Source organism: Barbatula barbatula (assembly GCF_947034865.1).
Source record: "Barbatula barbatula genome assembly, chromosome: 16".
In the NCBI taxonomy this organism is placed as follows: domain Eukaryota; kingdom Metazoa; phylum Chordata; class Actinopteri; order Cypriniformes; family Nemacheilidae; genus Barbatula; species Barbatula barbatula.
In genome coordinates this window covers 17101926-17167062 of record NC_136779.1, presented here as the reverse complement: position 1 = coordinate 17167062, position 65137 = coordinate 17101926, and the positions used below count along the sequence as shown (strand labels likewise).

At 39.1% G+C, this 65137-nt stretch overlaps 1 protein-coding gene across 3 annotated transcripts; it reads left to right on the top strand.

Moving 5' to 3' along the window:
• The first annotated feature begins 5631 nt into the window (after positions 1-5631).
• Positions 5632-48004, top strand: becn1 (beclin 1, autophagy related). Of its 3 annotated transcripts, XM_079476879.1 has the most exons (13): positions 5654-5693; positions 6208-6247; positions 7721-7764; positions 11226-11290; positions 12110-12168; positions 12893-12983; positions 27824-27960; positions 35391-35585; positions 42099-42245; positions 42387-42536; positions 42755-42842; positions 43579-43721; positions 47605-48003. In XM_079476879.1, exons 6-13 carry the CDS (start codon positions 12897-12899, stop codon positions 47771-47773), a joined length of 1116 nt encoding a protein of 371 aa, XP_079333005.1. In that variant the 5' UTR covers positions 5654-5693; positions 6208-6247; positions 7721-7764; positions 11226-11290; positions 12110-12168; positions 12893-12896; the 3' UTR covers positions 47774-48003. The 3 variants fall into 3 exon arrangements, with proteins under 3 accessions (XP_079333004.1, XP_079333003.1, XP_079333005.1); XM_079476878.1 differs by lacking the exon at positions 7721-7764 and having other exon boundaries at positions 5632-5693; positions 6208-6338; positions 42755-42815; positions 47605-48004; XM_079476877.1 differs by lacking the exon at positions 7721-7764 and having other exon boundaries at positions 5632-5693; positions 6208-6338.
• The last annotated feature ends 17133 nt before the right edge of the window (positions 48005-65137 follow it).

Genomic DNA, 65137 nt, shown 5'->3' with positions numbered 1-65137 from the left:
CTGATTGATTTTTCCTAATTCTCTTTCCTAAAAAAATAAAAGTAAACCTTACTAACTTCACTAACCTCACTATTCTTAGCTTTTTATACTGTGCTAGGCTTTAATGGACTAGTTTGATGCACTTAATGTATTTTGTGGCCTATGTTGTTATAATTGCTTCCAATGTTTCCTCATCTGTAAGTCGCTTTGGATAAAAGCGTCTGCTAAAAGACTAAATGTAAATGTAATAGGGGTCTTTTGTGGAAACAGCAAACCACACAATCCCAACCAATTTCTTCAATACTTTGTTGAGGAAGTTTCTACTTTGGAACAAGGATTTACTGTGGGTGAGAGGAAGTTTCATTTGTCCCTGGACTGATTTATTTGCGATGCTCCTGCACTATCATTCATAAAGCAAACAAAGGGGCATGGGGGCTACACTAGTTAGAATTCTAGCAGCAGCATTCTGCATTGGTTTTCTTGGGAATCCTAAATTAAAAACATAAGCAATATCTGATTTCCATAATGACCAAAGCAATCTACAAAGAGCAGCACAATTTATGCATAGTTTAAGACATGCTTTTTTGGGGCATTAAATAAAGGCACAGATCCTGTTGCGTGAAGCTTTTAAATAATCAACTCATGAAGTTTGCATCTGGAGATGAAACTACTATAAATGTATATGCAATAAGGTCTTAGTTAGTAAGCTGTTAGTAAATTGCTGGGTCTCAGGAGAATATTACTTTTACTTTCCCTAAACTTTAAACAAGCTTAACCATTACCAGTTTAAAACAACCAGCTACCATGCTTTAGAACCTACCTTACAGCATATGCTGTTTTTTCAACAGGGTTATAGAACATAGCATCTTTGTAGAGCCTACAAAAAAAGTATATATGGAAATTCTGCTGTGACAATACACTGGAGTTTAATAAATCTATACCACATGTAATATATATCACAATTTACTGTCAACAGCAACAGAACGACACATAATATGTCAGCTAGAACACCTCAAAGAAGAAGTTGGAGTCATCAAACAACTTCTTCTTAGACTGACCAACCAAAACTCTGCAGCTGCAGACCTGCCAGAGGGTGTCCATTTGCCCCTTAAAGATAGACTGCACCTTGAACAACTGGAAGTCAGTCTGAAACAAGAGGACTGCTACAATGCAATGGTACATTTGCTTTTTGTAAAAATCCAGTCCAAAATCTAAACATAAGTCATCAAACATCAAAGTTCGATTTCAATCAATAATTTCCATATTTCATTTGTCATGTTTTAAAATTACTCAATATTAAAGATATAATGGTTTTTATTTTTTACAAAAGTTTATTTTACATTATGTAGTTTGAATTTATGTAGAAAATAGTAAATAACAAAAAATTACTTAGACTGGGACACATTTTGTACTTATTGGCTTTCCTGTAGCTCAGTGGTTAGAACATTGCACATACTCAGAAACAAAATGTATAGTGTAATGAAATGTAAGTTACTTAGATAAGAGTTCTGCCAAATTAATGAATATAAATCTAATGGTTACAGTTTCATTTAAGTTTTCTAGTGAAAACACTTAATGTAATACTTCCTAATTTTAGGCAAAGTATCTGGCAACAGTTGGTGGTCAAAATACTTCCGCCAATGCAAGGCGCGTTCTGATGCACCTGATTACCAATCCACTGGCCCAGCAACTGTGCTGGAATGGCTCTGGCCAGAAGTTGGCATTTAGGAAATTGCTGGTCGGCAAAGCAGTCTTAGGTATGTACAGAATCTATACCCTTTACCATCAGTATGCAGGAAGGCAATTGTGCACTTATCGGTCTTTTATAAATGTGCTTCAGAAACACAATATTACTGTCAGGATTTGGTTAAAGGGAGAACCCAATTGCAAGGCAGCGGGGTGAAGGGGTTAACAAACAGACTTTAATACAAAACAAACACCCACGATGGGAAAAACACTAATCAAACTAAATATCCAAAACAGAAAACAACCACTTCCCACATGGGGGGCAAAAATAACTACACACTGGGTAATCTTAAAAATACATACAGCAGACCGGCACATGAACAAGGAACTTCTACATACAGAGAATGAAACATGTACAACGAACGAGCACAAGACAATAGACAAGAGGGCATTAAATAGGGAGACTAACAAAGGAGATAACGATGAGCAGGTGTGGGTAATGAGACACAGGAGGAAAGCTATACTAGGAACGAGAGGGGCGGGGCCAAATGACGAGACTGGAGAGAACGCATATTATGTCCTGATTGACAATAATATGTTTCTCTCCACATAAAACACGTGCGTCTGTCATGATTCTACTCCTAGACCAGAAAATCAAGACAAGAGCAGGCAGAATCGTGACAATTACATTTAAACCATAACGTAAATGTACGTAAAAAATCTGGGGTAAGAGCTCAACTAAAGAAAACACTGATCACTGCTAGGGTGACTTAATATTGTTCATGTTTTATTTAGTGATTGTGATGGTTAACAACAAGTGTTTCTCCTCATTGACTATAAATATTCACCCTACTTACCTTATGAACTTTAACACCGGACAATGTCGATTTAAAGCTGGTGATTTTGCTGTGTACATTTACTTTGAGCAATAACACATTTTTTTAGAGTGGTAGGTGTAATTTAAGCAGGTTTTGATTCAAAATTATTTAAGTACGGTATACTATGTTCTGGAAAGTGTTAACTTGCATTGCAATCAAATTTTTGTGGCTTGTAGAGGGTTTATCTGAACTCTTCACTTGTTTTGTTTATGTCCCACTTAGATGCAGTTACCAAATGCAGCCAGGCCACAGAATGTGAAGTGGAGGCTAGCATCAAATTGTGGCTTCACAAGGGATAGGGATGGGGGACGGCAGGGAAGGGCCAGAAGAGACACTGTTGCCCTTCATAAATCTTCATAAAATGTTCAGTGGTTATGTTTGTCTGTTATGCAGTTTTAATGTTACAAATAATTTTCAATGTATCTAACTATTATTAATATTGTCTGTGAATAAATATATTTAAATAATTAGCCTTAGTTTATTACTGTTTTAAGGAACGCTGTTCTGCATATGCATCAATAGTAATATTGAGGTGTTCTGCAGGTTTTAAGGATAACAATTTTCCCAACTCTTTGTCAGAATGCCTTCAGTAAGCCCACACTTCGCCCTTTGTATCCACAGTAAGCCCAACCTTCCCCACACTTCCCCCACACCCAGCCCACACTTCCCCCAGTGTACCCCACAGCATGCCCGCACCCAGCCCACACTTCCCCCAGTGTACCCACAGCATGCCCACACCCACCCCACACTTCCCCTAGTGTACCCACACCCAGCCCACACTTCCCCCAGTGTGCCCACAGCATGCCCACACTTACCCTAGTGTGCCCACATTTCCCCCACACTTTGGGCTGTCCCATTAGTGCCCCAACTGGGCCCAATAATGTGGGGCCCACACGTGCCCCGCATTTCGCGCCGGTAGTGGTGATGCCCACATTTTCTGCCCACAGTGGCCCCACATGGGGCCCAAAGTTACATGTTTGCTGGGTTAGCCTACAAAACAAAAAATATGCCGCCAGTTGTGCCGCCTGCCGTCAAACGTTTCATCGCCTGCGTGCATGGTACCAATAGTGTAATAGTGTACTAATACATAATTACGTGCATGCTCAGAACGGATCGTGCAGGTGGAACGGATCGTGTACCTACAGATGCCCCTCAGCATGGCCGGGGTGCTGTATGCAACAACCAGTGCCGTTTGCTTTAAGAGCACTTACAGAGACTGAATTATGCTATGCACAGATAGAGAAGGAGCTGCTGGCCACTATTTTGAGAAAACCACTACACTCTGCGTGCCTTCGGGTGATGATGGTTAAGCAGCAGCATTACAACCTCAATGTCATTTACAAGAGAGGCAAAGAGCTATACATAGCAGACACGCTCTCACGTACACACCTGCCCTCTTTGGATAAAAGCGTCTGCCAAAAGAATAAATGTAAATGTATAAAAATGTAAATGTGCTGTTGTGTCCGAATACGCCTACTTACCTACTATATAGTATGAGAAAACACAGTATGTCCAAATCCTAAGTATTCATAATAGAGTAGGTGAGAAATTTCCAGATGGCTTATTGGTAACGAACACCCAACATTCTGAAGCACCTAGAAAGATTTGAGCCCACGGGACATGATAAGTTCATACAGGAGCATACTGGAGAACTGCGAGGTGTTTTCAATAGTGAGTATAACTAGCTCTTCCCAACATGAAATTACAGTAATATAGCTTATGTCTGTTATTATGTGGTACAAAGCATTGTTCACTGCTTGCATAGATACATACACATAATATAAATAAACATATTTACTTACGTAACTAAACATAATGTGTATATTTTATGTCCATTAGTAGCCTACTGTTGATAAATTCAGGAAAATAAACAGTGAGTTAATACACGCACAATTTCCTCCACATTTAAATGCAGCAATGAGCACATCAGAGAGGTAACTTGAAACTTGTTTGACTGTTACAGGGATAGATGAGCACACTCGTAAAAATCACAAAGGTGGCAACGTTGGTCAGCTGCGAGATGGCATTAGGATGTGGGGTTCAATGGCAATTTATATAGCACTATCAATTTCAACCAGAGGTTGACCAATGTGCTTTAACAAAAAAGAGACTATATTATACATATATTATATGTAATAAGAAAGAAAGGGATAGTGCAGAAGATATAAAAAAAAAAGAAAAAAAAAAGAAATTAACTATCAAAAGCCTTATCAAAGAGATAGGTCTTTAGCCTAGTCTTAAAAGAAGACACAGATGGAGCATTTTTTATTGTAATTGGCAGTGAGTTCCAAAGTTGAGGGGCAACAAATGAGAAGGCTCGGAAGCCCCTGCGTTTTCGATTCATCTTGGGAACAGACAGAGTCTGATCGTTGGAAGACCGAAGAGATCTACAAGTCTTTCTCTCAACCAGTAGATCATCAATGTAGGAGGGACCCAGACCATTTAAAGATTTTGGCACACAGGCAACCAATGCAGATATCTTAAAACAGGAGTAATATGAGCACGTTTATGGGTTCCAGTTAAAAATCTAGCTGCTGCATTTTGGACCAATTGTAGCCGGGACATGGAAGATTGACTAATCCCAAAATATAATGAGTTACAATAGTCCAGTCTTGACGTAATAAAAGCATGAATGACTTTCTCAAGGTTTTTAAACGAGAGAAAAGTCTTTGTCTTTGACAGGAGTCTCAGCTGGAAAAACAATGATTTTACCACTACATTTATCTGCCTATCAAACTTCAAGTGTTCATCAAAGATAACACCCAGATTTTTTACATGGTGCTTGACACAAGTGGACAGCCCACCGAGATTTATATTGGGGGAAGAGGAAGCTGACCATGTATGATTATGAAAACATATTTGTTGTTGTGTAAACTCAAACATTATATTTCCTTCACTTACCCATGACAACAACGAAATGAGACTTCGAGAATTAAAATGCACAGCCATGCTGCGCAGTGTTGTGGCCTTTTGGCAAAGTCTTGAGTGACGTCGGTGGCCCGTTCCAACATGGCGGACGCGTCTACTGCCTGGAGAGCTTGAATGAGGCGTCTAGTCATTGATATCTAACGCATTTTCGTCACACGTCACTTCCGGTTAGAAAAGAGAACAGGAAATCAGCTGATTTTGTCAGGGGTCGGTTGCTAAAAGGTATGCTGGTGCTACTACAATTATCTTAATAATCGTAATGACATTACCTGGTTTGTGATAGTGAGAGTCTTAGTCACACAACGTTAACGGCATTCATTTCGTGTGTTTGGTTGTGACAATGCAGGAGATACCGCTAAGTGTTTGTCATATTAAAATATAAAAGCACCGCATTGCTTGCTTTGAGCGTGACGAGAGAAAACACAATAATTTTTAAAACGGGCGAATTGATTACAATGTTAATATTTTCAATCGGAAACAATGGTCTCAAAATAAACGTTGCTTATTTATTTGAATTTGATCGTTTCAGGTCGCACGCACAAGCAAGTTCTGGTCTTGAGTGTTTAATAATGCAAAACAAAACAAATAAAAATGTTATACAGATTTTTTAATGTACGTACGACAAAAAAAAAACGTAATACTACCACGATCCATTTTTAAAACCATGGTTTTACTGTAGTAAGATGTCAATAAACACTTCACTTTTAACTGTCGTTTTGTGTTATGTTTCCTACAGCATAATGGAGGGTTTGAAGTCCTCTAGCAGCACCATGCAGGTGAGTTTTGTATGTCAGCGCTGCAGTCAGCCCCTGAAGCTTGACACATCCTTTAACGTTTTAGACCGAGTGACCATCCACGAGCTCACGGGTATGACTATAACCACATAAATCACACACATCTCTCTTACCAGACCCTGTGTCTCAATCAGCTTCCTAAGCCATGAATCAGGGCATACTCGCATTGTACTGTACCGTAAGAATCATAAATGGTACAAATAAATTTTTAAAGGTGTCATAAATTAAGAAACCAACCTGAGCTCTTGTTATATAAAAGTTTGTTGTATTTAAACAAACATCGTGTAAGTGTCAGAACTGAAGTTGTCCTTGTTTCTGAAATGACAACTTTTATTGACACCAGGCCCAGCGAACACCAGGGGCCTGTACCATGAAGCTGGTTTAGGTGGCTAGCCAGCTATGTTTCAGTTTACTTTGTGCCAACCCTGGGTTTTAGGTACCATGAGAGTAGCTCGGCTTTATTCGGTGTTCGTCGCCATGGTATCTTACGCTGCACGGCTACCCTGCTCCGGGGCAGGTTATGTTCTGGATTCAAGATCTCAGACTGAAGTTTGACCAATCAGCTGTGAGCAAAGAAACATATAGATGACGTAACTGACTCACAGTGCGTGTTAGAATGGCTAGTTATTTTTTATACTGTTTAATAAAATAAAAATATTAATATACAAATATTAAAATATATATTACAAATATAAAATCAAACATTGGTTACTATATAGGTAAAATCTGATTTTACAGATTTGCTGGCTTTCCCTTACACTCACATGAAATTCAATTTACTTCCTTATATTCCACTTTTATTGTATCACATGTATTTGCATTGCATTTTTTACATTCTTGTCTGTGGTGCAGAACATCTAGGAACACTTTCAGTTTCACTGTATTAGGACATTTTTCTTTGTCCTGAACCGTAGTTTTTATTAAGGCTTCAATGAAATGACTGACCTGGTTAATGGCGCAAAGACTAGTCTATTAAAGGTAGAGGTTTATGCATTCTGTTGTAAAAGCAGGCAGTTTTATTAAGTGTAATTCTTATATTTTCTTCCGCTTCTCTGTGTTGCAGAACACACCGCTAATTTATAATTCTGAGCTCCGTCTTTTTTCTGCAAAAAAAAACTAGTTTTTATCATATCAGACTAAAAGGAGACCAACATGCAACCAGTCCGCGTTATTTTTTGGGCAACTTGTTTGACATGAACCATCAGTACACGGTGGATTTATTGATTTTAAACACGTAAGATGTCAGAGTTTACAATGCAGAAGCGGTGCGTGTCATTTGCCTGTGAAATTAGCTGTTTGCAGCTTTAACAAATTTGTACAGAAGTTCAGAAATATATGAGAATGAACGTTGCATGCAACTCCTCTCATGTGCACTCGGAAGGGAAATGATGAAGCAGATGTAAGGTTAACTTTCTTGCTTCTGCTGCCTGAATCGATGTTTTTTGTCTGTTCTAGTTCCACTGAGGACCCCGCGGATCCTGTTTGCCTACAGCACTACAGTAAATATGTGTACTATATAGTCTTTTAACTTGCGCATTAACACAATCAGCAGTGTTTCTGAAACACTTCTCTCTTGCGTAGACAGCAGAAACATATCAGTCCATGGCTGAAATTCATGTTTGTGTTCATATTGTGGAAATTGCTTTATCCATTTATAATGCGATTGGTTTAGCCATGCTGACGTCACTCGTTCATGTGCAAGCGCGCGCAAACTAATCTCAGCTTCAGGATCAAAGCTTGAGTTGACAAAGAAACTCTGTGAGCTGCTTCATGGTACAAACAAAGCTTGATCACGTTGGTTTGGTTTTGTCAACCCAAAACTAATCCAACTACCCTGAGTTTGTTCAGCTACATTCATGGTACAGGCCCCTGGTCTTGGAATGCACTTATCTATGATAGGTTGAACTCCGCCTCCACGGAAGAATGTCAACGACTACTTCTCTAGCTCCCCCCACTGGTTCGCGAATGATTTTATCCACACATAGTACAAACTCCCGCATTTGTGATGATTGACAAACTGGTAATCATAGCGACATATTTTTCGGCTAAAGATTCCTTTTTATCCATCAGTTTAAACTAAACTGCTGATGTGTGCTGTGTTTATGCTTAGAAGGCTGCAAAAAAGCGCTCTTTTGCTGTGTTGCCATGTTCATTATTAAGTGCTTTTATGCTTGTTGTTTGGTCCTAGATCAAAAAGCCTCGTCACTAAGGTCTTAAGAAATGGCATTTTGCAGATTTTTAAGATTTCTTTGTCTTTAGAATATATAAACAATATGCATTTTAAGTTTTTAGTTTTTTCTGTATTTTCAATATTTTCAATCCTGTCACGTCTAGGCCTGTTTCATATAGGCAAAAGTTAGGACTTCTTTCACTTTTATTTTTATTTTGAGCGACTAAGTAACAAACATGCAACAGTGTGCAGCGCCTGGTTGTGGAAGAACACAGTCGCTTCCTTAGGATTTTGATATTAGGAATGCATGGTTGAAGTTTATTTTTAAGTGGATTCCTGCTCACGTGGGTGAGACATTGAGCATTTGTTCGCTTTATTTTGATGTGGATTTCTTTGTAAACAAGGCACATGTAAATCCTGGATTGGCAGAGGCACGTCAATATTAATCCGACCGAAATCTTATGTGTGTAAAAATATATGCAAATATTGCTTTTCTAGAGATCGCTTTATACGTCCTGATTATGTGTAACCTACGTGTCTATCCAAGTTAACAGAAGGCTCCAACTAAGCACGAAAATGCAGGGTAGTGTTTTTGTGGGCACGTCAAATCGCTGTGAAGAAAAATGTGCCTTATCTTACCTTTGACTGGATAAAATAACAGTCCGTTTATGCTGCGTAAGCGTCATACACACACTCCCACTCAGGTATACTTGACTTGACAACAGGCAGGACCACCCTCATGTGGAGAAGAATGGGGGAAGGCGGAGCTTCTAGAGCTCCAAAATTGCATGGATTGCCATTTGCATTCCTGACAGTTTGCTTGGTCTGTGAGCTACGCTAAAGTTTGCATCTCGTAATTTGGCAAATAAAATACAGTAATCCGCTATTTGTAGTTAATAATGGCAGTGTGGCAAACAATTAATTTGATTTGAAGTTGAAGTTGAAATGCAACACAATCATAACTTGCCACAGAGTGCTGCTTTTAAATGTATAATAAGCGATATAAGCTATCCTACTGCTTTCTATCGTGAAAAATAAATGAATTGGCACTATTGTTGTACTGACACTGACAGGGAATTATCTATAATATGCTGATGTGTCAGTAAAAAATTCCCATTTCATATTAAATCAAGAATAATTTGTTAGCGTAAGTATTTTACTATGTATGTTAGCTTAATCATCACCATTACATGCGTTTACTTTCTAAACTCTAGCATGGAGTAAAATATATTTAATTAAACACCTCACAAATTACCAATAAGCTGTACTTTCTATTTTATTTCTTATTATTGGTTGATATTTGAAAAGGTTATTAAAATCGTTTTTGACACTATAACACTGATATTGGCTTATGTTTTTGTAATGCATTTTATCACGGTGATACTACCGTCTACCGTTATAAAAGCTTCATCAATTTCCGCCACAAAAAAATGTACTACTGGCACAAGCCCATTATTCTACATGACATTATTATTGCGCATAAGAAGAAATGATCAACATTCAAACAGATCACAATAAGTCTCTATAGGCAACTGAAATTATAGTGATATAATCTTCACAAATGGGATATTATTACTGCAGATTCAAAATGTTTGAATCTGCACATGTTGCATTCAATTAAGGAAGTGTAAAGGGCGATTTATGGTTACGTATCCTAGTCTACGCCATAGGGTGAGAATGGGTTTTTGTTCCTTCTTCTGCGTTGTTGTCTGCATGGACGGGCAATTACCACTAGTCATCAGTATCCATAGAACGGTTGCTTGTGTAACAAAGACAAGGGCAAAAGAATCAGCTTGTTGTGTATGTTGGCATAAGCAGTGATAGCAGCAAGTAAACAGTCACTTTTGTTGCAGCTTGATTTGTTTAATACAGAAGATCAAATAATTAACTTGGATCATTTATTCAATGGCAGCACCGACACGATGACCTACTTGCGGTGCGATTCGCACGAATGAGGTTGCGCGAATGACTCGAATTGCGCTTTCGCGTGATGCGCGAGTTGAAAAATCGGAACTTTGGCGAAAATTCTCGCTGCATTAACCAATCAGGAGCTTGCTCTAGTAGAGCCGCCAGCGAGCGGCAGATGCCCCTCCTATGACGCGAGGCCGTTTGTGATAACGAGCGTCAGCTGTTTTTGATTTTGTCTTGTTGTGCAAGCACTGTCAAGCTTGTGCAGAGGCTGCAGCTTTTTCCAGAGGGGAACTGGAATCCCCCGCTTAGGCCTGGTTTCAGTCGCTGAGGTGAGTTTTGGGTTCCTTGCCATCGTTTGCACACTGCTTTGCACTGTTTGCCTGGCCGGGGGGGCTGCTAGAATTTGAAAGTTTTATTTTAGTAACACTGCATATAAGAATTTATGATCTGTTTAATATACGACCTGTGTTATTCTCTCCTCTGTGTGGTTCTCGGTGATGGCCGCTGTGCATGTCTTTATGTGCATTCTTTTTTGTGTCTGAATCTGTGTGTCTGTCTGTCTTCTGTTTTGTTTTGCATAACTTGTATAGCCTTATATGTTTTGCTTATAGTCAATATGTTTCCGATGTACTTACCTGTGTTATCTGCACAATTTTTTAAATAAAATTTAAACTCCCTGGTTTTTGTGTTTTGGGTATTTTAAGGAAATTAACGTTTAACTTGCAGAATTCTTTAAATGAAAAGCCTTTAAAATGACAGACTTCCTTGCCAGTGCCCTGACTACTGCACAAGAGAGCTGATTGAGACACAAACTGAGATATCTTAAGTTAATTCATTAGGAAGCAGGTTGAGTATGACTTGTCTTTTTTTCACATGCAGCTCCATTAGTACCTGTGGCTGCCAGTAAACAGTCAGGCAGCTATGAAGTCAGCAGTGTGCCTGAGGTGAGTATACCATTGATGTAGTTCAGCCAAGGGGCGGCATTTGCACATGGCAGTCGCCAAACCCTGGCATTCAGAAAAAAGCTATGGAAATAAAAAGCTCATTGTGTTGCTTATTAAAGTCAGACTATTCAAATATTTTTATAAGACCTGATCTAAACAAAGGTAGGCGGTACCGGTCCTAGAAGTCTTGGGCCCCTAAGCAAACCTTGGCGAAAGAACCATGTCATAATATTAAGAGGTTCATCTTAAGAGAAAGTTTCCGAGTCTTGAAGCCACAGCACAGAAAGCACGATCACCTTTTGTCCTAAGATGTTTTCTAGGGATAGTTAGAAGGTCCCGTTCAGAGGACCTTATAGACGGACCAGGAGAATGTACATGTAAAACTTTCCAGCAGGTGTCACTACTGTTTGCGGGTGTATATTACAATTGATGGATGTTATTTTTTTTCTTTTTCTTATTTGAGTAAATAAGTGTACATTTATTATCTCATTCTAATTGCAGGTAGATTTATGTTATAATCTTACTAGGTCGCAGATATGTTTATTGTTATTCCTAGTTACCAGATTGTGTATTTGTATGTGTGTAGTTGGCAAAATGTCTAGCAAAATGCTGGCTACATCATGAATGAGGAGTAAAACTGTAAAAACAGCAAATAAACAATTATGTACATTTTTTAAATGATAAACAATATTCATGTTTGTAGTTCTGAAATTTATATGCAAAAATGCTTCGAATTAAGTTTATGTAATCAAATAACTAAAACTGTCAAATGACAATAAGTATCTTGCAGATGTTGTATAAACATATTTATTCTTTCAGGAGACTTTTTTGGAGAGCAAACAGGATGCCGTTGCCCGGAAATATATTGCATCTACAAGGTAGGATCCCCTGCATGTGCAAAGTTATTAAACTGTGTAACATACGTAATGTTGGATGTATATATATTAATAAGAAATAACTGCTATGAACCTTGTACTGCCAAACAAATATTGTAATACTGTAATATATAGTGGGTACGGAAATAGTGAATACTTTCCATTCATAGAAAAATTATTATGGGAAGGGTGCCCCAGATGCCCCCAACAGGGTTTTAAATTGTATGTGTGTCACCTTTTTCATCTCATCCGAGTTTTCAGGTCTGCTATATATACACTCACTACTTTTTACAAGCATCAACATCAAAACATTATATTTCACTGAGCACAAGACCAGGATTGTCTCTGATCACTCATCAGGTGTTCTAACCTCTTTAGGCATTATAGGTGAAGACTTAGATCTGTGATCTTGGCAAACAGAAGGTTGCAAAAGTGTTGAATGAAATGATGTGGTTACGAAAACATTTATTTCATAAGAGATTCCCCCATCTAAAATTTGTATTCTCTAATGAAAGATTAGTTTTTTATTAGTGTACAATTTTAATTAAAAGATCAAAGGCTTAATGATGCACTAATAGAAAAAAAAATGTTAAAGCCTTAATAATTTTCACAGCCATCTCTGGTCATATCATATTTACCTAGGGAATGAATAATATTGAGCACAATTGTATAAAGTGATTCAGTTGTAATATAGTACAATTAACATGCTGGTTTTTATGTGCTGTAGGTTGATGTCGACTGAAAGCACAAACAGCTTCACTCTTATTGGAGAAGCTTCAGATGGAGGAACTATGGAGAACTTGAGCCGGAGACTAAAAGTACAACTTCACATTTTTCCATTGTATCACTCTCCGTTAAGTGTTCTGAGTTGAGCCATGTGGTAAAAGGTTATGCAATTTGGCACACACGCTCACTGTATAGAAATAATCCACATCACAGACCGTGCTCGATACGCAGAATCAATAATTTGATAGTTTGTTTTTAGTATTTTTGTTTGTAATGTTTTGCTCCTGGTTTTCTATTATTGGTGCTGCTAACAACTTTTAATTGTTTAACAATTTAATTGTTTAAACCAAATTTGCAGTTATTGGCACAATTTGTAGAAAATGTCTTCACAAAGCTGACTGTTTGTCACACTGTAAGTGCAGGGCTTGACATTAAGAATTGTCATTTGGTTGTCCTTCAGACAACGAAATTTGTCATTCACTTGTCCCGAGTACAAAGATAACTTGTCCAAAGATATTTTTTTATTTCGTTTGAATAATAATATAACATTAAGTCAAGTTTGCTTCAAAGCGGATAGTAGTTAAAATGCTTAGGTCACCTGAATTTGGTTATAGGCCTACACTTAATAACTGCTACAAAACATTGCAAACAGTAATTATTATTAGTGATAAGGCACTTATCACATAGCACTGGTGTTAGAGAGGCTTAACGTTTGGTAGCTAAGGCTGAACAGTAGAAGCACATGTATAAATCGTCTGTTGTCATCATTAAAAAAAATATGCATGTGCAGTTCATCATGAATAGGCAGATAACTGACAAAATACATTAATGTCACATACAGATGGATAAATAAGGGCCATATCATTTTTATCTAAATTTGTTCTGTTTTTTTCCTTATTACTATACAACAGTAAAATTCTTAGACAATAGTCTTTTCAAACTTTACTATAGTATACAGTGTTTATCAATTTACGACAAGGGCACAAATATTTTCAATAGTAAATAGTATAGTTCACTACAGTCTGAGTTTTCATTTTAACATGAGTTTTGACGGGTCTTCTGGAAAATGCTAGTTTTTGTGTGTTTGCAAATAGGATCACTCAAACAGTAAAACGCTTGTAAAATACACTCTCAGAGGAACTCTTGAGATGAAGTTAATGTGTTCATATCTTCATACAGTGCACACGCAGGTACATCCTCGACCATTACTTTTGTGGTATGTTAAACTGTGCACATAATTCATTTAAATAAAAGGTTTCCGTGTCTGCATCTAACGTTAGTTACATGGACTCAGTACAGTGTGCCATTGATTATTGTCACACATAAACAAGCACAACCACGACAAACGCACTTCACACAAACATGCAGCTCTGTTTAATGAATGTATTCTTATTATTATACATATGTCGCACCATTGTTCTTTTTTCAAGTTTTTACAAAATTACCTCTCATTTGCCCATAAAAAACATAAATTTTTCCCGGACAACAGTAATGTAGAGCCCTGAACTGCTGTGCAGTAAATTTGTTATCCATTTTCTTAGTTGAAACCATTAATCTATAAAATGTTATTTATACCATATTAATAGGAGCCCAGGTAGCAGGAGAGCATGTGAAAACCATTGAATAATTTGTTAATGCATCAATATTTCCTGTAGCTCAGCGGTTACAGACCATGGCATTAGCAACGCCAAGGTCATGAGTTCGATCCAAGGGATTGCACATGCTCAGAAACAAATGTAAGTTACGCTGAATAAACCGTCTGCCAAATGCATACATGTAAATATCACATTTGCATTTTTTTCCGAAATTTCAACAAATCCCCATTAGTTTGAAAATGTTGTATTGGCTACAATAAGTGTCTAAATAGTTGTACCTTAACATACAACATAAAAATGTATTTACATATTTACTAAGTTCTAAAGTGTGATAAGTAGAAAGACATTTCTAAGAATGTGTGCTGTCTTCTCCTGTGGCCCTAAGTGCCCTTTTTTGTTTCGGCCACGTGCCCCTCAAAATGTCTGTCCAGACATATTTTAGCAGGGATCTTGAATGGATGCCTTCTCGGAGGTGGGGGTAGGGTTGAGAGGGGCACCTTAGAGTCAAGTCAAGTCAGCTTTATTTATATAGCGCTTTTTACAATTTTCATTGTTACAAAGCAGCTGTACAAGAAAACATTGACTATAAGTAAAACATAAAAGGTTATGGAAGTCAAAACACAGGTCAAATATCAGACACACAATAAATTCCTATATGCAGTGTTAATTAAGATTATCAAATTCTAGCAGACCCCCCGGCCAGGCAAACAGTGCAAAACAGTATGCAAACGGTGACGAGGAACCCAAAACTCCATAGTAGGAGGAAAAAACCTCAAGAGGGAAACCAGGCCTAACCAGGGGATTCCAGTTCCCCTCTGGCAAAAACTGCTGCCTCTGCACAAGCTCGACAGTGCTTGCACAACAAGGCAAAATACAAAAGTTAGATTTAATTAATTAATAATCTAATAGCGACTGAAGATTTGTAGTGTCGCCACGTCCTTCGTCCAGCATTTGTCAGGTCTGGGAATGGATTGAGCCCTGCCCACTCCGGTAACCTTGGACTGCATCCTGCCCGCTCTAGTAACCTTGGAACAATGAGACAAGACTGGCTGAGAGTAGAGTACTGTTCTGCACTCTTTGATGCAACAAATGCATCAGTTGTTATTGGAAGTGTCCCTGGTTCCGGTTGATCTAACTAGTGGAGCCTAGATCTTTGAAATATATGTATTATGATAGTGTAGTGTATGCAAGATTAAAAAGATGCGTCTTTAGTCTAGATTTAAACTGACAGAGTGTGTCTGCCTCCCGGACAGTGCAGGGAAGACTGTTCCAAAGTTTAGGCGCTAGATTGGAAAAGAATCTGCCGCCTGCACTTGATATTGAAATTCTAGGTATTACCAACTGACCTGACACCTGAGAGCATAGTGCACGTGATGGACTATAATACGTGAGAAGTTCTCTCAATGAGTGAGGAGCTAAACCAAGCAAGGCTTTATAGGTAATAAGCAAGATTTTAAAGTTTATGCGATGCTTTATCGGTAACCAGTGCAAGGTTAACAGAACCGGGCTAATATGCTCATACTTTTTTTGTACGTGTAAGAACTCGAGCTGCCGCATTTTGGACCAGTTGGAGTTTTTGTAATAGGCTTGCAGGGCAACCACCTAATAGTGCATTACAGTAATCTAGTCTTGATGTCATAAAGGCATGTATAAGCTTCTCTGCATCTGATGGTGACAGCATATGACGTAGTTTAGATATATTTTTAAGATGGAAAAACGCAATTTTACAGGTGTTGGCGACCTGGTTCTCAAATGACAGAATACTATCGAATATAAAGCCAATATTCTTAGCTGAAGATGAGGGTTTTATGGAAGATCCATCAATAGTTAAGCAGTATTCTTGGTTGTAACGAAGGGCGGTTTTCGGTCCGATAAGTAACACTTCAGTTTTGTCCGAGTTTAGTAATACAAAATTGCTACTCATCCACTTTTTTATATCGACTATGCATTCCACTATTCGATGGAATTGCTGTGTTTCATGAGGCTTCGAGGAAATATAAAGTTGCGTATCATCAGCATAACAGTGAAAGCTTACTCCGTGTCCCTTTATTATATCTCCTAGAGGTATCATGTATAATGCGAAGAGCATAGGCCCTAAGACTGAGCCCTGTGGTACACCGTACTGGGCTAGCGATTTGCGTGATATCTCATTGTTTATTGCTACATATTGAAAACGGTCGCATAAATAAAATCTAAGCCATTTCAAAGCTATTTCCTTCATACCGACATCATTTTCGAGTCTATGTAAGTGGTGGGCTGTGGTCAATGGTGTTGAATGCAGTACTAAGATCTAGCAGCACCAATAAGGAGATACAACCTCGGTCGGACGCCATAAGCAGATAATTTGTAACTCTAATCAGAGCAGTCTCTGTACTGTGATGTGCTCTAAATCCAGACTGGAAATCTTCATTAATCTCATTCCTTTGGAGGAAGGAACATATTTGAGTTGAGACTACTTTTTCCAGAACTTTAGATAAGAAAGGTAGATTCGAAATAGGTCTGTAGTTAACTAGTTCTCCAGGGTCCAGATGGGGTTTTTTGACAAGGGGCCTTATAACAGCCACCTTATATGCTTTAGGCACATGTCCTAATGTCAGAGATGAGTTAATAATGCTAAGTAGAGGATCTATAATTTCTGGGAGCATCTCTTTCAGTAGATTTGTAGGTATAGGGTCTAGCATGCATGCAGTCGATTTAGATGATCTAATGATTTTAGATAGTTCATCGTGATCTATAGTAGAAAATAAACGTAATTTCTCCTTAGAGGCGCTGTAGTTAGTCGTTTGTTCAGCGGGATTCACTTCTGGTTGCATAGTTATAATTTTTTCTCGAATATCTTGGATTTTATTTGTGAAATAGTTCATAAAATCATCACTGCTATGCTGATATACAGAATCAGAAGTCGCTGACAATTTATTTTTGGTTAATTTAGCCACTGTATCAAATAAAAACCTAGGGTTATGCTGGTTTTCTTCTATTAGTGATGAAAGGTAGGCGGATCTAGACGTTTTTAGGGCTTTCCTGTATTTTTTAATACTATCCTTCCAGGCAGTACGAAATGCCTCTAATTTAGTTTTCTTAAAGTTGCGCTCCATTTTTCGTGCCGCTTTCTTTAGAGCCTGAGTGTGTTCATTATTCCACGGTGTCGGTCTGTCATTTTTAATCTTCTTTAAGCACAGAGGGGCAACTATGTCTAGCGTTTCCGAGAAGGTGGCATTAATATTTTGAATGGTAAAGTCAAGATCTTCAACGTTATTACTCATGCTAGAGATTTGAGACAATTCAGGCAAATTATCAAGAAATGCACCTTTTGTAGTCGAAGTTATTGTTCTGCAATATTTGTAACTTGGAGTTTGATTTGCCACCATTGGGTAGTGAAGCAAGCATGATACCAGATAATGATCCGAAATGTCTTCGCTCTGCTGAAGGATTTTTACGTCGTCCACGTTTATACCGTAAGACAATATTAAATCTAAAGTATGATTACGAAGGTGAGTAGGTCCTGACACATGTTGACTAACGCCCATGGAGTTAAGAGTGTCTTTAAAAGCCATTCCTAAAGCATCTGTATCATTATCTACATGAATGTTAAAGTCACCAACAACATAAGTTCTGATAAGAACCCACCAAATTCTTTAATAAAATCTGTGTGGTGCCCTGGAGGCCTATATACAATAGCCAGAATACATTTTAAAGATGTTTTGTCCTTAGTATTAGGTATTGATGCATAAAGTACCATGACTTCAAAAGAATTGTATTTAGGAGTAGACTTCTGAGAAATGCTAAAAGAGTTACGGTAAAGTGCAGCAACACCTCCCCCTCTGCCTTTTAGGCGAGGCTCGTGTTAATAATAATAATCTTGGGGGACAGACTCATTTAAAGCAATATAATCATCTGGCTTTAGCCATGTTTCTGTCAGACAGAGCATGTCTATTTTATGATCTGTTGTCATATCGTTAACAAAGTGCTTTATTACAGAGAGATCTAATATTTAGCAATCTGAGTCGTAACAGTTGATTATCGGTATTATGTTCATGTTTAGTTAGTTTAACGTTAATTAAATGACCTTTGAGAGGTTTACGCATTATTTTATGTTTGCTAATCCGGGGTACAGACACAGTCTCTATTTTATGATGTTTGGGAGAAAGTATTATCGCATGTTGTGTATTTATTGTGTTCTGCAACGTGAGATGGCCAGCAGACCGTTGGTTAAGCCATTCTGTCTGCTCCCTGACCTGGGCCCCAGTGAGTCAAGTTTTACCATTAAGACTATGTGCCATATTTCTAGACAGTAGAAAAGCTCCAGCCCAGGAGGGGTGGATACCATCACTTTTCAACATGTCAGGTCTACCCTCAAAACTCTTCCAGTTATTTATAAAAACAATATCATTCTGCAGGCACCACTCAGACAACCAGCCATTTAGATATGATAATCTGCTATGTATCTCATCACCACGATAAACAGGGAGGGGGCCAGAGAATATTACAGTGTCTGACATCGTGCTTGCGAGCTCACACACCTCTTTAATATTATCTTTTGGGATCTCCGATTGACGGAGTCGAACATAATTTGTGCCGACGTGAATAACAATCTTACTGAATTTACAATTAGCCTTAGCCAGCATATTTAAATTTGACTTGATGTCAGGCGCTCTGGCTCCCGGTAAACATTTGACTATGGTGGCTGGTGCCTCTATGTTAACGTTCCGAACAATAGAATCACCGATAAATTTCAGCAGGTTTCTCATTCGGTGCATCACTGAGCGGGGCAAACCTGTTCGAGACTGTAGTCGGAACGGTTGAGTAGTGTTTTGACCTGCGACTACGCCGTCTCAGTCACAAAGCTTCCCAGCTGCGGGGGTTGTTCAACCGGAACCGAACTGTGCGCGCTAATATTGCTTGCATCCAAAGTGTTTTCTAATCTCATTACATTCTTACTATCCTCAGATAAAGATTGGATGCGAGACTCTAATTCTGAGATCTTCTCTGTCAGCCTAGCTATTTCCCTGCATTTATCGCATGTAAAGCCCTCGCCGCTGACAGAGAAGGCTAAGCTAAACATTTGACATTAGGTGCAAGTGACAATAATAAGAGAAGCGGGTTTGAAGAGTAATTCCAATTTACCAAGGCTGCTCGGTGATTCTTAGTATATACGCTTAAGAGAGAAACCGTTAGCACACAAGAAAACTAGAAGGCTAGATGATATTTAGCAGTGTAAACAGAAAGCCCGCTGGCACGCTTGTGCTATGCTAAGGGCGCTGAGTGTTTTGGTTTAAGATGTTTTTGATGCACACAAAGATAATATTCTGGAATTGATAACAACAACTCACGGAGCTCTTGGTCAACTGCTAATAAGTACAGCTTCTACCGTTAGTATTTTAAACTTTAAAAGTTTTATTAAATCATTTTCTAAAAACATAGTTCAATTTAATTCAGTTTATTCAAACATAGATACTGCCTAACAGTGCAAAACAGCCTGAAAGTCAACATGTATATTAAAGGAGTCCAAAAAAACACTGCCTAATGCAGTGCAAAAAATTCCTGAAAGGCAACATATAGTTTGAAGACGTTACTTCAAAAATATATCCTTGCTAATACACCTATCCTGAGAGGCAACATGTAGTTTCAAGTAAAATCAAACATAAATAATGCCCAACAAGAACAGTGCACAAAAATATTGGGGGACTGTGTCACAAATTTTAAGTAACTTCACAAAGTTGTAGTTACATTTCAAGAAGGGTAGTGCATGACAACAATAATAGTATTTTAGAAAAGGCAAAGTGTTTATGTCTTTTATTACGAAATGTTTTAACTGAGAAAGCATGACAAAATGTAAAATGTATACAGTAAAGGTCTAATGAGGAAACGTGTTGTTTACTATCTGTTATCAATTTCCGTGGATGTAAAATTTACATCTGACTAATGTTGACGTTTACTGCCACCGTAGGTAACTTACATTAGCACCATTAGCTTTTGACATAAGCATTTTTATATGGGAAGCCAAACAATCCAAAAATGGTACGAGACAGCGGGGTTTGACAGAGCTTGGGCCGTGCTGACATGTCATCTGCGCGAATCAATGGACCGAGCGGACGCGTTTCCTAGCACCACCATATTATTACCATATGTGCTAGCCGATAGCTTCAGCTCTAGGGGTGATGTCTAATGTGAGTCGTTGAATGTAACAAAGGCTCGTCGGAGAGTCACAGGATGTTATCTCTTGAGGTGCTCTTGCATCGCAGTCGTGCTGCCATGGTATGCCATTATTTTGTTACAGAGTGAACAAATCACTGTTTTGTCCGAACTCTGTTTGAAGTTTTCCCACACTTAAACATATTAAATAAAACCAGACCACGATTATGTTATCTTGTCATTTGCACTATGCTCGGGAGCACAATCCGCCATTACTCCAAATAACTGTAATTCTCAAACCACGGTCCTGTCTTATTTTAGTGAGTTGCTCTTGTTGCTGCAATGACACTCCATATGCGTTATCCATTGCAGAAGAGCTAAATGGGTCTCGAACCCAGTCAAAGACTTCAGGTGAAGTGTAAGGGGGGAAAAAAATCAAGAATTTTTCTTGGAGAGTTGAATTAACTCACACAATGCCGCACAAAGTTGTCTGAATGTCCAGTTGTACGAGCATTGCGTTAACAACGCAAGGTTGTGGGTTCGATCCCAGGGGATTGCACATACCTATGTATAAATGTATAGGATAATGCAATGTAAGGCGCTTTGTATAAAAGTGTCTGCCAAATGTGTAAATGTAAAAATGTCCATCTTGGGCAAGGGGAAACACATCAAGAGCTTCTTTCTACATGTTGTTTGCCACAGGGCAAGTTTTGATCTGAATCCATGCACTTTGATGCTAGTTAGTACATTTTCATTTTTCCCTTCTATTCGCTTGTTCAGTTCATTGAGGTGTGCAAAAATCTCTGCCATGTATGCCAGACACCATTCCTCATCTGGCAACAGCAATGCGTACTGTGATTTTTCAGCTGTTAAGAAGGTTTTCAGTTAATCCTGCGTACACGCGCGACAAGTTAACCACAGGCCAGCCATCAAACCTCCGTATGAAGCAAAGTTGTATGGTGTTGCCCCATCTCCTCACATAAGATGGCAAATAGTCAGCTTTTTAAAGGTCTTGTTTTTATAAAGTTGACAATGCGCACTGCACAGTCCAACACATCCGACAGCTCCTTTGGTAACGTCTTGGCAATAAGTGCCTTGCGAGACAAAAAACAGTGCGTGAATGTGACATTCCGATTTTTTTCTTTGACTACTGAAGAATCCCTTGGAAGCCCCAGTCATGTATGCTGCTCTGTTGGTACACACACACTCACACATTTTTCCCATTTTAGTCCTCCTTGTTCAATGTAATCGGATGTCACTGAAAATATTTCCTCTCCTGTTGTTTATGATGACAACTCTTTGCAAGAAGAAGAATTCTCACCACCCACAAAGCGCACATTTCCTAATAGCTAAGCATTCCCACTTATGTCTGATGACTCATCAATTTGAAGTGGAAAATGTACGCTAGGTTTTATTTTGTCCAGTACAACACTCTCAATGTCAGTGGACAGATGCACATCAATTTCATCTGGCAATTGAATTGTTTGAAAGGGGCACTTTTGCATTTTCTTTGACAGCATTTGGACCCAACATTGTTTTTACAATTGCTTTGCATGCAGGCAGAATTAATGACTCCAGGTAGCTAGCTTCCAGAGTTAAAGTTTTCTGTTATGCCATTGCGTTTTCATATAGCATGTCAAGGAATGTAGTGGCCAGCACACCAAAATCAATGTAAGGCTCTATCTTCTGCTTATATTTGTGCATTGATACAAAACTTTGTATATGTCATAAGGTTATATCATGCACAGTTTTGTCACAATACTATCCAGTTGGTCCAAAGATATAGATATCACTATTTTTGCTTAAAACTTCTAAAATAATAACTTCTATTGTGGAACTTTTCTGAGGAATTAAGTCATGGCTTGTCTTTGAAGTTTTTTATCAATACTTGCAATCAGGATCAACTCAAAACAGAATGACAGTTATGAATTTGAAGAGAGTGGAGCCCTTCTCTTTGTCTTACACGCGTATTTATTCAGAATCAGAAAGAGCTTTATTGCCAAGTATGCTTGCACATACAAGGAATTTGTTTTTGTGACATAACCTTCCAGTACACAGAGACAACAACACACAGACAAAAAAAATAGGCAAATAAATAAGTTTATAAACAATTGTGCTAGAAATTATAATGGGATAGGATTAAGTAGATGCAGGGATGTACTAGGATGGAGGGGTAACAATAAATATAAGGATATTGCACATTTTTATTGCATAAGTGGGGAACATTTAACTGTTCATGAGGTAGATTGCCTGGGGGAAGAAACTGTTCTTGTGCCTGACTGTCCTGGTATTTGCGGCTCTGAAGCGCCGGCCAGATGGCAAAAGTTCAAAGATGGGGTAACTTGGATGTGAGGGATCCAGAGTGATTTTCCTAGCCCTTTTCCTCACTCTGGATGTATACAGTTCTTGAAGGGTGTGCAGGGGAGTACCAATAATCCTTTCAGCAGTCCGAACCGTTCTCTGTAGACTTCTGATGTCTGATTTTGTAGCTGAACCAAACCAGACAGTTATTGAAGTGCACAGTACAGACTCAATGACGGCTGAGTAGAACTGTTTCAGCAGCTCCTGTGGCAGGTTAAACTTCCTCAGCTGGCGAAGGAAGTACATCCTTTGTTGGGCCTTTTTCACAATTGAATCAATGTGATTGTCCCACTTCAGGTCCTGAGAGATGGTGGTTCCCAGGAATCTGAATGAGTCCACTGCAGCCACAGTGCTGTTCATGATGGTGAGTGGGAGGAGTGAAGGGGGGTTTCTTCTGAAGTCCAGGATCATCTCCACTGTTTTGAGCGTGTTCAGAACCAGGTTGTTAAGACTGCACCAGACAGCCAGCTGCTCAACCTCTTGTCTGTAAGCAGACTCGTCACCGTCCTGGATGAGGCCGATGACTGTAGTGTCGTCTGCAAACTTCAGGAGCTTGACAGAATGGTCTTTAGAGGTGCAGTCGTTGGTGTACAGTGAGAAGAGCAGGTGGGAGAGAACACATCCCTGAGGGGGGAGCAGCTGTTTGACATGAATTTCCCCAGTCTCACTAACTGTTGCCGATCTGTCAGAAAGCTGGTGATCCACTGACAGATAGAGCTAGGAACAGAGAGCTGTCTGGAGGGCTGTTGGGATGATGGTGTTGAAAACCGAACTAAAGTCCACAAACAGGATCCTCACATAAGTCTCTGTTTTATCCAGATGTTGCAGGATGAAGTGCAATCCCATGTTGATTGCATCATCCACGGACCAGTTTGCTCGGTAAGCAAACTGCTCGGGGTCCAGTAAGGGTCCAATGATGTCCTTCAGATAAGCCAGAACCAGTTTTTTAAACGACTTCATGATGACAGACGTAAGAGCCACAGTTCTGTAGTCGTTAAGTCCTGTTATCTTGGGTTTCTTTGGAACGGGGATGATGGTGGAGTGTTTGAAGCAGGAAAGCACTTTACACAACTCCAGAGATCTGTTGAAGATCTGTGAAAAGATGGGGTCCAGCTGGTCAGCACAAGTTTTCAGACAGGCTGGTGTAACGCCATCTGGGCCTGGTGCTTTACTTCTTTTGTTCTTCCTGAAGACCGTCATCTTCACAGATTTGAAGAGCAGGAGGTGTGGAGAGGGGGATTGAAGGAGGTGTTAACGGTTGTGTAGAGAGATTGTCGGAATGGGTTTTGGGGGTTTCAAATCTACAATAAAACTCGTTCAGGTCGTTAGCAAGTCGTTGATTAGCCTCAGTCATGGCTTGTCTTTGAAGTTTTTTATCAATACTTGCAATCAGGATCAACTCAAAACAGAATGACAGTTATACATTTGAAGAGAGTGGAGCCCTTCTCTTTGTCTTACACACGTATTTATTCCCTTACTGTAACTCTCAAAGTCCAATATTTGCCCTTATATGGCTTTATCTTTGTCTTCCCAGTACTTAGATTTTTGTCTACAGACTACCCAAAATCTCTTGGGGGTGTAGGTGTTACCATTTTTGTAGAGTTGCTACTCCACTGTCTGGCAGGAAACTATATAGACATACATTTCTAAAAATATTGTAAGCATTTAAGTCACAGGCACATTTCTGCCATGAATTACTTCCTTGGAAAAAATATATTATTGTCAAAGTTAAAAAAACACGTATCTATGCACAGTATATGCATGCAACTATCTTTGCTAAAAGATAATTGAATAAGAGTAAACATTTCCGGTCACACAACATTCCCCCTTCAATCACTATGCTCATAAGCTGCGATAAGCCACTTCATCATACTGTAAATGGTGGTGGGAAGTTGCATATCTTCATAAATAGCATCAACTGATTGAATGCCCAACCTTATCATTAAGGGTGCTGATCACCAATAACCCATTTTTAGAACCAGTTCAGGATCACAGATGACCGATCACAGGATCTATATGAAGCCTTCTATTTATCATGTAGAATTATTTATTTAACAATTTCAAAGAACAGTGTATATTACCTAATGAATTGAGAGATGGAAAGGAATCATAAATTGACAACTTGCAAACAGCATATTCCTCTCCCTTTTTAGAAAGTAAACAAGAATGTTAGAAGCTTTCGGAACAGCTTAGAGTATAACATAGCTTTCCTGTTTAAAACAAAACAACAGAATAAAACGAACGCATACAAACTACAAATTCTGGAGACCCATTTAAATGCGGGAGTGAATGCCCTGATAGCTCCATGTGTCCACATTTGTGATGATCAAAATCTGCAAAAGCAAAGACTTCTTTCACTGCTGTTTTCTAGCACCTCACATATACAGACGAAAACACATCTCTGATGGGCGTTTAGATAAGTCATGTATATAGTTATTGAGTTTGGTTCTGTACACTGCGTATATTTTTGGTAAAGGCTTTGGTGACTATCTGCATTGTTTGGGGGATAATTCAATAGCAGAATGCAGTTATCACTCTGGTAAAAAACATTTATCTGCAGCAGATAAAGGTTAATTAATATGCATAAGTAAATGTTTTGAATTTGAGTAGCTCTCAATATGAAAAAAATAATTATGATAGTAATAACAATGTTCTTTAAATAGGCTATATCTCTTGAAAAGTAATCATTTGTCTGTATGGTGCATAACAAAATAAACTACTCTACCATTAGGAGGCATAATAAATATATTTCAAATCATAATTAAATCTCCATAATAATTCTAGTAGTACCTCCGGGCCATGTAATTTTCTACAAACCGACCCGGCCCCCAATTAAAGACAGGGAGAATTATGTGGCCCTTGCAGAAGAAAGTTTGGGGACCCCTGGTTATATAGAGGCCGTTATGTATGAAGCTTTCCTGTACCTCAGTGGTAAGAGCATTCCGTTAACAACACAAGGTTGTGGGTTCGATCCCAGGGGAATTGCACATACATATGTATAAATGTATAGGATAATGCAATGATTTTTAGTGCTGATGGATGTGCTCTGTATGCAAGCAGCCTAATTTCGTACCTGAGGTTGATGTCCTTTCTGACTGCGGTGCTTTGCCACCCTCCTCCGCTGGCCTCTCTGCGTTGTCTTTGGTTGATATTAACCAACATTTAATTTCGACAAAAACGAACTGAATTTGAAGTCTACAAATAATCTGCATTGACAGCCTATGTAAATGTTTAGCATGGAGCTTGACTTGCTGCACATCAGTGAAAGTGAACTATTTGTCAGTTATGGGACCCATATCCGAAATGTGACCTATGCATTTAACCCAACCAATAAGCACAAATCAATATAATTTCAAATCACGTGCATAGTTCGTTCTATTTCATCTAGCTTCATCTGAGAAATATTTTAACTTGTAATTGATTTTAATTATTCTTGTGTAATTGTTTGTGAGTATGATGTTTTTCAGCACAGTCACTGAACACAACTTAAACATAACATAATCTGCAATTTTACAGAAGAAAATTATTTATAATAATAATAATAATATATAAATGTATATATATATTATCGTCATTGGTATAGTTATCGCAATAAATACCTGAAATAATAGGGATACATTTTTTAGGCTATATTGCTCATCCCTACTAACATGGCATTATAACAATATACGATATTGCTGATAAACTCTTTGTTGTCACCTTACTTTTCTTCTCATTTTTGTCCTGGGAAAATAGTTGTTGACAAATATCTTTCATTAACAAAATTAACACCGATAAACTAAAAAAAAGTGCCGGGCCACTCATGCAGCACCCGACCATGATACCCCGAACATGCACAAACTAAATCACTTTACAGGTAATTTACTACACACTGTCATATAAATAAACTTTAAATACTATAGAAATCATTTAGACTAAACCCTTGTCTTGCCTAATGGCCTAAGCACACTTGTGTTTTCAGGGTGCTCTGAATGACTGATTTCATATGCATAGATACAGACAGCGAATCTCAAGTTCAGTGTTTAACATATCAGTTGTATCAAACATGACAAGTCAGCTTTATTTATATAGTGCTTTTTAAAAATTTCAAAAAAGCAGTTACAAAGCAGCTGTACAAGAAAACATTGACTATAAGCAAAACATATAAGGTTATGCAATTCAAAACACAGGTCAAATATCTTAAATTCCTTTTTTGCAGTGTTAATTAAATAAAACTATAAAATTCTTGCAGCCCCCCAGCCAGGCAAACAGGGAAAAACAGTATGCAAATCGGGGCGAGGAACCCAAAACTCCATTTGTGGAGAAAAAATCCTCAGAGGGAAACCAGGCCTAACCAGGGGTTTCCAGTTCCCCTCTGGCAAAAGCTGCATTCTCTGCACAAGTATTAGTTTATTAGTAAAAACTGTGGTTTATATGAGCTGCATGTGTCAGCTGCGTGTGTTTGAGCACAATTCAAATCCACTTGTAATGCAGGGAAAAATACTGTGAGACGTGGTTTTGTTCTTCCAACCTTTTTTTTTTATATGCTTTTGATTAAAATGTGCTAGGGATAAAGACAGAACGATCGCCATATGTCATCAAAGTTCCGCTAGAGCACACTTCAGTTTGGAGAGAAAAAGGAAGTGTTATCATAAGCGCGACTATTGTCTACATCACTCTAAAAATATTTTTCGATGATCCAATACATTTTTGGCTGGGCAAAAATTCCCTTTGGTGCCTTCCAAAAAATTACAAATAAATTATTGTGCATTGTCATTCATAATAGACTTTGCAATACTCCATGATTTTTTTTGTATTTCATAGTGACTCTAATCAGAATTAATGGTCTGTGTGTTTGTCCTTAGGTGACGAGTGACCTGTTTGACATCATGTCCGGTCAGACTGATGTTGATCACCCTCTGTGTGAGGAGTGTACAGACACACTCTTGGACCATTTGGACACACAACTCAACATTACAGAGAATGAATGCCAAAATTACAAGTATGACACACAATGTTCAACAACTATCATTTATCTTTCATGTTCTGTGAGTGGGATACTGTATGTTATTTGCCAGTTGTAGAGTCAAATATTATATTTAGATTGACACTAATATCTGACTGATATCTGAACTCTTCCCTTCAGAATGAACCCTAAACGAATGCACCTTTCTGTAACTTTTTGTTAATCTGTGACTTAGACTTCATACAGTACTGTGTGGGGCAATCTGCTTAACACTTTTACTAGAAAGTTACAAGTCACAAGAAATTGTACAACCTACATGCTTTTTCTGATAGGGATATGTTAGATTAGCTCATGCACAGTATTTATTCATGTCAGTGACACACAAAAAAATCACCTAATTTTTTCACCACTACTGGGAGCATGTAAATGGTCATCAGTGTTCACAAACACTGTGTCTCCTAGTGTGCCCAAAGTGACAGTTAATGTCAACTGTTACAGCTGATTTGTTTTATTTACTAAGATAAATAAAAACTGTGTACGTTTTAGTTTGTTAGCTAATGCATTAATTATCCCTCACTCAACTCAACTTTAATTTATATAGTGCTTTTTTCTATTTTCATTGTTACAAAGCAGCTGGACATGAAAATATGTTAGCTATTAGCAATACATAAAATAACATGCATGCATTGACACACACACTAACGCACACCAAAACACACGTACATGCACACGAACACACACAAAGAGGGAGAGACCGAAGATAAAAGAAGATAACCAAATTTTTAATTCAAAGTCGGCCAGTGAAAACTGAGGAATTTTGTGGCAACCAATGTTCACCAAAATACCCATCCCAAGCATCGCTTCACGCCACAGCTAACACCTCATGTCGCTCTGAAGCCTGCATCACACCCACTCACACTGGCTCCGCCTACAACACAGCTTTGCTTAAGCAAAACCAACGCTCATAAGCAATCATTGCAGAAATTGTGAAGGCCAGAGAGCATGCTGCACCCGGCAAGATTCTCAAGAGGAATGTGATGTGAGTGACAAGATTTATGAAATAAAATCACTGTCAAAAATAAATGTACGTAACTGAAAGAATTTGTGTGTAATATTATTTTATTCGTGCGTAATTTTAAAAATTGTATGTAATTCAACTTTTTGTGAGACTTTGATTTCAAAATCTTCGGCCACAACAGTTTACAAGTACGACAATTTGTTTTATTTGTTAGATTACAACTTCAAATTCTACGACTATGACATTTTACAGACACAACCGCAACTCCGTTACGTGCACGAAGTGCGAATTACGAACACGAAGCACTGTGTGCGAAGAGACTGTCAAAAATACGTCATCAGCTCACAGGCATTACTATCCGAAGGAAGATTGATCGATTCCACGACGTAGTGCGCATGCGCCCCCGCTTAAACAACTAGCGCCAAAATGACAGCTCCACAGCCAAGCGTCTCAAGTTTTAATTTTAATTCGGACACGATTAACAGTTACTTATTTCTAGTAACAGATAGGAGATATATTATAGAGACAGATTCGGTTACGTTTAGCTGCTCAAAGAATAGTTTAGCCCCCGACTCTAATAAAACAAACACAAACAAGCTTAATCAGGTTTTATTATGTCTCGCGAACCTACTGATTAACGCGCTGGTTTAGGAGGTCTTCACTGCATTCCTACTAGGGTGGCCATTTCCATAACACCAAAAAGGAGGACACTTTGCGGCATTTAGTGAGGCAAGAATAACTGCATCTGGTGTACTCGCAAATACAATACAATTTTGTCTATCATATCTATGGTATCATGATACAGTGATTCTGAAATAGCCTACTCTATTACTTGCCAGACAATTTGATCAACAACATATCTTGATGTAGACCTATGTGTAACAGAAGAGGCAAAAAAGTGTTTGTTCACAGTATTTGTATTTCTTCAGGACACTCCTGTATGACTGGTGATGCTTGACTGCATGATAGACTTTACAAAGCTCTACAGCGGAGATTTTGTCATCCTGAGGTGATGTTGCCACTCGAAATTAAGACCTAAGGGAAGACGCACCAGCAGCTCGTCGGTTACCTTTATGTTTTTCAGTGCTGGCATGTCGGTCAATGGCGGCTTTCCCTTTACTACTAACGTCCACTTCACAGCGACATAGTGTGCAAAATCCATGGAAAGCATCTCTACTGCTTTTTGATATGAATTCGTGGTCTTGTGTCCATTCCGGATTAAATGATGTTGGACGTTTCGGCATGTTAACGTTATGATGTGACGTAGCCTGTACGTGCCCCACCTACACGTCGTGAAGGCTTGTTTACGTTTTTAACCAATTATATATCAGATATTTATTTGACATCTCTTTCAGCCAATCATCTGTTTGACCGGAGATCTTACGGCGTCAGACGCGATGCTGCTGCGTCCCAATAAAGGTTTTACAGCGCGTTTTTTAAGGCCGATTCAGCGCAACTCCGAAAAGGAGGACAAATGAGTGTCCGGCTTGAGGCTGCGCCGGACGCCAGACAGGGGGCTTAAAATCCGGACTGTCCGGCCAAAAGCCGGACGTATGGCCACCCTAATTCCTATGCTTGCAGTAAAGCATGTTCGATAGCATTTGGTTGTCTGCTTCATGAATACATAACAGTGTCCGAATTAAAACTTGAGACGATGAGTGAGCGCTTGGCTGTGGAGCTGTCATTTTGGCGCTAGTTGTTTAAGCGGGGGCGCATGCGCACTACGTCGTGGAATCGATCAATCTTCCTTCGGATAGTAATGCCTATGAGCTGATGACGTATTTTTGACAGTCTCTTCGCACACAGTGCTTCGTGTTCGTAATTCGCACTTCGTGCACGTAACGGAGTTGCGGTTGTGTCTGTAAAATGTCATAGTCGTAGAATTTGAAGTTGTAATCTAACAAATAAAACAAATTGTCATACTTGTAAACTGTTGTGGCCGCAGATTTTGAAATCAAAGTCTCACAAAAAGTTGAATTACATACAATTTTTAAAATTACGCACGAATAAAATAATATTACACACAAATTCTTTCAGTTACGTACATTTATTTTTGACAGTGATTTTATTTCATAAGATTTGGTATCAGCTACGTGAGACAACCTCCCATCTGTTGTCCAAGAAACTTCTGCCACACTGGACTGGACTTCCTGTTAATGTAGACAGGTGCTCCCTCATCACTCACAGAGTCAAGATGAGCGGGGCAGGAAGAATCAATAATCAGACGTGTCCATTTCTACCAGTTTAAAGACACTTAAACAAACTAATGTCAACCAAGCAGAAGTGAACTTCCTCCTCAACACCAAAACTGCGAAGAGGGTGGGGTCCACTCAACGGCCCCCCCTAGACACGGCACTACAGGCATTTGCTTGGAGAACAATCATGCCATCCCACCTGCTGTTTCATCCAGGACTGCTGCTATGCATCTCCGCGGAGATAGGAGACACTAGGGCATAATTTGTGCCGGAATAATCCTCATTTGGAAGGCCCTGCTCCTCAAATGTTAATGGAAATGTTATTGCTGATCTTTAGCCGTATTTTAGGTTTGTGACTCTTTAAATTTAAATTATGGATTGCCTCAAGGATCGGTTTTGGTGCCAATCCTTTTTAGGGCATTTGGCAATATTATTAGAGACATGGAATTAGTTTCCACCGCTATGCAGATGCTACTCAGCTATATATTTAATCAAGACCGATGAATCCTCCCAATTATCCGCATTGGATAATCCAAAACATTTAATGACTAGTAGTTTCCTATTTTTAAATTCCAATAAAACAAGTATTACTTGTTGGACCAAAGACACGTGTACCTACACGTGTACATGTTGAAGTGTACCTATGATGAAAATTATAGGCCTCTCTCATCTTTTTAAGTGGAAGAACTTGCACAATTGGTGGCTGACCAAATACTTTTTTTGCCCCACTGTATCAATCTTTTATATTTAAATCGTCGGTGTCTTGTTGTATGCATAAAAAAAAATCATTTTCATGTTACATGGCAAAGTTCACCCGCTCTCTCTTTTCTCTAATAAAAAAGCGCGCCTGTCCAGGGAGAAGAGTGAATAAGCATAGGCGAATATACCCCCTTTTCAAATAGACCTAAGCTAATATGGCTTAAAGTTACTGAGACAGGATCAAGATTTGTATACAGTGTTGTTATAATATGACATTTCATAAAAGAGCATAATCCATACTGCTGATATTCATTTATTTGGATTAATTGATTTGACATCATTTGTATGTGCAGTGTATTTTCAGATGTGCCTATTTTTTATTTATATTGTTAGACGTTAAGTAGCTATGCCATTAGTATATTAAGCCTGTTTCCGCCACTGAATAAAACATAAACAAGGTAATTGCAATTTTTTGTCTCTCAGTTCTGACTTTCGTTTCGCCGTAATTCACACTTCATAAAACCCAATTTTCATCTTGCACTTTTATGTCACGTAATTCCGAAGAAAAGAGTACATTTTTTAAGAGTAAAAATTGTAGTAAGCATATACTTAATCACTGTTTTAGTTATGAGGGAGTCTTTGGAAAAATAAAATGCTGTAAGGGGTCCCTGGCCCCAAAACGTTTCAGAACCCCTGGTGTACACAACTAAACGTTGCTATCTTTGCTGTATCAAATGACGTATTCATAGTCATATCTGTTTGACCAGTGTTTTTTAAGTTGTTGCTGCAGTTATAAATAACAGCTCAAGCAATTGTCCCGGCGCCTTACACCCACGGACGATACTCCAGCTTCCTGCCAAACTTGCCCGTTCATTATCAAAGTAAAATCGTTATTGCCATTATAATTATTACACATTCTTTTTTATGAAATATATGCACGCAACAGATCAGCACAAACATTTTCCATTAGCGCTTCAGGAGCGGGATATGCCAAATGAGGCAGAAATTAAGCCCTGTATCTTATTTATAATAATGACGCTATGACATGATTTCCCTGATTGATTGTGTAACAAAGTTCCATAAAAGGAAGGAAGGAGGTGGGAACTGGCGAACATTTAACAAAGTTAAATAAACAAACAACAAATAAGGAAGTAAAAGACCGGCAGCCACAAAACCATAAACACATTTACATTTATTCATTTGGCAGACGCTTTTATCCAAAGCGACTTACAAGTAGTTTTTTTACAGTTGCACATTACTGCAGAGCAATCAGGGGTAAGGTGCCTTGCTCAAGGGCACTTCAGTCATGACCTGCTGGCACTGAGATTTGAACCTGCAACCTTCTGATCACAAGCCCAACGCTTTAACCTCTAGGTCACATCTGACCCCTAAACACAAACTTAACAAATGCCGGGGTCCGGTCCTCTCTCGTCAACAGTCCTGCCCCTCGTCCTCTTAAGCTCCCGATCTCCTCCGTGAGATATGTGGGACCGGTGTGTGCACAGCTGATTCTGACTATCACTCAAGCCTTCGGCCCCGCCTCACGGCTCTCGTCCCACCTTCATCACCACAGATTGGCTGAAACATTTAGGCATTTGGCAGAAGCTTTTATCCAAAGTGACTTACATTGCATTATCCTATACATTTTACATAGGTATCTGCCATCCCCTGGAAACGCAATGCTCTTACCACTGAGCTACAGGAATGCTCTGAAAGACATTGTTTACCTGTGTGAAACCTTAATGATGCATTTCTGGTGCTTAAAACAGTTCTCTTACTTCGCTTTATAAATATGATGGCATTGAGAACTTTTAACACTTTGATGTATTTATCCTAGCACAGACATTTATTTTAAGCCTTTGCCAATACACAGCTATAAAAAACACCTCTTCCAACCCCTTGTGCTGATGGATGAAAGTGTCTCAAATCCGTGAATACTAGTATACTGAAAACAAAAGTTGCATATTGACATATACAAATGAGAAGTAAAATCTGGTATTGACCGCATGTACAAAGACGGAATGTAAACATTTAAACAAGTCTTTTTTTTTACAGGATTTCATCATAATTTAACATGTTTTGTAATTAAGACAGTTACAAATGTAACATGCATATTTAGGCAAATATTGTTCTTTTTTCGCTCCTGTCTTCATGCATGGGGTACAGCATTATAACAGTCACAAGCCTGTTATAGGGCTGGGCTGAGTTTTTTCTTTTGGTAAAACTGTCACTTCCTCACCACTAGGGGTGCAAGATGTTCTGTATAAGTCGTCCTATGATGTTAGAAGTAAGTAGCGTCAGAGGCTGAAGCATGGACTAGCTGTGTTCTCAAACTTTGGGTCCTAGTTGAGAAACGTCTGTTTTAAGCATAACTTTACTTACTTTCATTTGAGCTTATATATGAAGTGTATGTTTATATTATAATGTCAGATATTCCTGGACATAGCACAGAGACTGCTGAAGGTGATGAACAATAAGGTGTCCCTCAGGGATTAGTACTGGTTCCTATTCTTTTTAGTATATATATGCTGCCTCTTAGACAAATTATTAGGAATTATGGTCTGGGTTTTCACTGCTATGCTGATGACACCCAGATTTATTTTAGAACTCAACCTGATGTGGCTGGCTGGCACCAGAATATATTTGTAACCTTGTTACACTGTCAACACCTGCTCATCTCTCCGCTCTGCTGATTCTCTTATGCTCTTTCAGCCCCATTGTAAACAGTCTCTCACTACGGGGTCGTTAGAGGGTGTTCCAAGCTTTGGTTGTCCGAGAAACATTTATACACAAACCCATAAGTAACATACGAGAGACATCTGACTTGAGCTCCGCTGCTGTTCTCCTATCGGTTGTCGCTCCTGGAAGTTGCTCATTACTAGCATAAAGTTGAGCAAATCTTGACTTTGTTGAGACTCCAGACACGCCCACTATCAGTCGCCAAATGGTCACTTTCGTTTGTGTCGCTGGATGTCGATAGGTTACCCAGTGCTTCCCACAGGATTTTGACAGACTTTTGGTTCTGTTTATGTCAGAAACTAATTAGCATATTTGTGACGTCACCACATTGTGTTAGTGTCCGCACTTGATTTTTGTTTTTCTTCTCATCTCTGATCTGTCACAATACTATATGTTACAACTGAATGCCAACAGCAGTCTGGTGCCACTCACACCAAACAAGTCGGATATTAATCTACCTGGGCGGACCGCCCAAATAAATGCATTGTATGGGAAACACTGGGTTACCATTGAATGACATCGCAATCTTTTTCTCACTGACATTCTTTGATGGCGCTTCCATGATGTCCGTGTAAGAGTAATACCTCATCTGACCTCAGAAAATGGAGGACAACTAGGAGTAGACACCAACACAAAATGACAGTCATTATTACAGTAAATCTTGCCAAATGTATGTGAATATTTTTTGTGACAATGCAAAACTTTGTAAAGTGGCATATAAATAAAATGATTCGACAAGTAGCCTTGTTTAAATGGATTCTACATAAGTAGACGTTATATTATAATAGGTTGTGACTTTGTCTGTAAATTGTCAGGAACTGTTTAGACTTGCTGACTCAGCTGCCAGAAGAGGAGCAAACCAGTTTACTTACTGATCTCCAGCAGCTAAAACAGGAGGAAGAATCCATGATCCAAGAGCTGGAGCGCATTGAAATTCAACGTGAAGCCGTGGCCACGGAGCTAGCTGAGAGACGCAGCCACAGTCAACAGCTGGACACAGAAGAAATTCGGTGCGTATGAAAAATATAATATAATTGTAATTAATTCAAATTAAGTTACATTTTATTTCTGTAATACTTTTTTTGCATAATTTCAGGATTCTGACTTCTTGTCATTGCTATATATAACATTCATCACCCAAATGCAGCGAATAAACAACACAGCTGAACTTCGCGAACATAGTGCTCTCTCTCTCTTCTGCACACAAGTGAAATTGACTTTTGTGCATGCTCCTTCTCCCGCTCTCCTCGGTTAATGCATGGGTGTGCCACATGCTTTACCGTGAGAATTGTCTTATAAGGGACTAAGAAAAGTTGTTATGTAATGATTTTTCATGTTCGAAAAAAACTTTCGGAAACCTGTACGAACACTGGAAGAGTGTATCAAGCACAGAAATACTACTCAATATGTCCAACTCGTTTTTTCAAAGTTCACCATGTTAAGCATGAGAAGACGGCACGTTTAACATTGTAAAGAAGTCAGAATGCATGACACAGCGTTGCATCACCCCTTTAAAAAGTGTTAACTTTGTGAAAAAGCCTACTGCAGATAAATTTCTTGATTTATGACAACATATATGGTGGTAATCTAATGACATCGTAGAGCAGATTCGCTTTTGTAGAAAATAAGTAAGGTTTTGCCACTTTAATGAATGACGCGCATCCCAATACACACGAGCAAACACCAGTTCCTGCAACCTTGATATTGTAGACAGCGTTTGTCATTTATGCCTAGCCCCTAAACTCTAGCCCATCTGCTGAGTGAGGCAATGAGTCAATTTGCGCTGAGTGAAGATTGTGAATAGACTGCCACGCAGCAGTAAACAAGAGTCAAGACACATTAAATGAGTACTGCCATGGAGGAAGGCTCATTCTGGTTGAATACCTACTGTAACATGTTGCTAATACCAGCCTGTTACTCGACAGTAGAAGTTGATTCATTTCTCTCCGTGACCGGTGGCGTTACTTTCTCAAAGTTTAACTGTGATGTACTGCCCTTTTAATTTTTTTTTTTTTGCGGGAGAGAGGGTTTTGCTTACCTCCACATGACTGATAACGCACAACAATGTTCTTGTTCAATGAAGCGGCTTTGGTAGTACTTTCCGTGCAGGCGCTTACAAGTTTCAGTTCGATTACATGGCGGGTGCGACAGGCAGGCATCCAGACTTTGAAAAAGCAATTTTGCTTTTTACAATATTAATGATAAAACGGCAAAGATGTAACGCAGCTGTAACGTATAGTTACCTGGGATTGGAACTATGATATAGTTACTAGAATATTATTACTATTTTTTTAATAAAAACGCAGTTACCAAAAAAGTAATCCAACTACTGCCCAACACTGGTTGCATCTATCAGACTGCTTGTCATCCAGAAGATTGTTCTTGGATAGGTATAAGGAAACTTAGTTGAAAACTGCCATTTCAAGAGTTTTCGCAATAAAAGGGAGGAGAGAGACAGGTCTGTAACTGTCGGTAGTAGTAGGGTCCAATGTGGGTTTTTTGAGTAGGGGCGTGACCTGGACTGTTTGAATGTGGATGGAAAAGTGCCGGTGAGCAGGGAGATGTTGATGATGTGTGAGTGCAGGTGAGAGTGAGGTGGATGTGGCCTGAAGGAGATGGGAGGGGATTGGGTCAAGCGGACAGGTGGTGGGGTGGCGAGAGAGAAGTCGGGTGACTTCAGTATCAGACAGTGGGGCGAAAGAGGAGAGTTCGGTGTTAGAAGTGAGGGTAGTGTGTACCGAGGTCTGCTGTGCTGAGAATTGTTTGCTGATGGCTGATGTTTTCTCAGTGAAAGATACCACAAAGTCCTCATCAGTCAAGAGGTAGTGGGCGGAGGAGGAGGGGGGCAAAGAAGAGACAGGGTGTCCGCGCGGTAGTAATAGGTAGTAAAAACAATCTAACACAATTATGTCCCTTTAAAGGTATTAAAAGGTAACAAACGCTATTTGACTTAGTAGTAAATTTTTCATCACCACCCCAATATATAACGAGTTTCCATTTTTTCCGAGTTTCGTGGTTGATAGGCTATCAGCGACGCCAACAACAGTTTCGGGCTTTTTGCCTCCGTTGATGTTAGCCACTTGCTTCTATTTTCTACCAAATTTACAGTGTGAAATGGGGAAATGTACGTTTTCGCGAACTTGGGTTGACGACCCATCATTTAAAGACTGGCTTAAGCCTGTCAGGGGGAATGACCGGGAAGCATTTTGCACTGTCTTCAAAAAAACTATAAATGTTACCTGGAACGGCATTACCGCTATGAAGTCACACAGTGGATCGAACATTCAGCAGCAGCGGCTTCGCGTGAGGGGGGAAGCAGCTCCCTATTTCGTTGTTTTGCGATGCTAGCAGCACTACACATGTCGCGGCAAATCATTCCAACTCAAGGTCAGCTGTCGTCGCACCACCTCAGCAGCAAACCAGTGCCACCAGCACCACCACGACATCGATAGCCAGACAGCAGACCTTAACTCAGGGCTGACCTGGTGCCTGAACCATCATTCATATAATTAGAATCAGGGCATTGGGGAATTGTTCCAAAACATGTTCACTGACTCCGATATACTCCGATACTGACTCCAAAAGTTTTGCGTGTGGCGAGGATAAAACGGCGTACATACTTTGATTCGGCATTGCTCCACATTTTTAGAAGCTGCTTATAAATGGTTAGGTTAACTCAAGGGCTAGGGTTAAGGTAAAGACAACTGAAACTCAACTCGGCACTACAAAAAACATAATTCACAATGACAATACTTAATGATCACAATTAAACATTAGTGTACCTAATATGTATGATGGGTGTGACAGTGTGATTATAGAGTGTTCACACCAAACGCGGTAAATCGTGCTATTCGCGTGTTGAACGCTTGAACATTTTGAGTTTACTCGCATCATTCGTGCGTGAAGTTCGCTTCATTACAGATGCGAATTCGCATTTTGGGAGGGGCTTCTGCCGCTCACTCACAGCCCTACAAGAGCAAGCTCCTGATTGGTTAACGCTGAACTAAAAAGTTCAGATTTTTCACCTCGCACAAATCACGCGACTGCTCAATTTTCACTGCCTTATTCGCGCGAATCGCACCGCAAGTAGGTCATCTCGTCTTTGCATTGACTTAACATGTAAATCACTAGCGCTTGACGCTTCATTCACGCTTTGTGTGAACCAGTGGTGTCCAACTTGGTGCCCGTGGGCACCTGGTAGCCCGCATGAACTCTGTAAGGTGCCCGCTAAACACAGTGCTCACCAATAATGCTCAAGACAGTTCACAAATCTGTGACTATACCGATCAGCCAAGTGCTACATCGACATGAAAGGTTATTATTAGCAAGTGTTATAAGCTTTAATATATTCAAGTTCAAAAATATCTGAAAGAAAACTGAATTTGGTTCTGTGAGCATAAAAATAAGGCATCACATGTTTAAAGTTTGAAAGTATGTTATCGGATTTTGGATATTTTGGTAGCCCTCGCTTACAAAAAGGTTGGAGACCCCTGGTGTGAACACACCCTTATAGTAAGTAGTAAGTGGTGCTTTGCATACCCCCCCACCCCCCAAAAAAGAGCTGCTGCTTGATGTCGTGTTGGTAGTAAAACTATTTTGGAGGTTGTAAAAAAGGTAGTAAAAGGTAGTAAATTCATCTCTATGATTCCTGCATATACCCTGAGAGAGTTAAAGGTCTTAAAAAGCTGCCGAGTGTTAGGTGCATTGCTCACCTTGGTGGTATAAAAAGATGTTTTCGCCATGGTAACACTTATGTTGCCCTTTATCTGTATCTTGAACTTTTAAAGACATGAACCTGTGGACTTGACAAACCATGACCAGAACTCCAGGTAAAAATCTTTATTGTTCTACCTAAGAAATAATGTCACATACATATTGGATGGCTTGAGGTTGAGTAATTATCAGCCAGCTCCTCTACAGATATGACTGTGAATCCAATGCAGTTTTGTTTACAAATGTTTTGTCATTTTTACAAGCAGTATTTAGGGCACTTATTGATTCATTTCTGCATTGTGGGACCTAGTACACATGATTGAACAGTTTCAGAATTACAGAAATGGTGTTAACTGGATAACTGCCCCTAAGTGCCATCTTGAACGGAATTGGCCAGTTAAATTTCCATCCCTTCTGGCGTTGTGCAATAAGGCATCAGTAAAGGATTGGAGAAGGGGATCCGATTCCCGTAGCGTTTCATGCAATGTCGAGATATCTCTCTCAAAAGGGAACAGCTCTTGTGTGACGCCCCCCTTATGCTTCCTGGAAAAATGTATGTTGTGCCACACATGGTCCACATGCAAATAGTAAGGAGAACTGGCCTACACACACACATTGAGACAGCAAATACTAGAGTGTTTCCTCTACATTATTTCAAGTGGTGGACCACCACATTCCTCTACATTATTTAAGAAGTTTAGAAAATTACCACCACATCACACAGGACAATTGAGATATTGAACATTACATACAAAACACCAGTACAAACAAGCACAAGGCCCAGTGCTTAGAAGCAGCCCTTTTAATTATGCTCAAGAAACACTGGCACTTAAACCAAAACTAATATCAACAGATATGTAAGTGGAAATAATACCAGACATGTCACCACAAGAAAAAAACAGTGGTGATCGGTCCCTAATCGGGCCAGCAGTAATTCATTGGTGTCATCAGACTTAAGTGTTAAGGGCTGATGTTGGATGCATTGTTGTAACACTGGCCTCTGCAGTAACTGATATGCCCATGTCTTGTTAAAACACCAAGTATAGACTGGCAAAGAGACTCCCCTGAATGAATCTGGATTGGGTGAAACTGGATTAAACTAAAATATAGCATGAAGAATGTGAGTTTGTCGAAACAACACTGATTGGAAAGTGCTTTTCCACTTTAATTTTACTGATTATCTCTGTGATGACATATTCTCCCATCAGTTCAAATTCTAGTCATGTTGTTGATTTAGAGGTATGATGGCGTTCCCTTACCAAATGTTTTCTCAATTGGTCCCTCTGTTATGAAAAATGCTTCCTCTGTTATTTGACAATATTTTTGTTCCAGGATATCAGATACTGAGCAGAGAGAGGTACTGTGCAGAATTTGCTAAACTAAAGTTGTAAATAAAGTTCTAAATACAGGGGCGATTTCTAGGTTTTCAATGTTGGGGGACTCAGTCTCCAATGAGGATATATATAAATAAATAACACTGTACATAGCCACTCTCTTAGCACCACATACTGTTTACATTACTAAAATAAATAATTCAGAAATAATATGCAGAATAAAGACAAGTTGTTTAAATTAATATCACATTAATCGATCGATCTGCAACATTTATAATTCAAAGTGACAACAACTGTCACAAATCCGCAAAATAAATGTCACAATATCATATCAAGTTATTTCTTTCAGCAGTTGATTGATATGATGTTTCCTTGCCATTCATTCTGATTAGCACGAGCGCTGTCACTCCTGTGCATGACTGCGTGTTCATGTATTACATCCACAATATATTTTTAATTAATAATATAAAATATTCGTCTTAGGAACTCTGAACAATAAATAAAACAGCAGCCGCACCAGGCTGAACTACAGTTACTCGATCTGCCCGTCGTCTTTCCGGGGCTCTCGAAACTATCATCAGCTCTCAATAACTAGGTGTAAAACAGAAAAATTAAGAAAAATAAAACCGCACATCATCATGAATGACACATATCTGTGCGCAACAACATCATCATGCTTGTTTTGTAAAGTATGCCGTCATTGGTGTGAAATAAACTCTGCTTATGACGTTCAATCCACTCTGTGCTGCTATGAACTGAAGAATGTGCTAAATAACCTAGCCTGCTGCCGTTTTCATAATAAGAGGGTGCGTGGACAGAGAAAACTATTATGATTGGCTGTGTTTTGTGATTGATTGCCTTTTTCGTGTTCGGTATGGACAATCAAATTGCTTATTGCAGGAATCGCATCTTGTTTGGTTAGGATGCGGTGTTACTCTGCCATGAACAGTAGGCTACTACAGAACTCATTAACATCTATTGGACACACTTGCAAAACATTACACATGTAAATGTTACAGTGTCTATTATTGTTTTTATCCATTTTGCACAGTGGCTGATTTGTAGTTTGTACCACCAAAAGATTCTCTGTGTTTTTTTTTATATTTCCTTGCATTTCCAATGTAATTTTGACCGTAAAGGAGCCAACTGTGAATATTGTTTTGTGAGCCATTAACATACACGATTCATATCCATCATTTTTTGTGTATTCACAGAGCTAATATGACAAAAGTGTTACATTTTTATCTCATTCCGATGAAGCTACAATTTTTATCTTTTAAAATGTAAAATTGCTGAAGTGTACCAGAGGGTTAAGTTTTAAGGCGCTTGCAGGATTTGTCTCCGACGTAATGATGTGGGGAAAACAAATATTTTTTGGCCACACCTTTATATTACCACATCAAACTCATCTATCGCAAAAAAAATATTTTTAAATGTCTTCATGATACCTACTTTTTTCCTTCTGTATTTTCTTAGCTATCAAAAGGAATACTGTGAGTTTAAGCGGCAGCAGCTAGAGTTGGATGATGATATTAAGAGTGTGGATAACCAGATGCGTTACTGTCAAATTCAACTGGATAGACTCAAGAAGACTAATGTTTTTAATGCCACCTTTCATATCTGGTTAGTATATTTTGAGTCAACATTAATTTAACAATGATTGTAGCAAATAAATGTTTAAGGAAGAACTCATATATATCAAGAAGGCTTAGTAAACATTTAAACAGACATGCAAACATAGATTTCTTTCTGTTTTTTTTTCAGGCACAGTGGCCAGTTTGGAACAATAAATAACTTCAGACTAGGGCGATTGCCCAGTGTTCCAGTGGAGTGGAATGAAATTAATGCTGCCTGGGGTCAAACTGTACTTCTGCTGCATGCCCTCGCAAGCAAGATGGGTCTTCGCTTTCAGAGGTGTTGGATAGGAATCTATATAATTTTATTTAATTAATGAATATAACAGATAATCATTTAAAAGATTTGTTCATTTTAATTTCAGTTATAGTTAAATAATAGTTATTAATAGTATCTATTTACTTTTATTATTAGTGTTATAATTTTCCTTTTCTAACAGATTTATACAAGTACATCACAAACATGACAAATCTGAGGTTCAATGCTTTCTTTTGCAGATATCGACTAGTTCCTTATGGAAATCATTCATATCTGGAGTCTCTTACGGATAAGTCCAAGGTAGATGCACTTAAGTATTACTCAGAGGTGAATTACTAAGAAGGTCTTATTAGATTAGATTTTTGGTTTTGTACAAATCACAGAAAAGAAACTGCGTTTTTATGCACGGAGTATGCAGATATTTATCAAAACATCAAAACAAAAACTTGCCACGAGTGGGTAAAAACAAAACGGCAAGAATAAAAAAATCTAATTTCCTTCAAGACAGGAACAGGAACACTGGGGAATAACTTTACATTAACTCTTATAAACTGACACGGGACAGAAAACACTTGGGCCTTAAAAGGGAAAATGAACGAGGGGATTATCACAAAGGGCTAGTGACGGGAATAATAATAATAATAATAATATAATAATACTACTGACACGAAGGACAGGATCATTACAGATACGACATCTGAGGGGGAGACTGAGAACAGCCCTAGCAACCCCTGGACCCCCCCAACAAGTCTCCTAGGTTTTGGTACCCAAATGTTTACTGGTACCTTCACAGTGGTAAAGCCGTTTGAGTGTTCATGAAATAGAACACAAATTTGTGTTTTAACAGAAGTTAAGCAAATATTCACTCTGCCTGATTCCTTGCAATGGTTTCTCTTGCATTTTACATTCAGCTCTGGTGCGTGGATTATGGTCAAAACAATTGTTTTATAGAGTTGTTTGCCGCTTGTACCAGCTATTATATCAGCATCTAACTGCACACATTAGCTTTGTACCTTATGCCAGAAATAAAGTGAATAAAAGCTAATTTGTTATTTTCTTGTAGGAGTTGCCATTATATTGTTCAGGGGGTTTGCGCTTTTTCTGGGATAATAAATTTGATCATGCTATGGTGGCCTTCCTCGACTGTGTCCAGCAGTTTAAAGAAGAGGTGGAAAAGGGAGACACAGGCTTCTGTCTGCCATATAGGTGAGAATGTCCACAATACATAAATTATTTTAAAAGGTATTTTATTTTCATTAAGCATTATGTAAAAAAAAAATTCTGCAACTTTTCTGCAAAATGTCTTAAAGTGTGGGACACTGCCTAAACTGGTAGATACTTTTGCTTCAACATTTGTATCCCTTTCAAGTACTTTTACGATGTTTTCAATTATTAAGAAAACAGGGGCCTTTATTAATATAACTTCTGAATTTTGTGGGGCCCCTGTAATTGACACCACTTTTCACCCTATTAGCGACGGCCCTATTGATGAGTAAATGCAGTACAGTAATTTGCGCATAAAACTCTCCTCGAGATTCACAAATACTTTGCAAACATCAGATTTTATCGTTAAATAAAGCTGTGCATGTTAATGAATGCCAATAATTCATAAATAGAGTGCGCATGAACTCACATACACAATTAGCATAATCACTGTCTATGAAATACAGCTACAGAAATGTAATGTCTTAAACTTAATAACTAAGCCTCTTCGAGATACTTATTTTACTGTTATTCTTGTTTTAGTAGCTTTGACATGTCCATGATATTCCCCAACCACTCTCAGTCTCTCACATGGTTTTGTAATGCTGCTTGAGGTCAAACATAGCCTTATATATTTTAATACCAAACAAAAAGATTATTTTGAAAATGTTTTTGAAAACATCAGAACAACATGCTCCTAAAAACTTTTTGATAAGCTGTATACTAGAGAAACTGCAGTTATCCAGCAGTGCATCTCTCAGCAGCAACTGGAAGTCATAGAAAGTCGTAGGTTACAACGAACATAGGTGAAACATATCTAGACCGCACATTGGCCACTTTGGTCTGTTGCTGCAATACACAACTCCCTTCTTTTTTAGATTTGTCAAAGATTTGGTCTGTAATTTTTTTAAGTATAATGTCAGAGGCAGGGGGAATCTTTTTTGATAAATGTCAGCAATATATTACATTCATTTGTGATTTACAAACCTTAGAGGAAGATTGAATGGAGGTATATTTGTTTTCAATTTAGATTTAGTTTGTTTTTAGAGGTCAAACCACAAAGTGGCGTAGGAACATACAGTGCCCTCCACTATTATTGGCACCCATGGTAAATATGAGCAAAGAAAGCTGTAAAAATAAATCTTCATTGTTTCTGATTTTTATCTTTTATTTAAAAAATTTAACATTTCTTTGAAGGAAAACAATTTGAAGTAGGGTGAATATAACATTGTAAAAAAAAACGTTTCTTCCATAAATGTTGGCCACAGTTATTGGCACCCTTGTATTTAATACACTCCGCAACCTCAATTTAATAGTCCATTCCTCCAATAAATAATTTTTCCAGATCTTTCTAATGTTGGTGCTCCCTGTTCAGTTCATCCCACTCATTTTCTATATGGTTCAGGTCAGGGAACTGGGATGTCAATGATAGCATCTTGATGTTGTGCTCAGTTTTTTGTTGATTTAGATGTTTGTTTTGAACCCATTTGCTGATTGAAGATCTAACCACGATCCATTATAATATTTCTATAAGAGCAAGTCAGGTTTGGATTTTTATATCTGTTGGTATTTCATATAATATATGATGCCATGTATCTGAACAAGATGTCCGTAACCTCTGGTATAAAGGTAGGTCCACAGCAATGAAGAACTGATGTTATATTAAACTGTGTACATGAGGCACTTTGTTATCCCTATGTGCACCAAACCTTGTGTTATTGCAGCAAAAAAACTATTTTTCATTTCAAATGGCCATAGACCCCAGTCCTGTTTGAAGTCCCAGATTTTCAGATTAATATTGTAGTTATTTTTGCCTTTCGAGCAGATTTTTTTTTTCTTGAACACTGCACCTCCATCACCACAATTTGTTTGGTACAGTTTTCCTTTATTTTATTTTTTCTGACACTAAAATTCAACAAATTTCTGCAATTCTCCACCTGTGATCTTAGAATATTTTGGGTGGCAAAAGACTTTTCACTTTGCTGTGCATTAAGCCAATATAGACACATATTCTCTTTAAGGCATCTCCAGTCCATCAAAACCTCTTAATTATTGGCCTGATTGGAACCATTTACTTTTAAATCCACTTTCTATTTTGTGTAGCTCAACAACCTTTTGCTGCACATCAGAACTATAACCCATTGTGATGAATGATTAAGGGTGTTTGGGCTTTGTTACTTAATATTATTCTCCTGTGAAATAACAAATGCACCAAGGGTGCCAATAATAGTGGAGGCCACTGTATTGCTTCCGTAGGTGTTATTATTCTTCTGCTACTTCTTCTGCAATGGAAGTCTATGGCAGTCCATAAAACTGTACATGGAAAAGTTGTGAAATATGGCACACACATAGAGGATAGTCTGCTCTGTTACCATGGCAAATATGGAGTCTATAACAAAAACTCCATAACACTCTCCATAAAACTCCAAAAACTCTTTGTTTCTCTGATATTTCCTCAAATATTTTTTGATTGGCCAGTCTGTTCTTATATAGCACGTTATTGTAATTGCTAATTTTGCTTCTAATTTCTAAAATATTTTATTCAAAATCATGAGTGGTCTTGTTTGATACCCTGAATAATGGCAAGTCGAAGCATACCAAATGTTCCTCGGTTGATCATTGGGGGGGCCACTCATCAATTTTTTTTTTCTAAAATGCAGTATTTTTAGGAACGCAATAGTGTATCGTTATTTAACTTGCTGGGATTCATCATGACTATATTTTGAGAATACCTGTGAAGTTTTAAGCAGTGCCTTGTGGTCAAAAACATTTAATAGCATATGGAAATTCAACTTAATGTAATGCGATTTACACTCATTTATTTGTTGGCTCAATCTGAGTACTTCGATGTCAAACTTGTCATATTCCACCATACCTCCTGTGTGCCATATTGAATTATATAAAAAACTAATCGAACCCATCCTACAAACTTGTCAGATTTGCACAAAATAGCATCCACAGACACACCTGATAAAAATATATTAAAAACCTTTTGAATTATCCAACAGTTTACATATACTTCGTCAATTAATCTGTATCTTCGCAACATTTTGAAATATGGACACAAAACCTTGTATGAAACATCATTAGCACATCTTGTTCACCTCATATTAATATTACAGCAGCGTCGCCTAGTGGTTACAAGATCAAAGTGATTTCCTTGTGTTTTTGTGCTTTCACCTATGATTTTAAGTCTTCAAAACTCATCATCAGACACAGACACAACCACATGTATTTCCTTTTGTGCCCTTGTAGGGCTCAACCACATAATTGCTGCTTGCAGCTATATTTAATTATTTTATCAATCTGTATTATTACTTTTATTATTATTCTAATAATGTGTGCATGTATGAATTTTATACATATAAGGATATACATATGGGCATAGGTAACGGAAATTGTTGTTAACTTTTTTTATAACAAAACATGTTTGTTTTAAATGGGGAGCAAGGCACGAGTAGAAACAAGCATTGAGAAAGACAGGCCACATAGGGTCCATTCGTGAAGCCTTACACTCGACCAATGTCCACTAGCTGCTTTTTTTTTAAGATTGCTTGCATTTTAATTTCTGCTATCCCATCTGAAAATAGTTTGTTTTCATAATTTTATATTGGTTCAAGATTTGGGTCCCAAACCACTGCAAGGTAATTCACATCTGCATTGATGTTTTATAAGGGTATAGTATTACATTTACCACTGCTGTCAACTTAAGTCATATAAAGATTGATTCTCCAAAAACAATATTTTGTCCAGTGTTAATGCTCAGTGACTAGTATTTTTTTGAAAGCCCTCAGCAGTGGCTGGTGAGCAAAAAAGTTCATTTCAAGCCCTTTATATACAGAACGCTCTGACCAATACTGACATTGTGTTTGTCTTCTGTGTTCAGAATGGATGTGGACAAAGGCAAGATTGAGGACACGGGTGGCAGTGGAGGCTCTTACTCTATTAAGACGCAGTTTAACTCTGAGGAGCAGTGGACCAAAGCCCTCAAATTCATGCTTACTAATCTTAAATGGGGTCTGGCCTGGGTGTCTTCTCAGTTCTACAACCGCTAGATCTGATTCTGGAATGAATCCTGATTCAATACTGATAATGCAGTGTTAGAGCAAGAATGGAAAAAATATTTTTTGGAAAACTAATAGCTGTAAATAAAAGTATCTTTATTATCTGCTAAATATGATAACTTTGAAGGGTTTATCTACTTGTGGTTGTTGGTTACTGTCCTAAATGATTTTTCTAATTTCCATGTATTTTACCTAAAATAAATACACAAATCAAGTTATACAAAAATGCATGTTTTTTTTTCATTATTTCGTGTTTGCGATCCACTTATGGGAAGGGTATCTTCACCTGGCCTCTGAGGAAGCATCCATTGCACAAAGTCTGGCTTTGAGAGACAGGAGCGCATGCTGTTAATGTTTACTGTAAGGTGCCATCTTGGTGCCAGTCTGTCAGATACCACAGCACACCTTCAGGGGTCTAGTGGAGTCCATGTCTCAACGGTATATACCTGCAAACATAAGGGTATAGCTATACATTCATGCATGCAGCCTATATGTGTGCATGCCGTGTAAGTGCAATTACAGCAAACAGTAATAATCAAATACTAATTTAGCTTGAAAAGCTTTTCCCTAATGTATAAACACACACACATACATATTTACAAACATTTTGGAATAAAAAGCAATTATTATATAAATCTCTCTTATTCCAGTTTTTTTTCAGAATGTTTCCTGTCTCACCGTATATACAGTATATACAGACACATTTAAAAAAATAGAATATCATGTTCAAGTAATTTTTCCTTTGTAATTTAACTTCAAAAAGCAAACTTTCTTATATTCTAGATTCATCACACACAAAGTGAAACATTTCAAGAGATTGTTGTTGGTTTGTTTGAATTCTGATTGCTACGACTTATAGCTCAAAAAATAACAATCCAGTTTGTAAACAAAATTTGTTCATCTTAAGGAAGAGCTTAAGCTGTGTAGGGTCGAGTCAGACCAAAAGGTAAAAAATCGTAAAACGCCAACCGCCCTATGTTATCTTTTTTTGTATTGACCAGGACACATTCCGATACTCTCCCCTGAGCTTCAAAGGGATTCTTGGGGAGGACTGAACTGGGTCCTAAGCGACAAAAGCCATGTGGTTCAGAGATTCAAATTCTACAAAAGATCTGCTCTTTCTGTCCTCTCACCACATAAGAATGGCCTAAAGTGCACATAAATGTATCTCCACATTGTATGCTTGTTCCCCTGATATGTTACCTTAACCAGGCATATGTGTTCGTCATAGCAATGTTCATAATTGCTTTCTTGTACAAACTACAGGTCAATGTACTCATAACCCTGTCATATTATATATTGTTGTGGAATGTTGATCTTATAGTTTCAAAAAATTGCTCAAACAAAGAAGGTCCAGGTGTCCCCTGGGATCGAACCTACAACCTTGCGTTGTTATCGCAATGCTCTTACCACTGCATCTGAAAATGCAGTGTTCTTCAGGCCATAGTTATAGTGAAACTGATGCAAGGGGGGCTTTCTGTTATACCAATCAGGTAAGTTCCTGTTATCTCTTCTTTTCAATACCCAATTACGCTGCTTCTGCCACCAATAGATCCCAGGCAACTGGATACATTTTTAATCGTGGTTGGTGCATCATTACCTAATTTTTAAAAACAATGCATTCCATAAAACACTGGTCAGAGGAAAGTAACTAAGTTTTGCGTACCCAGAGGTGCTGGTCAGAGGAAAGTACCTAGGTTTTCTGTACCTCATCCTCTGAACTTTATTTAAACTCTAGGTCTCACAGACATTACTGGATTTTCTATTGCTGTAAAATGTTGAAAATTATTCTTAAACATGCTATATAAGTATTTTTATGTAAATAATGTTACAATCAGTATACCTGTTTAATGATTAAGTCATTAAATCATCTTTATATGTCATCCGTTCCTATGAATACTTCTTAATACTGAAGCAGGTATATTATGACTGTGGTAAATAATAGTGCACTTTGCATGTGAAATCATCATAAAGGTATATTATAACTGGTATATAGTAGTGCACTTTGCATGTGAAATTTACACAATATATTCCCCCCTTTGGGGCTCGCTTGAAGAAGTCCCACACACAAATTATTTCTGAAGATTAGAAACATAATTGGTCAGAATCAATTTCATTAACTTGATGTTTAAATACTCATTGCAGTTATGCAAGCCATAATAAAAATAAAAAATAAATCCATTCTATCCATCTTGGTTGTTTCGTGACATGGACAATGCCTGCTTGTAACCCACAACAAAATAAGGCCAGGTTTATGCATTTTCATAAAGTGGCTCATCACTTATCGAATAAACAACCATCTGATGTATCTGAGCAGGTGAGACAACTCGCTTAGTAACCCGCATCAAGCACGACCAACAACACAGTAGTATTATTATCGGTGACAAAATACAAGCCACCAACATCAGTATGTGATGCAGATTTGGGAACATGTTGGTGAACCAGTCCCACATAGAATTATCTGAATCTACTTCATCCTTTGCAATCATTGCAGACAACATTGAGATATTGTGTATTACTTCTTCGATAAGATGTCCTTACGTGTTGTGGTGTGGTATGTATGTGCAACAAGTCTCTCCTACCATAGCGCAAACGCCTCCCTGCGAGGCAGTGAGTTGATCCAGAACCAAACGATTTTGGAGAGCAGTAAGACGTAATCCTAGTAGTTTTTCTTTTATTCCTTCCATCAAAATTCCCATGATGCTAACAAACGATGATAGCTCATATCTGGTGATTTCTACTTCTTCCATCAATGATGACACTCCTAAAGCAGGACTAAAGGCTGCTAAAAGTTTTTCTGCGACTGTCCATAGATGCTGATTTTTAGGCATTGGGGTTTCATGTAGAACGTTGAATAATCTTCTTCTTATTCTGTGTTGACTTTCCATTGACTTGTGGGGCAAGATAATAGCCCCTTCGTGTAGTTGGATCAATGCACACAGTCCTTTCCAGTTCTTTGGTAATGACAAATATACTTGATATCCGCACAGCCAGTAGTATCCTTCAATGACATCTGTCCCTTGTTCATCAGGAACATTTCGCACGTCCTTTCTCAGAAGTAAGAATGTATCGGTAGGCCACAACTGGTTGTGGTGCTTCGCGGGTATTTGTAACAGGACCATAATATAGGAATAACAGGAATATAAATAATTAATCCATTCTGTGTTTTTGTTTGGCAATATCCATACAATTATAGATTCAAAACCAGATTGAACTTCATCTCTTGCTTTAAATTGGTGTGGTATATTTCTAGGTTGGCCTATAGCATCTAAATAAACATTTGGGTCGCTTTAATAGGCTCTTTTCACCATCTTATGTTTCGGTTGATCTTTTACATTTTCATCTGGATTCCATGTGATTATCGTATCTTGTATCAACTTTACTCTTGCACATAAAACCCACCCAATTTTTTGGTAGTGTTGCTCTTAGTTTGCCTCCCCACATACCCAGAAGTAGTCTGCTATAGCACTGACCTGGGTTTTGTAGGATTCAATCAATGGCCATCCTATTGTTATATTTGGGCAATCTTCCCATCCTATTACTCTGAAATTATCTGAGTGTGCCAGAGGCAAACTTATTATTCCAATATCGTTTTACACCCGTGTGACCTCAGATCGTATTATCCAAATGCCAAATAGTTATCCCTTTAAAAAATTCCCTTTTTTGTTTGTTCCATTAAAGCATTCATACTGCAAAGAATAATCCATATCATAAACAGCTGGGACTTCAATCATACTTGCTGGGAGATTTACATCAATATTCATGCACTCCTCTCCCCATAATGGGTGATTATAGTAACGTTCCTTGTTCTTCAGACCTTGCTGTGTCTCAGCTGCCCTGGGTGACTCTGAACTCCCCTTGAGGGATCCCTGACTATCATCTAGGCTCTGGGTTTCGTCTGAAATCTCTGCTTGTTCCTTAGCCTCTTCACCGGCCTGTGCAGGATCTTGTCATTGCACTCTGGCAGTGATTCAAATGGTACCAGGTGTTACTACCTTCCACTTGTACCGCTGGTGGTGTTGCTCGTAGGGGTATAGTCCCTCTCTCCATGGCTCATTACATCTTCTTCTGAAGACTCTTAGGGATACTCTGTTCCCATGGAGCTTCTTTGTCCTCTCTAGGCCCTCTGCGCTGCACCTGTGAATATATAGCCTCATGTATAGCAGTCAATTGTCTCTTGTAAGTTCTCAACTCAATTTGCAATTGTTCCAAGGGAGGTCCATCATAAGTGCCCCCAAATACGGTACTGGCATAGGTCTACCCGTAAGCATTTCATGTGGGGTCAAATTGGTAGTCCTGTTTGTTTGCATGCGATTGTTCATCAGTGCCAGTGGTAAAGCATCTACCCAGTTCAATTTAGTGTCGGCACAGATTTTGTTTATCTTTCCATTTAGGGTCCCATTAGTCGTCTCCACCATCCCTTGAGGTTGGGGATGGTAAATGCAGCCTAGCCTCTGTTTTTGAATAATCAAGGAGCCGTTGTCCGAACTGATTTCAGATGGAATTCCGAATCTTGGAATCACCTCTTGTGTCAAAAACTTAATCACAGTCCCAGATCCCTGGTCTGGTGATGGCACAGCTTCCACTCATCTGCTGAACCTGTCTATAATCACCGGCTCTTGCCTCTGACTGACTTGATCATGTCAACATAATCCATTACCAAATGTTTAAAAGGCCCCTCTGGTACAGGGATGTGTCCTATGGGTGCTGTTCTGAGCACAAATGTCACACCCTGTTGAGGAAATCATCTACTGTTGCTTTCTAATATGGTGACCAATATCCTTGTTGCTTGATCTTTCGGAGTATCTCATTTCGACCGCAGTGATTAAATCCATGTGTCTCTGAAATTAATACAGTCAATAAAGCATGTGGTGCAATTATTAGTCCTTCATGACATCGCCATACTCCATTTACATCTCTTGTGCCCCCCCCCCCCCTTTGCTGCCATACTGACTGCACTTGCCTGCTCCTATATGCGAGCTAGGTCTGTAATACGGGTCTCGGGCTGTACCAATACCATGGGAGCCATCACAGCAGTTTGGCACCCTGATGCTTTTCTGGCCTCTGCGTCTGCAGCATTGTTCCCTTGTATTACAAAGTCATTGCTCTTTTTGTGTGCTTGACACTTAATGATACCCAGCAGTTTAGGTGGCATCATGGCTGAAATTAACTGTACAATTTGTTCAGCATGTTGTATTGGGGCACCATCACTCTTTTTAAATCCTCTTTGTTTCCAAACTGCTCCATATATGTGACACACTCCATGGGCATAAGCAGAGTCTGTATGAAAATTTACAATTTGCCCTTTTGCCAACTGGCAAGCTGTAGTCAAAGTTTTCAATTCAGCCAGTTGTGCTGAGCAGGGCTGCTCACAATGTTGAGAGACATTGAGAATGTTGAGTAAATCCACCTCCTTCTCGTTTAACCAGAGAAAAGCCTGTATGATTACCCAAATGATCTCTAAAACAAGAGCCATCTACAAAATAACCAGCTGTTGCATTTCAGTATGGGTGTGGACTCTAAGTCTGGCTTAAGATGGGTTAAAGCTAATGACTCAGAGCTACAGCCCCTCTCACCAGACACGTTATCTCTCTCTCCAGCATCTCCACTTCTTTGCTTCTCAGAGAAAAATGGAAAAACTGGAGTAGACATAGAGAAAAGATGGCTACGGGAAACAAACGGAAAGAAAGTTCCCCTAATTTCACAGCATATAATCATGGGACCACAGGGAGCGGCATTACAAGTTGACGACAATTATTTTACGAAAGAATGGTTCCAGATCCCAAATAAATTCAGTTCCCCATGTCACATTATATGTAGGGAAGGAGAGTCAGAGTAAACACATAGGTCCAATGATGAAAAAGACCAAAGGAATACAATGGAAAAACACAGATAACCCCTAATATTTATCTCAGCAGACAAACAATTTATGAAGATTGCACGTGCCACAATAATGCAGGGAGCTTCTACAGAGGTGGAAGTCAATAATCAAAGAAAGATTAATTTGGAAAGCATCCTTGAAAAAGAGATCAAACTAACGGAGCTCCTCAAAGAAATCGAGCAATTGGTTCCAGAACAGCTGTAGTCAAAAAAATGACACACATGCTGGGCTGATAAAATCTGCCAGCCCTATAGTCATTAAGGCAAAACCAAGAACTAAACTACCTAACAAGTACCAATACTCACTAAAACCTGAAGCCATAAATGGCATCAGGGGAACTATAGAAGGACTAATCAAAGCGGGAGTGCTTTTTAAAACAACTAGTCCTTGCAACACCCCTATTTTGCCTGTTACCAAAACCGATAAAGCAAAATGGCGTTTGGTACACGATTTAAAGGCAGTCTCAGAAATAATGGAAGATTGGCCAGTAGAGGGATTGGCCAGTAGAAGATGGGCCACCAGATGCCAAGTATTTTACAGTGATTGATCTTTGTTGCCTTTTTCAGCATTCCATTGGCAGAAGCAGCGGACACCTGTTTGCCTTTACATATGAGGGGACTCAGATATCTTATACAAGAGTCCTGCAGGGATTCTGCCATAGCCCTCATATATTCAATCAACTGTTAAAAACTGATTTGGAAGAACTGGTACTGAATAGCACTCTTCCGCAGTATGTGGATGACCTGTGGATTTGTGCCCCTACCCTTGAACAATGCCACAGAGATTCTATTAAGGTTTTAACCAAACTGGCAGATGGAGGACATAAAGCCTCGGAGGCAAAATTACAATACTGCCTCCCCCAAGTTGAGTACTTGGGAAGAATAGTCGCATATAAAACCAAAGCGATATCACAAAGCCAGTAATAAGGAATAAGCAAAGTGCCACTTTCACAGACTGTTGGTCAAATTATGACATTCCTGGGCATGACTGGGTTCAGTTCAGATTTATTATGCAATCAAAACCCCACTAAGAGCCTTGATAAAGCAGGCAGGGAAACTAAATTTGAGAGCCACGCTTACATGGAACAATGATGCTACAATAGCATTTGAGTCCATCAAAAGAGAACTGCAAACTGCCCCAGCTCTGACAAGCCCTGATTATTCAAAGCCCTTTAACTTGTATGTAGCCAACAAAAAAGAGGGCTATGCCTCTGCAGTACTGATGGAAACCTGTAAGGGGAGAGGAAAACCACCCATTGCCTTTTATAGTACAAAGTTGGATAGTGTAGCACAGGGATATCCACCTTGTTATAGAGGACTTGCAGCTGTATATTATGCTTATGAAAAGGCTTCTACTTTGACTATGGGATATCGTGTAATTATCTAAAGGTAGTGGCAATGCAATCATGCGGTGTGCCTTCATCGTCTAAGGGTATGTAATTTGCTGGATTTACAGTAGCACAATGTCTTCTTGTTACATCTGGATACGTGAAATTAGTAGAATATGCTAGGCTCCTGGCCTGCGTAAAAACAAATCTGCCCTGTTCCAACATTGCCACTGCCTTTAGATAATTACACGATATCCCATAGTCAAATTAGAAGCCTTTTCATAAGCATAATATACAGCTGCAAGTCTGTATTGGTAATTTAGTTCTTGGTTTTGCCTTAATGACTATAGGATTGGCAGATTTTATCAGCCCAACATCTGTGTCATTTTTTTACTACAGCTGTTCTGGAACCAATTGCTCCATTTCTTTGAGGACCTCCATTTGTTTGATCTCTATTTCAAGGATGCTTTCCAAATTAATCTTTCTTTGATTATTGACTTCCACCTCTGTAGAAGCTCCCTGCATTATTGTGGCACGTGCAATCTTCAGAAATTGTTTGTCTGCTGAGATAAATATTAGGGGTTATCTGTGTTTTTCATTTGTATTCCTTTGGTCTTTTTCATCATTGGACCTATGTCTTTACTCTGACTCTGCTTCCCTACATATAATGTGACATGGGGAACTGAATTTGGGATCTGGAACCATTCTTTAATAAAATAATTGCCTTCAACTTGTAATGCCGCTCCCTGTGGTCCCATGATTATATGCTGTGAAATAAGGGGAACTTCCTTTCCTTTTGTTTCCCATAGCCATCTTTTCTCTATGTCTACTCTAAGCAATGGGTCATACTGTATATCATGGTGCAGTGAAATTCTAATTCAGGTAGCATGGGTCCTTCGATGTCCTGTTCCTAAATAAACTTTTCCCATTTGTGTAATGTTTTCCCTACATCCTCTTCTTAATCTCATAACCAATAGGCATTAGCTTGGGGGGCTGTGATTACCATTTGCCTAACTCCCTTGCTGTTTAGTTTACATAGGGCATCCCTTCCTAACAGATTAACAGGGGTCTGTTCTGACACTAGGATGGGTAGAGTTACTTCTTTGTCCTTAAACAAACTGGAGTCCCATGAATCTAGTACTCCTCGACCGGCCATTCTGAGTGTAGAGAAACAAGCCGATCGACTTACAAATCAATGGCATAGACAGGGAGCGAGACCTAAAGGCACTAGAGACATCAGACTGTAACGAGTATCACATATTGCCGCAGCAGCATCCTCTACCCCAAATACGGCTCTGACAAGGATTGCAAACACTGGTCTCCGAACACCGCCTATACATCTCGAGAACAGATTTGAAGTATTATTCAATGAGGAATCCCAAATTTGATGAATGTGTTCGAACACAGACTAAATCAGCCAGCAGCTAACACTGATTTTAACAGACGCTCAAGGTCGAACAGACAGCGACACTCAGCTTCATTTTAAGGAAAATATCTACTTCTCCCTCCGTCATCCTTCTGCCAATCCACTCAACCAGAATGGCACACACACCTGAACACAGTATGAATGACCACATGTATTCACCTCAGCACCTGGTTGGACATGCGGCTGACCCGTCACAAAATGCTAACACCACTCAGTTCATGGACACCATCTCAGATGAACCCTTCCCACCGAGCTCAACACAGACAGACTGTGACATTTTAGAACTGCTCCAAGATTCACCACCCAAGGACGACTTCCTGGAAAACAGCCAGGGAAACCAGGACAGCGTATTACAGCCTCCGATAACACCAGAGATACAGCCCCTCTCACCAGACACGTTATCTCTCTCTTCAGCACCTCCACTTCTTTGCTTCTCAGAGAAAATGGAAAAACTGGTGTATGCTGGAACCAAACTTGCTGGAAGCCCCCAGATATCAACCAAAAAATGACAAGCCCCACAACCACCAAACCCAGCTCGCCCTCCTCCTGTGAGAGCTCTTCAGCCTCTGCCACAATGCCAGGGCCCACAACCTCCTCCATCTGCTTGAGGTCAACCAAAAACAACTGATACCAGCTCTAAGTGATATGTGTCGGGTCCCCGCTATGATAACAGTAACTTTTTCCAATGTTTACAGAACAAGCCGGAATCCAGTGTGTCTGTATCTTTCTCTATTGCTGTGCTATCACATGACAGAAAGTCTAAGGCCTTCAATAGTCGTACATCAAACCAGACTAATCTGGTGCCCATTGCACGTCAAACCAAGATTGCTATGGGGGCAAAAAGCAAGACTGTTAAGTTAGCACTTTTAAACATCCGCTCACTTAAAAACAAATCACTTCTAGTCAACGACTTAATAACCACATACAACCTGGATTTTATGTTTATAAATGAAACCTGGCTAGAAGACAGCTGCTGTGCAACAGTCCTCAATGAAGCATCCCCTCCTAACTTTACTTTTATGAGTGTCTGCAGATCAGTTAGGATAGGTGGGGGAGTAGCTGCTCTTTTTAAAGATGTCTATCAATGTAAGCAAATATAATTTGGGAATTACACGTCTTTTGGATATCTGGGTATTGTGTTAAAAGGTGCTAATCACTATTTACAGGCCTCCAAAATACTCTTCATCCTTTGCTGAGGACTTTTCAGAACTGTTATCAACAATTTCCTCAGAATTTGATTGTTTTGCTATTGCTGGAGATTTTAACATTCACATAGATAAGGCAGAAAACAATATGGCAAAATAAATCAAAACTGTTTTAAAAACTTTTGACCTGACTCAGCCTGTACATGGACCCACACACAATCGTGGAAACACTCTAGATTTACTTATCAGTAAGTGTGGCATACCCTCCGAAAGATGGTAAGAGACTTTACTGATGGTTTTATTATTTATTGCCGTTTCAGAAAATCAACTCCATAAACCAACGTGAGAACTTGTGCCTCCTCGGGGGTTGCCAAAATACAATCAGCCTTTGCCGTTTATATTGTTAACATGCCGTTTCTGATTTTGTTGCCGTATTTTCCTTTGCTTACCATAAACCTTTACTGTTTAGTGTTAGCGCATTCATTCCGTGGCTAAGCAGCTTCTTCGTTAGGCAATACAACACTGTAAGCAGGTAGGAAGAAATGGTTTTCAAAATAAAAGTCAAGTATTTTAAAAACGGAACAATTATCTTCAACAGGCCTTTAAAACAGGCAGACTTTAAAACAGATGCAATTACATTTTCATTGCACCAACCCAAATTACGAAATATATATATATATATATAAATAAAATCAAAAATAAGAACAAATGCATCTAAAGCAGATCAAACAATGCATCTGCCCTCTAGTGTACAAAATAAGAAACAGCAAGCACAACAAAATGGGTTTGCTACACTCCCACCAAAATTATGAGTGTTTCATATTAAGTGCCATGAACTAAAAATAAATTTGTCAATAAGAATGTCATTGTCCTTGTGTAGCCAAAAGCTTTAGGAGCTTCAACCAGCAGAACCAACTTCTGCACTGGGCGTTCCAATATGGAAGGTTTAGCAAGACGTTCACCTTTCTTACTCAGTCTCTTATCTCCTAATGAGATTTTCACTCTCCTTACAAATCCATCCTTACCGCTGACAGTCTCTATGACCCTTGCGAGTAGCCATTCACCTCTGGGTAACATTTTATCTTTGTCCATCACAATATCACCCACCATTAGATTTCTAATCTGGGAGAAACACGGGCCTTTCCTATCACTAGGGAACAGTGAATCTCTCCCTTCTTGTTCTTGACTCTCAGATAAGAGCATTGTCTGTATCCGCTGGTGCTCGCAACCGAGAAGTGGTGTAGTTCGGTTTCGAAGTTAGCAGGTAAGTAACAGCGAGCTATGTTTATTTTCTGTAGGTTGGTAAAGTCACGTTGACAACTCTCCCACCGTGGTTTTAGCCTCTCTGGTAGGGGTTCATCCCAGCCAGTGCCCTGGTTGCACATTTCTTGAAGAATTCTTTTCCCATTGAGGACATATGGAGCGAGAAAGCAAAGAGGGTCATATATGGAGGCAACTGTAGACAATATGCCTCTACGTGTGGCTGGTTGGTCCTTTAAGATGCTGTTGAATCTGAAGCTGTCTTCTCTTATACTCCATTGAATTCCTAAAGCTCGCACCAGTGTGTCATCGAAGGTCAAGTCCTTTGTCTTTGCCTCTGCTGCACACTCTGATGGGGGTAGGCTTTGTAATACAGCGTGGTTGTTTGATACAAATTTGTGGAGACGACCACCGTATGCGCATATTTCTCTTGCCTCCTGTGCCAACTGAATGGCCCTTTCCACCGTATCAGTACTTGTGACTCCGTCATCCACATAAAAGTCTTTTGCAACAAATTGGGCTCCTACTGGATGGAGTGGCTGTGTTCTTTGGCGAGATATTTTAGTCCATAATTCGCACACCCAGGGGATGATGCCGCACCGAAAAGGTGTACTTTCATGCGATACTCCTGAGGTTGTATCTCCATCCTTCCACCAGAGGAACCGGAGGTAGTTGCGGTCTTCTTCATGGACGTGAAATTGGTGAAACATTTTTTCTATGTCACATAGAAGAGCAATGGGATGCTGTCTGAACCTTATGAGGATGCCTGTTAGGTTATTGATCATGTCTGGCCCCGGAAGCAGGTGTTCATTTAGGCTTGTGCCACAGTATTTTGCAGAGCAATCAAACACAACACGTAGTTTGTCAGGCTTCTGAGGATGATAGATGCCATGATGGGGAATATACCATCGTTCACCTTGAGTTCCATCTCTAGGCACCTCTTCCACATCTCCCCTCTCGATGATTCCCTCATGTACGTTGTATAGTCTCTTTTGTATTTCTCATCCTTGCCGAACTTCCGCCGTAGATGATTGAGCCTGATTTCAGCGAGCCTTTTGTTATCAGGTAGGGATGGCCATTTTTTAAAGGGGAGAGGCATCTCATAATGTCTCTGGGCATTTCTTTTTTGACATTTTCGAGTGTGCTCAGGAACATAAGATCCTCTTGTGAGACAGTTTTGTCGTCTCCTTTGGTGTCCTTAAAGTCTGACTCTAGAATGCTTATTATGTCCATTGGCGTTACTGGAGGGAGTTCCTTTACTGTGACTCTATGACACAGGCTAGATTGTCCTTCATTAAGGCCAGGTGTAGAGCAGCCTACAACGCTCCACCCTAAATCTGTAAGTACGGCGTAGGGCTCATTGTCCGTTCCATCAATTATAAGTCTGGGTTTTATAGCTCTGGGGCATTTATACCCAATGAGGAGTCCCACATCACAGCTCAGGAGAGGTGGCATCTGATCTGCGATTGCTGCTAAATGAGGCCATTGTTTCGCTGTTTGATAGGTAGGTATGTGATCACGGTTCATGGGAATGCAGTCTTTTGTGTACGAAGAAGGAAGGTCGATGTAAACGCCTGAATTATAGCCTCTGACGCGGAGTCCATCTACTCTTTTACTTTTCAGTATCATGCTCTCTCCCATCATAGTAGTGAGTTTTTGTTGTACAGGGAAAGCGTTTGATTGTAATTCATCACTTACTTCTCTTTCAATGAAGGTGCTGTCGCTCTGTGTGTCTAACAGTGTATAGATGAGCTGCTCTTTGAATGGCTGTGTGGCAGAGGAGACCCACACCGGGACGATCATGGATGTGCTGCAAGACCGACCCTCTTTAGTGACACAGAGTGTGCTAGATGTCACAATTTCATTTGCACGGTTTGAAGCTTCGTTCACCTCAGTTGGAGATCTCTTTCTCTCCATGACTACATGTCTGTCTTTCTCTTCATGCCTTTTGTAATTTTCGTCATGTAGACAGGTGGGATGCCTTCCCTTACATAGCTCACAAGTGTGACGGTGACGACAGTCTTTGGCACTGTGACCTGGTTTGACACATCCATAACACAGCTTATTGTCTATTATGAGTGTTCGTCGTTCCTCAAGAGACCTTTCCTTGAAATTTGTGCACTTGGACAGTTGATGCTTTTCGTCTTTGCACCACATGCAGGGAAGTTTTTCTTTTCCATTGTTTGACCTTATGTTTTCAGTGTTTGCATTTGTTTGAGTGCTGAAGACACTTACTTTACTTCCCTTTGTTTCATTTGTGCCTCTTTTGATATAGGATGAGCCAGATGAGTGCAGAGCATGTAGGGAAGTGATCGGATTACATGCTATCTCTGCTTCTATCGACACAAATTTTGCGAAATCTTCAAAAGTGGGGAAGTCTCCGTTGTCCATGAGGGCCGTTGAGACCCGACGGTTCCAGCGTGCTGCTAGCCAATCGGGAACTTTCTGTGTCAGCTTTTGGTTCTCTTCACAATCATTTAATATTTCTAAACCTTTCGCATGAGGCATGGCTTGGTGACAGGCATTTAGGAAATCCGAGTAGGCCCTTAACCCTTCAGCATCTTTGGCCTGTACTTTTGGCCATTTTGACAGCTTGTCTCTGAAGGCCCTTTGAATGACAAATGGCTGCCCGTAGCGTTGGTTGAGTTTACTCCATGCATCTTTGTATGCTTCATTATCTTCTCGATAGAAGGTGCCTTCAATACATTTATGAGCAGGGCCACTGACATATTTCTTTAGATAATAAAGTTTGTCGGCTACTGAGATACCTTTTCTGTCTATCAGCGACATGAATGATGCTCTCCATTCAATGTAGTGGATAGGGTCTCCGCTAAACATTGTGGGCATTGGCATGGGAAGTCTGTTAATGGCTATGCTGTCTTGTATTGCATGGGCTAGAGAAGTCAATGGAGGGATTTGGTGGGACGATAAAAGGATTCTGCTGATACTCAAAGGAAATAGCAGGGTTCTGCCTGCTGTGTGTATTATTTGTTTGCTGTGAGAGCTGACTCTCCGTTTCCTGTCTGATTTCCCTGTCATAGCTTTCAAATCTGACGCGTTCTACTTTTATATCCCTTTCTGCTTGCAAACGCTCTAATTCAGACTCCATCATCTTTATTTTTTCTTTCTGCGTTCTTTCTTCCTCCATTAGTTTATATTGAGCCTCCTTTGCTGCGAGCTCTGCGGCTGCTTCCGCCCTCTTTGCAGTTATGACTGTTGTTTCAGAGAAGTGACTGCTAGCTGCCTGAGAAGCAGTTCCATATATGCAGTGGGCATAGTCATGTGCATGTAGCTCATGGAGTTTGCGCCTTTCACGCTCTGCATCAAATACACCGTCTATTCCGGATAAGCGCTCATTGATTTTTCTCATAATGTCTTTGGTGACTGCCTCGCAAGCATCTATTTTTCGTCTTAGATCATTGGATGGTATGGCACCATGTCTTATTTAACTATAAACTTTCATGATGTCATTTTTTCCCTTTTCAATGACGTCCACCATTTCAGCTAGTTCCGTATCTGATGCATTCTTCTTTAAGTTCTCTTTGGTTGTTCTGATTTGAGCTTTCCATTGTTCATAAAGATTAAGCTGTCTCCTTTCCTTTTTACTTTGCTCCTCCTTTTGGTAAGCGAGAAATTTCTCTGTGGGTACACTTTTGCGATCTGAATGACAATGTCTTTAATTTCTCATTGTCATCAATTTCCTGCTGCAGCTTAAGTAGTTCCTTTCTTTTGGTTTCAATTAGCTCCTTTAATTCCTGCCTTGACGAGCCTTCTATATCCCCTTGATTTAGTAAGCCTCTACTTTCTTCAATTTCTGCATGTAGATTATATATCTGATCCTTTAAGGCATCCATTTTGACTGTAATTGTGTTCCTTGACCATCACTTTACCATACATACGATACTGCAGCACTGCTCTGTGCCTTACCATGCCGTTTTGATCGTGGCGTTCACAGGCAGAATGTTGTTGCATGTGGTAAAGTTGTCACTGGTCCCTTGCTGGGTGCAGTTCTCACTGTGGTATACCCTCCGAAAGATGGTAAGAGACTTGACTGATGGTTTTATTATTTATTGCCGTTTCAGAAAATCAACTCCATAAACCAACGTGAGAACTTGTGCCTCCTCGGGGGTTGCCAAAATACAATCAGCCTTTGCCGTTTATATTGTTAACATGCCGTTACTGATTTTGTTGTCGTATTTTCCTTAGCTTACCATAAACCTTTACTGTTTAGTGTTAGCGCATTCATTCCGTGGTTAAGCAGCTTCTTCGTTGGCCAATACAACACTGTAAGCAGGTAGGAAGAAATGGTTTTCAAAATAAAAGTCAAGTATTTAAAAAAATGGAACAATTATCTTCAACAGACCTTTAAAACAGGCAAATATATATATATTTATATATATATGTGTATATATATATATATATATATATATATATATATATATATATATATATCTGTTATATATATATATATAACAGATGCAATTACATTTTCATGGCACCAACCCAAATTACGATATATATATATATATATATAGAGAGAGAGAGAGAGAGAGAAATAAAATAAAAAATAAGAACAAATGCATCTAAAGCAGATCAAACAATGCATCTGCCCTCTAGTGTACAAAATAAGAAACAGCAAGCACAAAGAAATGGGTTTGCTACAGTAAGGGTCTAAACATTTCATCTATTGTTATTAAGGATGTTGCTCTATCTGATCATTTATGTATTTTCTTTGATATATTGATCTCCCCTGCCATTGAAGATCTGTGTCTGTCAAGAAGACATGCTTTAATGAGAACACTAGTGTACTATTTATGAAGCCCATATCTTTAACACCAAGCATATCTGCTGACTCTGTTGATTCTCTCCTTGATTCTTTTAACTTGAAGGTTAAAAGTGTAATTGATGATATTGCTCCTGTGAAAGTCAGGAAGAGTGGTAGACAAAAAGCACCTTGGAGAAACTCAACAGCAGTGCAAAATATGAAAAGACAATGCAGAAAAGCAGAGCGCTTGTGGCGGAAGACAAAACTTGTAGCCCATTATAACATCTACAAAGACACCATCCATGCTTTCAATATGGAACTAGGCAAAGCAAGACAGACTTTCTTCTCAAATATTATAAACAGCAACTTAAACAACACCTGGACTCCCCAAGCCAGATTCCCAGTGAAATGCTCTCAGACAGCAAGTGTAGTGAGTTTGCTTCTTTCTTCTCTGAGAAAATCAATAACATTAGAAAGGAGATCACCATATCCTAGAGTTGAGCTGGGGTTAGACAGATCACACCACAACCTGAGGAAATAGTTACAATGTCTGATTTTGAAGAAATTGATGGCAAAATTTGGAAAAAACGGTTCAACACCTTAAAACATCAACCTGCACCTTGACTCACTTCCCACATATTTTTTCAAAAGTGCCTTAAACTGTTTAGAAGTAGATCTCCTAGATGTGGTAAATGCCTCAATTCTCTCTGGAAGTTTCCCAAACTCCCTGAAAACTGCTGTTGTCAAACCCCTCCTGAAAAAGAGCAATCTGGATAAGACCATATTAAACAACTATAGACCGATCTCAAATCTTCCCTTCATAGGTAAGATCATTGAAAGATAGTAATCACAGCACAGAGACAGCGCTCATTAAGATAGTAAACGACATTCTGGTGCTGGTCCTACTCGACCTCAGTGCTGCATTTAACACGGTCGATCACAAAATACTTATAGACAGGCTGGAAAACTGGGTGGGGCTGGGATAGTCCTAAAATGGTGCAGGTCATACCTAGAAGCGAGAGGTTATTATGTGAGTATAGGTGATCATAAGTCTGAGTGGAGTCTTGAGTCCCTCAAGGCTCAATTCTTGCGCATCTTCTATTCAACCTGTACATGCTCCCCATGAGCCAAACAATGAGAAATAACCAAATTGCTCACCACAGCTATGCACACGACACACAGATTTACTTAGCCCTATCGCCTAATGATTACAGCCCCATTGACTCCCTGCTCAAATGCATTGATGAAATAAATAGTTGGATGTGCCAAAACTTTCTTCAGTTAAACAAAGACAAAACTGAAGTCATTGCGTTTGGAAATAAAGATGAGGTTCTCAAGGTGAGCGCGTACCTTCACTCTAAAGGTCAAACAACAAAAAAATCAAGTCAGTCTTCTTCTTTCTCTTTAACCAGGGCTTGCGTCTTCTTCTTTCTGCCCAGTTCTTCAAGTTGTAGCTGTACCAGCCTCCTCTGAAGATCTTTTTCTTAGATTTTAGATTAGATTAGATTCAACTTTATTGTCTTTACACATATACAAATACAGTGTAACGAA

Excerpts from the sequence above, each read along its gene's own strand:
- becn1 (XM_079476877.1), top strand. The coding sequence starts at position 6,212 with ATGGAGGGTTTGAAGTCCTCTAGCAGCACCATGCAGGTGAGTTTTGTA. Across the intron at positions 11,291-12,109 it reads AAGTCAGCAGTGTGCCTGAG|GAGACTTTTTTGGAGAGCAA; the intron begins GTGAGTATACCA and ends TTATTCTTTCAG. Across the intron at positions 42,843-43,578 it reads CACTTAAGTATTACTCAGAG|GAGTTGCCATTATATTGTTC; the intron begins GTGAATTACTAA and ends ATTTTCTTGTAG.